The sequence below is a fragment of the Beta vulgaris genome, chromosome 7, assembly GCF_026745355.1.
Source record: "Beta vulgaris subsp. vulgaris cultivar EL10 chromosome 7, EL10.2, whole genome shotgun sequence".
NCBI classification, from domain to species: Eukaryota; Viridiplantae; Streptophyta; class Magnoliopsida; order Caryophyllales; family Amaranthaceae; genus Beta; species Beta vulgaris.
The window spans coordinates 49468316-49525272 of record NC_079208.1 but is presented as its reverse complement, the minus strand read 5'-3'; the positions used below and the strand labels follow the sequence as shown (position 1 = coordinate 49525272).

General features: G+C 34.5%; 5 protein-coding genes and 1 long non-coding RNA gene across 6 annotated transcripts; all 6 read right to left on the bottom strand.

Annotated features, from left to right (window-relative positions):
* Positions 1-4042: 4042 nt before the first annotated feature.
* LOC104886319 (uncharacterized) lies at positions 4043-5543 on the bottom strand. The gene is made up of 4 exons (XM_048634118.1): positions 5154-5543; positions 5010-5061; positions 4371-4928; positions 4043-4284 (listed from the first exon to the last, which is right to left on the bottom strand). The coding sequence occupies exons 1-4, from the start codon at positions 5541-5543 to the stop codon at positions 4043-4045; spliced, it is 1242 nt and encodes a 413-aa protein (XP_048490075.1).
* A 3511-nt stretch (positions 5544-9054) lies between these two features.
* LOC125492024 (GDSL esterase/lipase At4g10955-like) lies at positions 9055-10719 on the bottom strand. Its single transcript, XM_048634117.1, has 2 exons — positions 10658-10719; positions 9055-9643 (listed from the first exon to the last, which is right to left on the bottom strand). Exons 1-2 carry the CDS (start codon positions 10717-10719, stop codon positions 9055-9057), a joined length of 651 nt encoding a protein of 216 aa, XP_048490074.1.
* A 5974-nt stretch (positions 10720-16693) lies between these two features.
* LOC104883593 (uncharacterized) lies at positions 16694-18035 on the bottom strand. Its single transcript, XR_788586.3, has 2 exons — positions 17422-18035; positions 16694-17126 (listed from the first exon to the last, which is right to left on the bottom strand). It is a non-coding gene; the product is annotated as an uncharacterized LOC104883593 (long non-coding RNA).
* Positions 18036-25063: 7028 nt separating this feature from the next.
* LOC104883594 (GDSL esterase/lipase At4g10955-like) lies at positions 25064-27298 on the bottom strand. Its single transcript, XM_010668135.2, has 2 exons — positions 27225-27298; positions 25064-26015 (listed from the first exon to the last, which is right to left on the bottom strand). The coding sequence occupies exons 1-2, from the start codon at positions 27296-27298 to the stop codon at positions 25064-25066; spliced, it is 1026 nt and encodes a 341-aa protein (XP_010666437.2).
* A 13707-nt stretch (positions 27299-41005) lies between these two features.
* On the bottom strand, positions 41006-41995 carry LOC104885090 (uncharacterized). The gene has a single exon (XM_010669796.1). It carries the CDS (start codon positions 41993-41995, stop codon positions 41006-41008), a length of 990 nt encoding a protein of 329 aa, XP_010668098.1.
* A 2924-nt stretch (positions 41996-44919) lies between these two features.
* Positions 44920-45471, bottom strand: LOC104885089 (GDSL esterase/lipase At4g10955-like). The gene has a single exon (XM_010669795.1). It carries the CDS (start codon positions 45469-45471, stop codon positions 44920-44922), a length of 552 nt encoding a protein of 183 aa, XP_010668097.1.
* Positions 45472-56957: the final 11486 nt, after the last annotated feature.

Sequence of the window (56957 nt, the reverse complement as noted above, 5' to 3'; positions counted from 1 at the left end):
CACCAACCAAACGAGTCGTAAACTCACAAAACCAATTACTCTACTATAAATAAGAACTCTTGGAATTGATAGTTGAAAAGTCATCTCAGCTTCTTTTTTTTTTTTTCTTTGACAACCTAACTCAGCTTCTAGTGAAATCAATACTTCTACATATGATCAACAAGTTGGTCTCCAAAAAGTTTAGAAAACGTCAGTTCGCCTTTGGGTTTCAACCATATCCAAACTACTGATCACTACTGCTAGCCATATTAACTACATAAATAAGAACTATTGATTATGTGAGTTAGTGCTACAAAGTAAAATAAATCTACACTACAGATTTAAAGCATTGAAACAATTTAGACCAACATAACTTCAGAACTCTCTCTTCTCTTCTCACTTCATTATCTCTTTCCCCCTTTAGAAGTGAGAAATTTCGCTTGTGATCAACTACAATTTCTTATTTCCTCCAACATTTCACCCATTTCCTCCCTAAACTTCTTCCATATGAGGAGTAATACTCTTCTATTCATTCAAATTTCAATTATTAACCATCCTAAAAGCAAAAGTTCTATCATTTATGGACAGAACAACCAACAACATAAATTACAACAATAACATGAATTGAACAACCAACATCACAATTTGATCGTTCTAATCACGGGTTCAATTTTGTGGGTTTTAGCTTGTTATCAAAAATTACAATAATAAAACAGAGCAGCCAACATCAAATTAAACTCAAACTAACAAACAACAACAAACTTGAGATTGAAGAGGGAAGTTACGGCGGCAGGCGGCAAAGTCAGCGGCGGAAGGGTGAATTACGCAGTAGCGGCGGAAGGGCGGAGTGAATCACGAGGCGGCACTGCGCAGGGTCCCTTCAATCCCAAAAACTCAATTTTTAGGGTAATAGAAAAAAAAAAAAAAAAAACATAGAGGCTAGAGCTGTAGGAATTACCGCCGGCAAGATTTTTCTGTCGCCGGTCTCAAGTCGCCATTCGCCGGAATGGACTTCAAGGCAGATCCGCCGGCGATTTTTTTGGAATGCGTGCGTGGGAAAGAGAGCGAAAGAAGTTTCTGAGTGCGTGAGAAGTCGCCGGTGTCGAGTCGCCGTTCGCCGGTGTTTAGTCGCAGTTTCGCCGGCGACGGCTTGAGAGAATAATGCGTGGGAGTTTTCTTGATGCGTGGGACTTGGGAGGTTGTTTGAGAGAATAATGCTGGGAGGTTGTAACGACTATAATTTGAGTGGGAGTTTGGATGTTAGTGGGTTTAAGTTGTCAGCCTCAGCGACGGCTTCACTAAATACACCGACGGTTTAGAGCCGTCGCCCAAGCCCTTCAATTTCTGAAATAAAAAAAATCTTCTCACCGACGGTTTAAAACGGTCGTTGATTGTAGCGACCGTTTAAGCCAACGCTGGATTTTAAAAAAACCGTCGGTAGAGACGTCAGCTATAAACCGTCGCTGATTACATGTTTAACGTCAGTTTTTGTGGCCGTCGCTGAATAGCTGTCGTTGACTGAGCATTTTCTTGTAGTGTGTCTTTTAATCCGTCGGTAAATATTTACCGACGGAATATCCGATGATAATATTGTATTATCGACGAGGTTTTTTCCGTCGGTCGTTTACCGACGGTTGGCCGTTGGTAAACGGTATACCGATGGCCTCCGTGTTTTTACTGACGGATTTTGACCGTCGATGAAACCTTATTTTCTTGTTGTGTCATAATGCTCTTAAAAATTCCAGTTGGGTTTGGAAGCAGATTTGTAAAGCAAAAGATGTGTTCAAGCATGCTTATCAGGGGAATCAGTGGCAAAATGGGGTGAAAAAATATATTGTCAAGGAATGTTACAACTGGCTAAAAGGACAACAATTGAAGGTGTTCTGGCACCATTGGGTGTGGAATATGTATAATTTGCCTAAACATTCCTTTATTGCATGGATGATAATGATAGGTAAATTGAAAACAATAGATAGGTTGTTTACTACTAGAGTGAGCAATGATGAGGATTGTCTGATGTGTTCAAGTGAAGCAGAAATCGCTATGTATTTGGTCTTTAAATTCCCTTGCAGTATTAGAATTTGCGGAGGTATTATGAGTTGGTTAGAAATCAGATTGCAAGCTCATGGAAATCTCTTTACTTCATGGAAGAGATGGAGGAGGAAATTCAGGCAAAAGAGAAGACATAAGGTGGGTTATTCTACTTTAGCGACTTGATTTGCCATATTTGGAAGACAAGAAATCATGCTTTGTGGAATGGAGCAGTTAAACATTCCGACAATATTGTTAGAGAAATTCAATTGGATGTCTGTAGTAGAATTAGAGGGTGTATAGATTTTAGGATTTTTTAACTGGAATAATACAAACTTTAGCCGGTTGTCTCACAATAATACAAACTTTAAATTATTTTTTAAACATATAAACTTTAGGGAAAAATTCCTACAATGGGTCATGACCAGTTATGAACTTGTTGTTGTAGTTAACCTGCTGATGTGGCACTTACCGTTGAGGGACTTTTATAACAATCAATTTAGGCTCTTTTTTTCGTTATTTCCCCAGTCATAACTTCTTCCTCCATCAAACCCAAATCTTCTTCCTCCCTCAAATTCTTCTTCCTCCCTCAAATTATTTTCATGATTCCATAAATTTCGTCCTCAATAACAAAATAATCCCAATTGTAATTGGAGAATCTGAAGCGTAAATGGCTGCAAGGAGACAAACCTCTGTAGGTTCCTCCTCTGATTCTAGGGGAAATTCTCAAGGTTTCGCGAAATGCTCGTGTGGAAGAGAACTTGTTCTTCATACTGTGAAGCGTGGCGCAAATGTTGGACAGAAGTTTTATGGGTGCCCTTTATGGCATGTGAGCATTTTATTTTTTTTACTTGAATGTTTTTACAAAATTTGGGAAATCTAGGGTTTTTATTGCCACTAATTGACTGTTGTTGTATTGTAGGATACTAAGTGTGATTTTTTTAAGTGGTATAATGAGCAAGGGAGTGAAGTTGATGATCTTAAATTTCAGTTATTTGAGAAGGAGACTACCTTAACTGAGATGGAGTATGAGAAGAGTTTAATGGCCGAAAAAATAAAAAAAATTGCAGCTTAAAAAGGACAACTTGGAAGAAGATGTGCAAGAATGAAATCTGAGCTTTCACAACTGCATATTGAGGTGCTGAAAATGTCACGCAATGAGAAACCTTGGCTTTGCTTGTTTCATGGCTTGTTTTTGCCATTTTCTTGTATTCCATTAAGTTACTCTAAGGTTGTGAGTATAAGGTTGCTATTGGTGGTTGTAAGAAATCTGATCCTTTGTCTTTATAATATAAAAAATTTGTTGGAACCAAAGAAGTTGTTGTCATGTTATTTTGCATTTGGTGAATAGAGGAGAAATGTTTGGTATTTTGCAATGGAAATAAGTTGAGTCAAATGCTCATCCATACATCCAATTTCACATACACCAACTGTTCAAAATAATCCTAAGGAGAGTCAAATGCTCATCCATACATCAGTAGAAATGTCATAAACTGTTGACTAATTAATTAACATAATGTACCAAAAAATGACAGCCCTAGTTAGTCTACCTAAAAGCAGTTCATAACCAAAAAACATAGCCCTAATTCACTGAGTTGCTTGGTGAAGAGTGGAGCATTGGCTGGACTGTGAGGCTTGAAAGCCTTGCTCAGTAAGCATACTGGGGCAGCAGATCTTGGTGGCTGCACAAAAATGTTGGTTGAACAAGTTAGGTGCAAGTTGAACAAATTTTGAAACAAAAAAAAAAAATAACAATGACTTACATTGAGAATGGGTGAACCATCATCCTCAATGAACACCCCCGGCCACACCAACTGGGACCCTCCCCCTTCCCCTTCCCCTTCCCCTTCCCCTGCCTCTTCTTCCACCTCCCCTGGAGCCAACTCCACCTCTGACCATTCTTCCCCCTCTGCCAAGCTGAGATGGTTGTGCAGTTGCATTGTGATGAGTTGAGTTTGTAGTAGGTTCAGCTGTGGCTTGTGGCGGTTGGCCATCCTTCCTAGGCCTCCCCCTAGGTTTTTTAGGTGCAGGCTCAGGCACAGTATATGGTGTCCCTGTTTGGACACCTCCTTTTATTGTGGCCCTTGACCTTGCATAGGCTGCAAGTCATTTCAGATCCAGTTCTCTTCAAGGTTCCAGGCTTCTTAGGGTCTTGCTCAGGGTCCCTCCTCCTATTCTTTCTAGGTCTACCTGGACCTATTTTGATAGGAGGGGGTTGTAGTTCACATGGCACCCTTGGCCAATGTCTGTCCCCTTCTAATGGTGGAATGGAACCTGCACAAGCTAACAATAAAGGAGTTAGAGATCATAGACAGTAGGTCGAAATTACAAATGTAGAAATCCAAGTTCAAATGATTTACCTGCATATGCTGCTAAGTAAACATCCTTCCTGTAAACATGATCAACAAAATCTTCAGCTTCCTTATTCTGAAAATAAATAAATGTAATGGCATGACAGCAAGGCACACCCTTCATCTCCCACTTCCTACAGGTGCATGTCCTTGCATTTAGATCCACAACCAACTGGTCCAAATAGTAGTTGACATTGAATAAATTGTCTGTGGAGGGAAGCACATCATACTTTGCAGCATTTTCTTTCTCTTTCTCCAACATGGCTTGAATTCTTGGACACAAAGCAGATGTAACCTTCTCCATTTCCTGCCTTTTGAGCACAAGTCTCTGCATCAGAGCAGCTCTGATGTCTTCCATCATGTACAGCAGGTGCTTTGTCCTTGCATTGATAATATATGCATTGAAGGTCTCTGCCATGTTGTTGGTGATGGCATTAGTCCTCATAGAACAATCCAAGAATGCCCTGCAGAATAACTGGGGGTTGTATGCTTTAAAAGCATTTGCAACATCTTCACTGATTACCCCCAATTCTTCAAGAGCCTCATTATAATCAGCTTGATTATAAGCTTTTGCAATTTTCCAAAATTACAATTTAAACTCATCACCCTTGAAAGACTTGTGCCATAGGGCAAATATATGCTTGGCACAATGTCTGTGTTCTGCCTTGGGTAGAACAGTAGCCACAGCATTGACTATAGCCTATAACAATAAGTATAACAGTGAGTATAAGCACACAAAAAAAAAATGAACAAAATGGAAAAAAAACAAGGAAAGGGAGTGGTTTAGGATACTTGATGTTCATCAGAAATGATGGCAACTCCTTCACCATCTCCAAGTTGTAGGCAAGCTTGAATGTGATCAAAAAACCACTGCCATGACTCGTTATTCTCACTCTCTACAACTGCCCATGCTATGGGATACATCTGCTCATTCCCATCTCTCCCCACAGCAGATAACAATTGTCCACCCAAAAAAGTCTTAAGAAAACATGCATCAACACATATTACCTTTCTACATCCCTCCATAAACCCTTTTTGCAGCCCCTCAAAGCATGTAAAAAACCTCTGAAAAACAGGTGCCCCCCCTTTACCCACTGTTGTAACCAACTCCACACTTGTACCAGGACTGGATGTTTTAAGAGCCTCCAAATAAGGCATAACCTTCCTATAATGATCTGTCATGCTCCCATGCAATAACTTAATTATGTGCAGCATACTTCACTTTGTATGCAAAACCCCTTGTGACAACAACTTTATAAGCCCTCCTTATAGTTTCAACTATTTCCTTAGCTGGCCAGTGGGGCCTGGCCTTGAAAACATCCAACAATTGCTTAGCAACCCAACTGCTCTTTAGTTGTCTGTTTTTTTTCATGTTTCTATGGCAGGTGTGATGTGTTACAACTCTCCTAACAACTAGTGTAGCTCTCCTAGTGTCCCAAGCTGCATACAAATAAAAAGGGCATCCAGATATGCACCTAATCCCAATTTGTTGTTGTCTGTTCTTGTTGCTGTGACTAATCTTCACATTCCTACCCTGTAATATAGCCCACTTTGCTACAGCTTCTTTGAATGCCTCCCTTGTAGGTAATCTTTGCCCAACAGACCACTTAAACTTAGAGAAGTCAGTGTTTGGATCCACAATTTCACCCACCCTCTTTTTTTTTCTAACAGTCAAATCACCATCCTCTTCACTCTCAGGGGGTGTGTGTATTTCATCTCCACTCTCTTCATACTCACTATAGTTACCTTCTTCAAGGGTGGGGGCAGATTGTGACTCTTTTTGTTGAGTACCAAGCAGACCTTCTGCTGCTTGTTCTTGCAACTCTTTTGCAATTCTCAGCAACTTGTTGTTGCACTCCCTAACCCTATTCCTAGCTGTTCTGAACTCATCATCACTAGTGTCAGACTCAGGGATCTCAAAGACTTCATCTTCATCTTCTCCTTCTAACTCTTCTAGCTCAGGCACTCCACCTTCACTTTCGAGGTCACTCACCTCCTCATCATTACTAGTTTCACCATCATCATGTTCATAATTAGGGTCACTTTCATCACTGAAATCATCACTATCAAGCCCAAGTAGATTTTTCAAAGGGATTGGACTCTCTAGCCTTAGGTCCAACCATTCATAACTGTCAATGAAGTTTGTGTTGATGGGATCAGTGCATTGAATGGATGGTGCAGGTTGTGTTGCTGGTGAAGGTTTTTTGTGTGGTGCAGGTTTTTTGGGTGGTGCAGTTTTTTTAGGTGGTAAAGGTTGTGTTGCTAGTGAAGCATGTATGGTTGCTGAAGGCTCTGTGGGTGTTGAAGTTTGTGGTTGTCTTTTCTTGGTCCCTCCTGGTGTTTTTTTTATTTTTAATAGGTGGTGGTGATGGCTTAGTAGGTGGTGGAGGTGGTGGAGGTGGTGGAGGTGAAGGTTGTATAGGAGGGGAAGTCTGCTTGGGAGGGGAAGTCTGCTTAGTAGGTTCAGCTTTCTTAGGGTTATCTGGTCTCACTTTAGGAGAAGAGTCAAAGGAAGGCTGACTTTTTGTGCTTGCTGATGTGGAAGGTTTTGTTGGTGGTACTGTAGAAGAGGATAATCTTGTATTTCTTCTGGGTATCAATTTTTGAGCTGGGCTTTTGGACTTTTCAGTTGAGGTTTTGGGCTCACTTTGCAAAGACTGAAAAGACCTTTGAATAACAGGTGGGTCAGTGGGCTGGATCTCTGGTGAAAGGCCACTATGGTACGCATAAACATCAACACACCTACTCTTAACAGCAATCTCAGCCATCTCTAACACCTCTTTGTCTGCATAAACCCTCCTTAAACCATTAACTAAACCTAGTCCTGGTACCAAGTAGAAAAGACCCTTAATCCTTGCATAGTTTCCTGATTTTTTTGCTTCATTTTCTAAGTCAAACCAACACAACTCATCACATTCTACACTCGCAGTCCTAGATTTACCTCCCTCATAAACTAAACCACGTTTCTCATGGTTCCTAAATACACCACCATGCCAAAATTTGACAGTCACAGCAGGCATCCTACAATTATGTATGATAATGAGCAAAATCAACAATAAACATTAAAAATCCACACAGAAACCCTAAATCTAATAACACAATCAAAGCAGAAACCCTAATTTCTTCAATTGAACAAAGTTAACATCAACACAAAATTTCTTGCTTTACTTGAATTACTAGCAAATTAGAAGCTAATTGATGAACCTACCTACTTTTAAGCAACAATTCTATCAAAATAACCCAACAACATCCGCAATTTAAGCTTAACCCACAAAAAAACTCATTTTCAAAAGCGAATTTAAAAGTTTAGGTTTCGAATTTTTACCTTGCACATAACAATGTCGTCTTTCTCGTCTTGTCCTTCTGTTGGGGTTGAAACGTCAATGTCGAGGTTGGTGCGCTCAGTAATGACGGAGAGAGAAAAGTTATGGCGGAGTGACAGAGGTTGGTGAAGGAGAGTTCGAAATTCTGGGGGGTTTTGTCTTTTGCGAGAAGTCAACAAATTTTGGGAGGGAAATTCATTAAAAAAAGTCAACAGACACATGCATGTTGCAAATTCATATCCGGTTGCCAGTAAACTTGACCCATTGTAGGAATTTTTGCCTAAAGTTTGTATTATTAAAAAATAATTTAAAGTTTGTATTATTGCGAGAGAACCGGCCAAAGTTTGTATTATTCTAGTTTAAAAATCCTAGATTTTAAATGGCCTGATGCTGATAAGTCTTGGTTCCAGAATCTTGTAATTGCTTGTAACTGATTTGGGGTTTTGTTTGTTGCTTGGTGTGTTGCTGTAATGTTTGGACTTTTGCCTGTTTGAAGTCCTCTTGTTTGCTTCTGTATTTAGGTGACCTCTTCATAGTCTTTTTGGTAATATAAAACTTACATTTTACCAAAAATAATAATAATAACAATTACATTTCATATGTACAAAAGGGAACCTGACGAATAAATGCGTGCTCAATTCATTGATGAAATTCCTTATCTCCATCAAATGTTATAGTTATTACACTTTATATTTTCCTCCACTATTTAAAAAACAAAAAATACTAGCTACGAGAAAATTAAAGAACAATACATTCATATTTTTTTTCATAAAAAAAATAATCAAGAAATCGGTCATACTATCTTAATAAATGTACTTCCTAAATTTATGTCAGTGTCAATTGTCTCTAAAAACTAAATATGTGAGCTTCTTCATAAATTTGCATCGCCACCATTACCATATTAGCTATGATATTGAGTGATGGAAGAGTGAAGAAAATCAGTTGAATGATGACTTGCGAGATTCTATTAATTACCATGGTAATAAGCAGTGATTTTCCTTACGAAAAGTTCTTTCAATTTTTACTATATACGTAATGCATGGGCATCTCATAAACTTCTTTTTCCCACCACCGGCAAAGGTCATGCGAGCAACCATGTTTTGTAGTATTCGTAGTAACTAAAGCCGATGGAATTAGATGTGAAGCCTCACTATCTCTCCCCAATAATGCACACACAACCGAACTTTTAGTTGCTCTCCTTTCAATCTCACCCAAGCCGGACGCCCCATCTTTCCATTGTATTTCGATGCTCGAAATGCCCTATATACCCGCAGCAAATCATGTCCTCCAGATTTACAAATAACTGTGGCGTCCAAGAGTTGAGTAAAGTAAACGAATCATACTCATCTGTTTCATTATAAGCAAGTGAATTAAACACCGGCTTTTACAACACTTCGCATAATACGTGCCCCGTCCTTAGCTTTTTGACAATTGATTATCTCCAAGGGAAATCTAGGGAATGGAGGATTGTAAAGATAAGTTTCTAGCTCATAACCTTTTTTAACCATGTCTCTTCCTGTTTGTAATGCTATAGATGCACCTAACGAATGCCCTGCCAACCATATATTTGTAAAGTTTGTGCTTCTTACTATTATGCCTTCTACTGCTTTTAATGCGATTTCGCACCGAGAGCTATGCCTATGACTTAGCTCGTTTAGGGCAATCTTTGCATCCAAATAGACGTCTCGTATTGCTGTTTTTGGTTTAAGCATCGTGCCTCGGATTGCAATTACATGCGTAGGAGATGCATCTTGTGGATCCATATTCTCAAAGATGGCCCCAAAAATGGAGGAATCTACTGCATCTTTGAGGAATTTGATGCATTTGAAATTAAAAGCTTTCCACCAAGCTGGGGCTGTCTCTTGATTACCTTGTCTCACTTCTTGTCTATCTCTTTCTGCAAGGTACACTCCCTTAACCAAACAAGCCATTATTGATGTCGTATACTTTTTCAGTAGCCTGCAATGTAATAATATTCATGTAGATAAGTGAACAATGTTCATAGTACTGCTTCACACTTAGGAAACATGCATGCAGCACAACCAAATTTAATGTTATGCAATGTCAAAGGACCAACTCAACCAAAAGCTTAAGCTGATGGTTGAGGCCCCAGGAATAGATTTATACTCTCACGCCCCCTTACGCAAGAGCCCTTTAGACTTGAAGTGTGGATGCAGCACAGGTCTCCCTCATACCTGAGGTTGAATATTCCACTGAGAAATGAAGGGTGGATGAGATTTGAACCCGTGACCTTTTTGTCACGCTGGCTCTTGATATGTCAAATAACCAACTCAACCAAAAGCTTAAGCTGATGGTTGAGGCTACAGGAATAGATTTATACTCTATCATGTAATTTGAGTGACAAAATGTCTATCACATTATTGTCTTTTTGGTTGGTCATAATATTATATTTTGAATTTTTGAGTAAAATGTGATAGGCCATGCATATTAATAATATGACAATAACATATGGTAAAGTGTACACAAATTATATATGGTAAACAATAATTTCAATTTCTTCAAATTACTCCATCCATTACACTCCCTTCCATCTATTTGCTTTTTTTCTAAATTAAAAGACCTAAAGTATAACAAGAATTATTAAGATTTCACTTTTCTAATGGTCGGATTTTTCTCCAATCTCATTATAGTAATGAAGGTGGTTGATTTATTGGTAGCATTTTACTTCCAATACAAATAATAAATAGAAAATTGGGCCAAGAAAGATTCATACAAAACACTTTAAAAGCTAAGTTTAAAAGAAATACTTATATTTGTAGCAAAATACATAAAAGTTAGTTAGTCTTAGTAAAGTTAATTAGTTCATCTGACCAAACTACTCTCTCAAATTTGACCCAAACTGCATATTATCAAATTATATAAAATTAATTTTCACAATAATAGTTTGTCATCTCTACATAAAAATAGAACTATAAAACAAAAAAAGAAAAGAGAAAGGTTTAAAAGAATTACCCATTAACATTTGAAGTGAGAAAACTAGGAACACACGATCCAAAATCTTCGCTTTGAAACATTTCTCTATATTCTCCAAAAATCAAATAATAAAAATAATAACAATATGATGAAAACCACCTATAAAAATGACCAAGAAGATGAGGTGCTAACTAGTAAGAGTGAGATATATATTGAAGTATAGCTTGCTCTATAATTTAGAATGCATAGACTCGGAAGTTGGGACATAATATATATAGGTAGATGAGTTGACTTTATGTGTGCTGCCAATTTCTGCCTTTTTGAATTAATTAAGTCAAAGACATTAATGCCTCTAATTCTCCAACCATCTTAAAAGTGAGACAAGGTCACTTTCTTCTCACTTTACGGCTGTTGACATATGATGATGCATGCATGGATGCATCAAAGGCAAATGGGATGAAGTTGGAGCGAGTCTCCAAATCCATCAAATTTTGATTTTAAGCGTGTGGAAATAGATCAAAAAAATAGTAGAAATAGTCTACGATAATTTGAGTATATACTATATAGTATATAGTACTGTGGGTATATTAAAGGTAAAAGAGAAAATGTTTCAAGTTGATATCGAGCCTTTACTCCACAATAAATATGTTGGGTTTGGTTGCTCATATGCAAGTATAATTGAGCTGATGAGTACAATCTCATAAATATTATTCTGAGTATTAGACATTTTGTCGGTTAACTCGGTATATACATAATAGAAATTCAATCCCAATTCCCCAATTGAGGATTTTATTTTTAGGTGGCATTATCATGGGTCAAATTTTTGAAGCTAAAATTTTCATGAGACTTTTTCATTCTCAATAGCCGCATAACATCAACATTTCTAATTGACATTATGGGCATGTTTGGCAAAACTAGCAGTTTTAGTAGCTGTTAGCGGTTCTAGTAGCTGTAGCTGGTTGGGGTAGCTGCTAGCGGTCTACTAGTAGCTGTCAGCGGTCAGCGATTAAATTAGTGGTTTAATTAGAAGTGTTTGACAAAAGTAGCTGTTGGAATTGTGAAAGACAAAAAAAAAACATTGGTTAATAATTCTACTTTATGCTTTTATGAAGGGTTTATTTGGTAGACCGCTACCTCTAAACCTCAAACATTACTTTTAGTAACGTTCCACAACCTCTACTCATAATCTACTCCAACTGCTATCCGCTACTACAACCACTACCTTACCAAACACTCATAATTTTCTTAAGTAGCGTTTCAATCTTGTCCAACCGCTAACCGCTACCTCAAACGCTAGTGCCAAACAAGGCTTATAACCTCCGATGGATTCTTTTCTTTTAAGTAATTTTTAGTTTTATAATGTTTATTAAAGGGCTTGAATTACCCTTGACTTCTTACTTTGTAAGTAATTATCCAATTAGGAAACTATAACTTATGCTTAAGATGAAATTACTCGGGTATTACCTTAGGCAGTTAGGCCCAACAACTCGTTTATTATATTCTATTAGTATAAATTTAAGCTTAAAACAAATTATGAGAAATGTGCAAAAGTCAGAGTGAGCAACTGGATAAAAAAAAGAGGTGGCAATAATCCTTGAACAGATCATATATTTTTTGGGATGTGCTATATACAACAAAATAAAAAAGCTAAATACAGCAAAATATATTAAAAGACTAACATATCTTTGAGGGGGGGGGGGGTCATCTATGACAAATGACCCCGCTTTGGGGGGATCATCTATGACAAATGACCTCCCTAAGGGGGGGTCATCTATGATAAATGACCCCATTTTCATAATCGCGACCCGAAAAATATAAAATATGACTTACGCGGTAAAGGAAAAAGTGTTTGTGGTGAGTGAACTTATATTCTCAAATTTTCTATGGGGTGAGTAATAATTGTGCAATTATATTATTAAAAAAAATTAAATTAACCATGGTTAAGTTAGACATAATTTTAGATGCTGTATTTAGCCTTTTTTTTTTTGCTGTATATAACACTTATGTATTTTTTTTACACACAATCTCCTTAATAACTACTCCCTCCGTCCCATAATATAGTGTTTGATTCCATTTTTTCACGGGAATTAAGGTAAATAGAATCTAAGAGGAAAGTAAAGACTTTTTATTATTAAAATAATTATTGTGTGGAAGAAGGTGATCTTAGGAGAGAAAATGAAGAATAATTGGTAAAAGAGTATTAAATGTAACCCTTGGGTTGAATAATCAAAGCAAAAAAATAAGGCCAAGAAACAAACAAATGATGATGATATGGTTTTTCTAGGCAAATCACGAAAAAAATATGGATTTAAATATAGAACCCAAGCACTATATTTTGGGACACCCAAAATGGAAATGAAGCACTATATTATGGGACGGAAGGAGTATTAACTAATCCCATTTGGTGAGCTTATAATTATCATCTACTTCCTCCGTTGTTTATCTATTGCAACAATTGAGTTTCACACTTGCAAATGCACAACTTGAACTATTAATATCTTTATTCTCTTTTTAGTAAAAATTATACAAATTTGATATTTTGGAAGTATATGTCGAGATTATTCTAACAAGACCCTACATGATTATTTTTTCCTTATGTAAAAATTACAATCAATAGTTAAAGGATGGTGAGTGAATAGTGTAAAAATCCTATTGTTGCAATAGCAAAAGAACGGAGGAAGTAGTTTGTAAGAGTTGTAATTTTTATTACTCTAATAATTTAGGGTTTACGTACCTTTTTTTCATACTGGATTTTTGGGTGCTCGTCGTTTGTAAATTTTTTGCCTCGGTTTGAGAATTTTTTTCTCAAGTTAAATTGTGTGTCTATCTACATACATTATTCTTCTTTCCTTATATCCAACTTTATTTACTTTTCCCGCCTTCTACATATTTTTTTTTTTTTTTTGAGGGGAAAAGCGTGACATGTTACTCCATTGATAAAGAATCCATCAAGACATAGGGAGCCACTTCCAGAGGAGAGTGGTTCTCCCAAATTTGTTCAATCCCAAAAGGGATGAGTTTTGCTAGATTATGGGCTACAGAGTTTCCCTCTACATATTTACTTCCACTCACACATAACCATAACAAAATATTCATAAATTAAGTAGCTTTTAATTATTTAATCATTTTAAGATATGCAACCATATCTTGATGAGGTATTATGAGTGGTTTAAAAAAAGAAGACAGGAAACGAACATTTATGAATTATGAATTATGAAAATAGAAGATGATGATTGTAATCAAGTCATTCATGTCCTTCTGAGAATAAGTTATGCACCTATAGATTAAACAATGAAATGACATAATCTAAACAATCAAGACGATTGTGTTACGACTCAAATTCACAATTTTTCATTTGAAATATAAATGCATTAATAAATTAATCTACAATCTTATATTGATTCTTATAGGAAAAAAATTGTTTATAAACAAGATAATATTTCTATTTTTAAAAAATTTAAAAATATATAATTAAAGTACATATTAAATGTATTTTTTTTTTGGCCCCCATTCGGGGACCCGAGTAAGAAGAATTACCTCTGGGCTGCCCTCGCACAGGGCCACACACCCAGAAGCCCAACCAAGCCCAAAAAAAATGTGTTGATTTATTTCAGATCGGATATCTAAAAAATTTTCAGATCGGATATGGATCGAAAATTTTCATTTTCAAATTCTCGAAAATATCTCAAACATGCAGATATTTTTGGATATTTTTTGAAGACAATTCGAAATATCCGATTTTATAATCGAATATCCGAAAATATTCGGTTTCATAAACGGATATTCGAAAATATCCAATGATCCAGTCCAATTCTTGAGCTTTTCACATAAAATTTTAAATATTCTAATCATCGGATATCCGATCCGATATTTTGAATATCCAAGATTTATGTATTAGATTTGGATCAAACTTTCTCCGATCCGAAATTTCAAATCGGATGAACAAACAATCACCACAAATTCACTCATGCATCCATCCAATTTCTAACTAAAGCATAAAAAAAAAATGAATACCCCTAGCTAGTTAGAGCAACGGGTGCTATTTTGCAAAAGAGAGGGCAACAAACCACATTAAAATTATCTTCTAGTGAGGTACGTTTGATATCCAAAAACTGTTCAGCAACAATAAGATATGTGGTGAATGTTGAAGTAAACCAAAAAAAGGTTGGATAGAGTCGAATCTAATATGTACCTTACTAAATATCGATCCTTATTTACCAACCACACATTGTTTAACCAAATCTAATCTCTTTTGATTCATTCCTCAAAAAAAGAGAAAGGCAATCAAACAATTTTCAATCATGATCGTTGCAGATCGGATCATCCATATAATATACAAAGGAAAACTCCAAACATTTGGTATCCTTCTTTGTTGGAGTACAATGTGACACTCAAGAAGGGGGGTTGAATTGAGTGACAAAAACTAATCGTTTTTCGCAAAAACACTGCTATAGCACAGTGCCTTACACTGTGTTATTCACTCGTAAATTCTCCGATTTATGTTTTTGCGAGAACTAACTTGTATCAAAATACGAAAACAACAAATTCAAATAATAGACACAGGAAACAACGTGGTTCAATATCACCTTTGATATCTACATCCACACAAACAAACTCTTTTATTATTTGAATCCTCAAATATCAAACTCTTGATACAATATGATTACCCCACTACTAACTCTAGTAGTGCTCCCCAACACTTAACTCTAAGCGTTGCTACTTTTTATAATAATTGAAATTACAGAAAGAATAAATCCTCAAAAACGTGCTTCTTATTGAAGCAAAACAGATGACATTCACCAACGTTGTATAAGTAACCTAAGCTGACTAGAACTCTGTGCCCCACTCTATGCTTTGGAAATGAGTTTTCAACTCTCAAAATCTCCGAAATCAAAAATCTAAAAATGTGAGTTTATTCTGAATTTCTATCCCTTTTATAAATTATTTTCATAATGAAAATCCTTCTCCAAGATATGATTATCTTTTATTCCTAAGATTAAGGGATAAAACTTTTAAAAAAACTAATATGAACCCGGTGCACACTAATTAGTGTGCACCCGATCCATATCACGTGAGTTTATGATAGTGTATATTGATATGATACAGTGTATGTTAAAATGATATAGTGTATGTTAAAATGATATAGTGTATGTTACAGTGTATGTTAAAGTGATATAGTGTATGTTAAAGTGATATAGTGTATGTTATAATGATATAGTGTATGTTAAAGTGATATAGTGTGTGTTAAAGTGATATAGTGTGTGTTAAAATGATATAGTGTATGTTACACTGATATAGTGTATGTTAAAGTGATATAGTGTATGTTAAAGTGATTTAATGTGTGTTAAAATGATATAGTGTATGTTAAAGTGATATAGTGTATGTTAAAGTGATATATGATGTGTTATGGTCACGTGCATGGGCCTGGTCCACACTATTTTTAGTGTGAACCGGATTCACGCAAGTCGGATTGTAAAACTTTTCCTTTTTTAAAACATTTTTTTATCTTTTATAAAAGCGGATTTTTTTCTTGATAAGAATTCTCCAAGTCAACTAGTAATCAACTGTTATCTAATTTATCTTATTTTCTTTATTAAACTTCCTTTTGTTTTCAAAATTCTTTTATAAAACGTTTTCTTTAAATCGGTCTTTACAAAATCCTTTTTTTGAAACCGATTTTTTATAAAAAACGTTTTCTTTAATAAACTCAATTTTGAAACTAGAACCCCCTTTTTATATCGATACATAAAATAAATATACCTACCTATTTTCTTAACTCTAAGAAAATAGATAACCATCAATTTCACATTTTTAATTTAGCACAAGGTTCCAAAACTTTACATTGCATAATTGTAACTAAGAGTATAACAAATCTAAACTTACGTTCTTTAATCTTTCATGAATGCGTAATCTTGATGGCTTTCTTGAATCACTGTTACACACATACATGTTATGTCATACATGGGCTTATCATCATCAAAATTATATTAACTTAGAGTCACAACAAATTGCCCATTTTTTATGATGACAAATAAACAATATTCCCCCCTCAACATATGCATCATTAATCACACATTAGGAAAATAACATGTAACTTCACTCATAGCATAATCCAACAAGCACCAATAATCACCATACAAAAACAGACAAAAAGTACCAAAGCTACACAAAATGAGAGCTAGAAACCAAATGTTTTAGTAGCTCAAAGCCTCAAACAGTGAGAGACTAGTGATGCTGGTGCTACAGTGATCCACCAATTCACAATCTTCACAAAGTACCAAAATGCAACCATACAACATCAACAAAAAAAACATAACCCAACATCAAAGATCAGTATACAGGAGGGTTAAGGAGCATTGGAATTGGAAAGGGCGGACATGAGTTCCCGATGCCGCTGTCTCGCCAACCGATCCTGAGCGCGTTGCCGAGCAAGAAGCTGCTGAAGCAGTTTGTTCATATAGGCAAGTTCCTCCTGCATTTTGAGGCACCCAACACACGCCTCCTTAGGCTGAAATCCAAGAAAATATTTCTTTAGTAACTCAACCCCCCATCAAACAAAACTCCATTTTACTTAACACTCCATCACTCATTCAGAATTACATAAGCCATAAACACCTTGGTGAGCCACAAACCATAAGGGGAAAACCAGGGGATCATTATAAATCGCATCATTATAATTATGTCATCCTTGAGTACTAAGGGAATCAGAAAGAAACAAAAATTCACCACGAGACAACCAAGAGGGGCAGAAATTTTCAGCCTCTTAGTAGCCGTGGAGGTAGAAGGGCGATAGGGGGATTTACCTGCAGAGGAGAGGCGGCGCTTCTTGGTGGTCTTGGACGCCGAAGGTGTTCAGTGGTAGATTTCACCGGCGATTTGCGGGCGAGTTTTTTGGGGGGTTTTCGGGTGGTCTTCATTTTCACCATTGTTAGGGTTGGAGAAAGAGAAAGAAAAGGAGGGAGAAGGTGAGGGAAGAAGAGGGTTTTCTTGCCCGAAATTTTGAAATGAAAAAAAAAACAAAGGGGGTGACACGGGTTTGGTGATGAGGGGAATGTAGGCTACTGGGCTGGGGTTAGGGGTTTTGAACAAATGGGCTGTTTATTTTTTTTGTGTGTGGTGATATGGCTTGGAGGGAATAAGGGTGAGGAAAGGGGTTGCAAACTGAAATTCATGAGGGCCTTGAACGTTTAAAAAACATTTGATAAAAATTTTGAAATAATTGTGTTTATTGTCAAAGCAACATCACATTAATTTGTAAAAATTGTGGTACATATATATGGTTTTTTCAAGAAAATTTATGAAGCAACTTAGGTGGATACTATTAGAACAGCATCAATAGCTTTGTTGTGAGTCCTAATATAATTTGAGAGACATGTTCTCACTTAGTTTTTCAAGGGTAATATTACCTTTTTCTACATGATAACGCAAAAAATGATATTTTATTTCAATGTGTTTGGTACGTGAGTGTTGAACCGGATTTTTTGAGATATTTATTGCACTTGTATTATCACACATAATTGGCACATTATCAATCACAACTCCGAAATCGTGAAGTTGTTGTCTTACCCACAATACATGTGCACAACATGATGCAGTTGCAACGTATTCAACATCGGCAGTAAGAGTTGTAATTTTTATTACTCACTCTAATAATTTAGGTTTATGTACTCTCTTTTTTCATACTGGATTTTTGGGTGCTCGTCGTTTGTGGATTCTTTGCCTTGGTTTGAGAATTTTTTCACAAGTTAAATTGTGTGTCTATCTACCTACATTATTCTATGAAGCGTGTAATCAAGTCATTGATGTCCTTATGAGAATAAATTATGCACCTATAGATTAAACAATGAAATGACATAATCTAAACCATTAAAACGATTGTGTTACAATTCGAATTCACAAAATTTTTCATTTGAAATATAAATGCACTAATAAATTAATCTACAATCTTATATTAATGTTTATAAGAAAGAAATTATTTATAGACAAGATCATATTTTTATTTTGAAAAAAAAGTTAAATATATATGATTTAAAGTACATATTAAATGTATATATTTATGCCTTAGATCTTATATGTTTTGTTTGACAAAGAACATAGAATTGCCCCTTGTATCGAGATCTGTACTAGAAACCAAAATCATAAACCAATCATAATTAGTAGCTAAAATGCAATAGAGCGGTGAATATTAAAGCCACCCTAAAACAAAACTTTGAAGCCTCATTTATCAAATTAAGAAGAGCTTGAACCTGTTCATGGTCAAGGAAGCAAAGAAAGATCCCCCCGGCACTGCTGCTAGCACCATGCATGTCATTATTTACAGGGGGCAGTGGGCTGTTGAGCGCTGCCATGGACAACATTGGCAAGCACAACAGCTGTGGAAGGTCACGTTCAGCCTCAATAGTAACAGTTTGAGACGAACTAGCAGCAGCGGGTGAGGCAAGCCCTGCACTCTTCCCAAATTTCTCCTCATGCCAAGCAGGTCGACCATGAATTTTGAAACACGTAGCCATCTCGTGCCCCCGTTTCTTGTAGTGAGAACACACGAGTTTGAATTTGTCAATACATTCAGGGTAAGTTTTGACAGCAAATACATGATCATCATTCACGAGAGCCATCCCGCGAACGCGCTCCTTTTGAAGAAAAGCTTGATATGCCCGAGTGAGATAGGAGTTGTTATGACCTTTCATGGTCATGTTTTCAGTTAAATGATGCTCCCCCTTCTTGGTTTTTCCACCATAATTCCCAAATTATTTTCCATACCTTTAACCTCAGCCTTATTACAACCCCTAAAAGTCCTCTTGATCATCATGTATTGTATTGTTGAGTATTAAGTGAGTCAAAAAGTCAAATTTAAAGAGTATTTGCTTCATCCGATCTGATGAGTCGACTTGATTAGGTTGAGTGTCATCATTTATGCTTTAAACACATGAGAGATTTGAGCGCACATGACTATAGTGAGGTCTGTCAGGTTTGGTTAAATCCAGCTTGGGGGAGATGGTTTGTGGTATGATTGGAGAGTCGATTGTGATACATGACATGCTATGCGGCTTTGATCGAGCTTGTTTCGATGCTTGGCTTATGTAGTATATATCTCCTGTATTTTCAATTGAGTGTTTAGCCCTGTTGTAGTCCTATATTGTAGGTTGTCTAACTTTTTCGATGTCCGTGACTGGCTGATGACGGATTCCGGTGAGGACGGCAGTTCGTCGGAGAAGGAAAGGTTGTGCGGCAGTGCTGTCGTTCCTCTTTCTCTCTCGACGTGCGTGCGGCGTCGTCTCCTCGAATTTTTTTCTTTTAAACCTGAACAGCAACCAACCAGCCAGCGCTGGCAGGCCAGCGGGCCCAGCAGAATTTTTTTTTTTTTCTTAATCTCGGTTCACCTACAACACAAACTAAAAAAAAACACCAAAGTGAGAAAACAAGAAACAAAGACAAAGACAAAAATCATAATAAAAAATAAAGAAAAGCACTAGGGGAAAAAACAGAAAGGGCTGCGCAGGAAGGGCTGCGCTTTTCGTAAAAGCGCAGCCCTACTAGTGAAGGGCTGCGCTTTTTTAAAAAAGCGCAGCCCTTCTGTAGGTTTGAAGGGCTGCGCTTTTTAAAAAAGCGCAGCCCTACTAAGTGAAGGGCTGCGCTTTTTCAAAAAGCGTAGCCCTTCTGCTATGTAAGGCTGCGCTTTTTTAAAAAAGCGCAGCCCTTCCTGAAAAAATTTGAAATTTCGAAATCGCGGGCTTTGAAATATTGAGCGGGGATTCGTCAAATATATTATCCCTCATTCTTCTCTCCTCTCTCACGTCCCTCATTATTCCTTTCCTCCTTCTCTCTCATCCTCTCTTCTCTCTCAAAAACTCTCATAAACATTTGCGACAAAAACCTTGAAATGATTTGCACTAAACATGGCGACGGAGTCCGATTGCCTATTGTGATACCTTTTCGGAAGCGGAACGGGCCAACGTGACGTTTAGGCTTTTTAAGCCATCCGAGTTCGTTTAAGCCTCCAAATAGCCATTTTAAGTTTTTCCGAATTTTTTTTTCCCTTAAATTATGTATTAGGGTTTTGTTTTATGTATTTAAACATTATTAGGTTAATGTTTGGAGGTAGTTCTTGTATTTTCAGATCTATAATGTTCTTGTATACTTCTCTTTGTTTATATATTTTGATTAATGGTCTTGTATACTTCTCTTTGTTTTGATTAATGTTCTTGTATACTTCTCTTTGTTTTTTTTGATTAATTTTCTTGTATACTTCTCTTTGTATATAATTTCTTGTATTTTCATCTTTGTTTTGATTAATGTTCTTGTATACTTCTTGTATACTTCTCTTTGTATATTAGTTTTTGTTCCTTTTTTTCATTTTCGTTTCATTCTTTTTATTGTTTTGGGTTTAGTATTTTCGTTTCGTTTCTCTTCTCTTCTGTTTAATTTCAGAAAATGTGAGATTATGAGTAAAAAAATGTCAAAAATTTTTTTTTTTTTTTTTTTTTGGTAGGAAGGGCTGCGCTAGTTAGGAAAAAGCGCAGCCCTTCTAGCTCAGAAGGGTTGCGCTTTTTTAACTAGCGCAGCCCTTCTAAGCTAGAAGGGCTGCGCTTTTTCCTAACTAGCGCAGCCCTTCTAGCTTAAGGGCTGCGCTTTTCTAGCGCAGCCCTACTTAAAAAGTGAAAGGCTGCTACTGAAAGGGCTGTTGTCAAAAAGCGCAGCCCTACATGCCTTTTTTAGCGCAGCCCTTCTTCATTTTTCCACTAGTGAAGAAGAGAGAAAATAAATTAATGCTTGGGTTGCCTCCCGAGAAGCGCCAAATTTAAGGTCTTGCATGACCGTTCAAGATTAGTAGATTACTCATAATAGTTCAATGCTCTAAGAAGCTTATCATATGTTCCTGCAGACATCTCAGAGCATATTATATAAGAATAGAAAGAAAAAATGAAAAAAGTTAGTACTAAAGAATTACTAAAACTACAAAAAGACAAAATCGAAGGAAAAGTTATATTTACAAGGAGAAAAAGAAAAATTGTTAGTATTTTTATATGACTCAAAAGAAAGAAAAGAAACTAAGTTTACATTAGTTACATGGTCATGAGAGTCATTCAAAGGGGGACAAAGAAAGAACGATGGAGGATATAATATAGAAGATGAAGGAATAATGTCAAGTTTTTCAGAGAATGGAACATGAGATTCAAAAACAGTATCAGATGGAACCGACAAAGACTCATGCACTATTTCACTCTCAACTTTAGACTCATATGCAGATGAAAAGATTATCGAAAAAGTGTCAGACACTTCCCTTTCAACTATAGATTCGTCAACATAGAGACACAAACTACCAATTACACCCTTACCTTCTACCAAATTATCGTGAGTCAAATCAATATCTTTTTCTTCCATATTATAATTCTCAACATTAATATCAGTATCATCAAGTATCACCTGTTGGTTAGTAGATTGATGCACAACAAGAAATTCAATAGATTTCGCTATGTTTTGGTAATCATGAGCTAATTCATTTAAATCTTCATGTTGTTTTACAATATACTCTTTCATCATATTAAAAAGTTCCTGACGCTCTGATATTTCAGGTTGAAAATAATTATTCTCTTCAGATTGATAACATTGGGTATAATCAGGCACATAAGACTCATTAGGGTAATGAGAATATTCATAAGAATTCATGCACAGATTTTGTAAATTTTGACAATCATATGATGCATCATAAACATAATCATTCGCATTATAATACCTAGAATAATCATATTGCCCTTGATAATTAGAAAAAACATCCCCGTCTGAACTAGAATTATACGACTCCATAACAACACACTAAACAGAGAGGAAAACAAAAAAAATCACAAAAAAATAAAAATAAAATATATACACAATTCAATTTCACCAACAATAAAAACTAAATAAAACTATACCGTCTCTCCGGCAACGGCGCCAAAATTTGATAGGATGTCGTACACCCGTCAAAGATAATTCCTGCAAAACCTTCTAACAATGTAGTAGGGTAAGTAGGGTCGAATCCACAGAAGATGTCGTTTTAATATTATTCTAAGGGATGGAGAAACTAAACAAGATCACAAATATCTGAATTAAAGTTCTAAGCTAATCAAACTACAAAAATCAAACTAAAAAGGATCTAGGGTAATGGTTCACCATGTTTATACTTATAAACTATCAAAATATCATCACAGTTCAATTAATCATATATCTAGAGCACAGGTTAATCCTTGGTCAGGCATTAACGCTCTCAAATCAACATATGCTAGTACGGTCGCTCAACATAATCAGATTTGCTAATTGTAGGTAAGCCTCTAAAGAGTACTATCTCTCGATCTATGACTCGATATTAACAATATTTAATTAGACAATTGATCAGATTGCAAGATTAACAATAAAACACTAATCAATTAGAGAAATCAATAATTAATCAAACCATGAATAAATATCAATCAATAATCATATCATATAAACATGGATTCCCAAACCCTAGAAATAAAAACTATTCAATCATGTAATAAAGAATAAAAACTACATCTAGAAAGAGAAAGAAAACATAATTAAAGAAATCAATGAAGAGAGAGAATGAAATAATAAAATAATGAATTAGATGAACATGAAAAACTAGGGTTTAAACTAAAGAGAGGGGAGAAAAAGAGGAGAAGAAACTAAAACTAAAACCTAAAGAAATAAAAAATAACGTCAAAAGGGAGGAGAGAGAAAAAAGAATGAAAACTCATCTAAATAATATTCCCTAATCTAATATGACTAGCAAAGTAATTTACAAGATAAGGAAAGTTTTAAATAAATCATTAATAGACGGATTAGTGATCCGCGCGTACGCGTGGCAGATTCCAGCAGAAACAGTGCAATCTTCCGAAAGGCATAACTCCTTGACTAGAAGTCTCCTCGGGGCGTGCCACCTATCGTTGGAAAGCTCTTCAAGTCTAGTTTCCAAATCTACTAGAATTACTCGATTTTAAGGAGCACATCAAAAGTTATGATCAGAAGAGTAGACATGACTCTTTTTCACATTTCTTCTAATGATTTTCCGCTTCGTTTTTGCTCAAACTCGTACTATGACATATCCATACGATCCTTATTCATTGTAGCTTCTTTCCAAGTGCTCCTAATCCTCAAGTTTAACTAATCATACTCCAAATACGTTATCAATGCCTGAAATTCATCAAAAACAAGAAAACATACCGAATAGGAGTAGAAAAGTATAACTTAAGAATATAATGCAATAATGAACCTAAATACGAAACTAAATGCTCTAAAATGCAACCTAAATGCACCTAAAGACTATATATATAAATGATTTATCACAATCGAATTTGATTTACAAGATTTAAGAATCCTAAATCAATTTAATCAAGAAAAACTATCCAGAAATATTGAAACAAATTTTAATCGCAAGAAATTTCAATTGCAAGAAATCTCAGCACAGAAACTAATCTTGTTTTTCGCGACCTCAACCTCATGAAAGAGATTAGGCTCTGATACCATGAAGAAAGTGAGAATCAAAGATTATCTTCATTCATCGAGAGAGAAAGAATCACAGAGGTGTTTACAGAATGAAAAAAATGAAGAAGATTAGAATAACAGAATCAACTGTACAGAATGAAAGCTAGAAGTGTATATACAGAAGGTTGTTATGAAACCTCTAACTAGCTGACTAGGACAAGATATAATTAATTATAAATAATCTTATAGAGAGAGAGAGAAACAAAAAAGTAGGTTAAAATATTCAAAAGTGAATGATATGGGTGAAAAAAGAGGAGAAAGTAGATGTGATATGTTACCAAAAATAGAAAAAACAACAGTATGTAGATTAAAAAGAAACGGACTAAAAAGAAAAGTGTGTAGATTAAAAAGAAACGGATGGAGTATTAGACATGACATTACACTGATGAAAATCTCATCAAAAGTAAATGCTATGTGAAATATACAGAACATTACAATTTATTCTTTTCCATCACCATTGCAAGAATACCAAACAAATTCAAGAATTGATCATGCTACCTTATCAAATGTACATATGAAATTCGTGCCAAACATATGTCTTTGTTCATAAATTAGCATCGCCAATTGCCCTCCTTCATCATTTAGATGTGTAATTGAGTGATGCAAAGGAAATAAGCTAAGTGTAGAATATCAAATGTTTAATAATAATTGGTGAGATTTCATTAATTACCATAGTAATGAGCAAAGATTTTCTTTACGAGTTACATATGCTTTCATTTCGTGCTAGAAAGTTACTTCAACTACTATATGTAGAGTGATTGACTAACCCTAAAGATTGTCAACCCTCTTGTCATTGAATTTTCATTGGTTAATTAACAATACATTAAAACATTATTTTTGTCACTTCTATCCTCAATTTATTACATGCATATACATTTTTTTTAATCTAACGTGTCTAAGAGAGTTGGCAATCCTAAGAGTTACTCAAATATTTTCCCTAGTATATTGATAACACTTAGACTCCCAATGAGAGTGTTGTTCCCACCACTGACAAAGGCGATGAGCTCCTAAGAAACCAGGTTCCTTAACATTCATATTCGCAGTGACAATAGCAGATGGAATTAGATGCGAAGTCTCACCATATCTCCCTAATGCATCCGATACCAAGCCCACAACAGAATTTTTGGTTGCAATTTTTTCAACCTCACCCACACCCCATCTTTGCATCTTCTCTCGATGCTCGAAATATCCCAAGTACTCACAACAAATCATGTCTTTCGGATTCACAAATAAATATGGAATCCAAGATTGTAGTAAAGTGAAAGGATCACCTTCTTTTGTTTTCTTGAAAACATTTGAAAGACCAACTTCTGCAACACTACGTAGAATACGTGCCCAGTTCTTAACAAATCGAGTACTGACTATATCAACGGGTAATCTGAGGAATGGAGGATTAAAAAGATAAGTTTCTAGGTAATAACCTTTTTTAACCATGTCTCTTCCTGTTTGTAATGCTATTGATGCACCTAAGGAATGCCCTGCCAGCCATACATTTGCAGGGTCCGTGCTTTCTATTCTGCCTGCGACTGCACTCAATGCAATTTCGCACCGAAAGCTGCGACTTAGTTCGTTTAGGAAAATCTTTGCATCCAAATATATGTCTCGTATCCCAGTTTTTGGTTTGATCATTGTGCCCCGAATTGCAATTACATACTTAGGAGATGCATGTTGTGGTGCCATATACTCAAAAATCACCCCGAAAATGGAGGAATCCATTTTGTCTTCAAGGAATTTGATGCATTTGAAATGAAAAGCTTCCCACCAAGTTGGGGCCAATGCATCATTTCCTGTTCTATTTTGTTGTCTATCTATTTCTGTAATGTACACTCCTTGAACCAAACTAGCCATGACTGATCTCCTATGCTCTTGTATTGTCCTGCGATAAGTTCTTGTAGATAAGTGAACAATGTTCAAAGCACTTTCTTGGAGTTAATTAGGAAACATTCATAAAGGGCAATGAATGCATATCTGATGTCCAACCATTGGTGTACCACTTTGTTCTATTGGTTTGATAATTTTTAAAATTTTTAATATATCGATAGCGGTATAAGTGAAAGGTGGTTGATTCATTAGTAGCATTTTGTTCCTAACGCAAATTATGGTAGTAGATTAAATTTGATGGTCACATCATTAATTAGTTAAGCAAAAATAGATCAAAGTTGAACCATAAGAAAGTCATACGACCGACTACCTTAAAAAGTTGTAAAAAAATTTTAAATCACATGATCATAAGTTTACAAAATACTTAAAAAAGTTAATTGATTTGACCATTCAATTAGTTGTATATTCCTAATTAAGGATAGTAATCTGTTGCAGAGGGATATAATAGAGACATAGATCTATAACTTGGCTTGTATTCAATAACTCTATCTGAATTATAACCCAAATTTGATATATGTCAGAAATTTACATAAATTAAAATGAACCCCATTACCTAATACCTGAATTGTTTTGGCTCAAACTTTAATATGACTAATATAATAAGAAAATTTGCCAAAAAAACCTTTTGAAAGTTCAATTTTACTGAAAAAACCCTTTTTAAGCATTCTTTGCAAAAAGATAATCACACACTTAAATTTTCTTGCAAGTTGAAACCTATTCTTATTTTCCGGCGTTGACCCTTTTATCTTCCTTTAACCCCATATTTCCATTAACTGCACCACCAGTCCACCACCCTTATGCATCTCAAAAACCACGTCAGAAAATGAAAATATGTTTCATCTTGCAAGAAAAATTAAGGCTCTGGAGTATTATTATTTTTTTGCAAAAAAATATTGTAAATGATTTTTTTCGCAAAATGAAACTTTTAAATTTTTTATTGGCAAATTGATTGCCTATCCTAATAAGCCAATCGACCATAAACTTAAAAATGACCAAATCGACCCAATATTGTACCAAATGACTAAGCCACAAATTTAATTAATGCAAATTTTCTTTACTGTAAAAAAAATTTGACCTAAACTGCATAACCGAAGCCAAAACTAACCCTAGTCCCAAACAATGATCACTTTGACACCTACCTGGCTATATTACCTCCCCATAAAAGTAGACCTAAAAGAGCAAAAAAATGGTTTAAAATGATTACCAATTAACAGATGAAGTAAGGTAAAGAGGACCGCAGAACTCGAAAACTTCGCTTTGAGAGGGCTTTGCCGACATTTCTTCCTGATATCCTTCGAATAACCAAGTTAAAAAAATTATCAAGAAGAGGAGAGCGCTATGAACATGCGAGATATAGTTAAATAGAGCTTACACTTTGGGATACATATGAACTCGGGGTTCCGGGACTTTATAAGGAGTTTTGCTTTCATCTATTATTGTTCAGGAAAGTTTCCCATATAGTTCCTAAGATAGTCAAGTTTCCTAATCTTGTGCTATGTCTAAATATATTTATATATAGTATGATGGCTATATTGAGAACTCAAGACTTTTCACCCTAATTGTGTATCCTGCAGTGATAATGTTGAAAAGGCTAATCTAGAAAATCTAGTCTACGGATAACCTAGAATAATCTTAGGCTACAAAAAATCCTAAGTAAGAATAAGGAGAACATAAAATATTAGCTAGTGTAAGTTGGTCAAAACAAAGTATCGATATATGCAGTGGCGGATCTTAGATGGGGCCAAAAAAATTTCACACTAACATATATAAAACATAAATGCTACAAAAACATAAGAATAATATTAGTTTCAGAACGAAAGTATATATATAGACCTGGCAATCGGACCAATCGGATCGGATTCGGACCGGACCAATTCAGATCGGACCGTTTTCGGATCAAGTTACATTCGGACTGGGATCGGACCGTTTCGGATTGGGTCATCGATCGGACTATTATTTCGGATCGGAATCGGACCGGACCAATTCAGATCGGACCGTTTTCGGATCAAGTTACATTCGGACCGGGATCGGACCGGATCAGATCGTTTCGGATTGGGTCATCGTTCGGACTATTATTTCGGATCGGAATCGGACTATGGTGGAATAAATGGAATACTTATGCCAAAGATATTTTTTTTATATAAAAAAAGGGTAAGTTTCGGGTATTTCGGATCAAAGCCTAATCGAAACCAATAATTTCGGATCGGTTTACCTTCGGATCGGATCAGTTTTAGATCGGGTCGGATCGGTTTCGGATCGGGTAAGATTATATCGGATCATTCGGATTTCGGATGAGTTTCGGATCAAGATTATTTCGGATCGGGATTCGGACCGGATCGGGACCGTTTCGGATTCGGATCAAGGCTCGGACCGTCTCGTTCGGACCCAGATCGGACCACGGATCGGATATTTCGGACCGAATTTTCGGATCAGGACCAACTTTGCCAGGTCTATATATATATATATATATATATTATATCAAAATAAACTAAGCTATAAATTAATTTTTTGTACCTGATAGTAATAAGTGTTGGCATAAAGAAAATAGAAAAACCGAAAGTAAGAAATTCAAAGTTAATGGCATAAAGTAAATATATATATAATTGGATAAAGATAAAAACCAATATTAATAAAATGATTAAAAAGGAAAAAAACAAAGAATGATCAAATCATAATATGTCACGTTAATTCAAATGGAATAAAACTAAAATGTCAACATCACAGCTACTTGTGGATCCCGAATATAGTTTCTTTCTCAACATAACTAGGTAGTGGGTAGGGCTGTCAAAAACTGACCCAACCTGATAACCCGACATGAAACTGACCTGAAAATTCCGGGTTTTGGTTGAGATTTTCGACCTGGAAAAAAATGGATCGACCCAACCCGACCTGAAAATATAATGGGTTAGGTCAGGTTGACCTTTTGAACCTGGAAATAACCCGAAATGACCTGATTTTGAAATAACTTATATTATGTTGGTTAGCCCTTAGCCGGTTAGGTTATAATATTGGGCCAATCCCAACTTACTTCAACCTGAAAATTCCAACTTTGAATGTTGAAACTTAAACATGTTACATGTACAATACCTTTCTGAATTAAGTTGGCAGTTTTTTGAGCATTAGATATTTAGATTTTTATTTAAGATCATTTTGGGTTGGTTTCGGGTCAACCCGAAAAATATAAGGTCGTTTTGGGTTGAGGTTTTCGACCTAAAATATAAATCAGGTTGGGTTTGGGTCAAGGATAAGTGACCTGAAAGATTAATTAGTTTAACCTGAAACTGACCCAACCCGACCTGATTGCCAGCCATAGTAGTGGGTAATGGTATTCTGGGGAAAATAATCTTGTGTGGCCATGTAGCTGTGTAGGTACTCGTATTCTGATTTCCGGGCTTTTCTTTATGGGCTGCGCTGAATGATTTTTTTAGAGTCTTTTAGGCCAGGCCCATGCTTGCCCCTTAAAAGATTCGCCTCTGGATATATGCATACTATAACCACGTACATGTACGGTGTTATATGAGTGAAAGACGTGTCGTGCACCAAAAAAATTAACCTTATCAATCTTTCTAATAATATATTAGGAAAGTCAGAAATGATCCCGTAAGAAGAAATGTGTTTTATGATTAGCGCTTAAATAATGGTAAGACTAAAGTCAATAATGATCAAATCAACTATACTAATCAATATATAGATAAAAGAATCTAGAGTTAAGTATCTCCACTAGCATGAATTAATATAATAATAATTCTTATCCCAAACTAATCAATTAAATGTTCACAAGGAAAAGTACACCATAGAAAATACCATAAACCTCTTCCTAGTATTTGTTGCTTCTCTAATATGCAATCAAGCCTACTACTGTTGAATTATGCAAATTAAAGACATTAAATACATCACTCTAACTTCCTAACAATCCATTCTACTTACTCTCACGAAGAATTTCATGTCCTTAATTGAAATTCTCAAATCTATTAAAACCAACTACCTTGTGATCAAGACAATAGAATTATAACAATACTAATTATTCCTAATCTAGTATTGGAAATTGCAAAATCAATTAAGCCAGAATAAATAAATAACTAATTAATTTGGGAATTTAAAGGAATACATCACATATTAATCATGGCTAGGGTAATATGTTTAGTTTGTTGAACCCTAGATTAGAAAACTACTCAGATATAGTAATTAAATAACTAAATAAAATATAGGAAAATTTGCCAAAATAAACCTTTTAAAAGTTCAATTTTGCGAAAAAAATCACAAACTTAATTTTTTTCGCAAGATGAAACATATCTCCATTTTCCGGCATTGACCATCTCAATTCCGACATTGACCACTTCTATCTTCCTTTTTTTTTTTGATAATTACTTATATTCACTTCTATCTTCCTTTGACCCCCTATTTCCTTCATCTTTAAAGGCTAGCTCCCTCTGTAATTTTTCAAGCTTGGTTGGGTGGGAGGGGGAGCTGTGAGGGGAAGGGGTTGCGGATGGGGATTTTGGGTGACGCATCGGTGGGGGGGGGTGGACAAAGGGAGAGGAGAGGGGAAGGGTGAGGGAGGGAATAAGGGAAACGAGAGAGGTCGATAGGGGAGAAAGGGGGGTGAAGGGTGAGGTGTGGGGCTGCCGCATACGGGGATGGGGGCTGCCGCCTAACGGGGTGGAGGGATGGGTTGGTGGTTGCTGGTAGGGGTGGGGTGGGGTGGGGGTAAGGTGGGGGCTGCAAGGGTGTAGGGGTGGGGCTGGCGAGAGGTGGTGGACTTGGTGGTATGGTGGCTAGTGGTGCTTAAGGAGGAAGAAAGGAAATAGAAATGGTCAATGCATTGAGATGGTCAACGCCTGAAAATGGGAATATGTTTCATCTTGAAAAAAATTTAAGTTTGTGGTTTTTTGGCAAAAAATGCTCTAGAAGGTTTTTTCGCAAAACTGAACTTTTAAAAGGTTTTTTTTGGACAAATTTTCCTAAAATATAAAATAAAACATGACTATTAATTGAAAGAGGGGAAATACTTGAATTGATTGATGATTGGAACGATGAATTCTTGAATTAATACTTGAAGAACAAAAAGAAACTCTCTAAGAAAAACTAAATATCGCCACTTCTACAATATGAGAAAGGGAGGGTTATAGAGTCTCCAAAAAAAGTGTATATATATATATATATATATATATATATATATATATATATATATATATATATATATATATATATATATATATATATATATAAAAGACTAAGTTGCTAATATGAGTAGGAAAGTAACTTACAAAATAAGAAAAGTCAATTAAATCAATAAATGGGCGGAATTAACTAATCCGTGTGTGAGTGGCATGCATCAACAAAATAGTGCAAACTTGCAAAGCCTATGTATGTCCTAGAATATAACTCTCTTTGGGTCATGCAATATATCATTAACTAATATGTTATGTCAAGATATATTTAAGATGTACACAAAGCGCCAAAAACAAAAATGTTGCTTATTAAAAATCGACTTCCAAAAAGCTTATGACACTGTAATATGGGATTTTTTTTAGAGGAAATGCTGGTGGCTTTAAGATTTCCTAGTCAATTTGTTCATTTAATAATGACATGTGTGTCTAGCAGACTAGCACCACCTTCTCTTTATTATTAATTGGGGTGCCTACTGGTTTTTTTAAGTCCAAGAGAGGCCTAAGACAAGGGGACCCCATACCCCCTTTGTTATGTTTGTATTGTGTATGGAGTACCTTTCAAGGGTGATGAGCTATATTGGGAAGCAATCTGGGTTTGTGTTTCATCCTAGGTGTAAATCATTAAGAATCAATTATTTGTGTTTTGCAGATGATTTGATTCTGTTAAGTAGGGGTGATTACAGATCTATCAATATGATTCTTCAAGGAGTTGAGCTTTTTGCTGCTACAACAGGCTTGAAAGCTAATAAAAAGAACTATGAACTGCATAGTTGTGGTCTTAGTCAACAGAAAATTTAGAGGATTTGTTTGAGCTCTGGGTTCACTCATGGGTCTCTTTCTTTTACATATATGGGAGTCCCAATTTCTACTAGGAAACTAAAATCAATTGCTTTATCAAATCTTGCTAATATTTCAGACATACGATTAATTAATTAAATGTTTCTAGTATTTGATATATTATAACATCTAAGTATGGTGAACCACTGCCCAAGAAATTATTAGCTAAATTTCTTACATCTTTGCAGTATCACCTTGAATTCCAAATTCATAATGTTGTTTGGTTTTTCTAAATCTTAATTGCTAACTAAAAACGACTATCTCTATGAATCTAATCCCATTTTATACATACCTTTCCAAAGAGATATGTTAGTATTTTAATTTTGACAAGTGTAAGACAAATTATATATGCGGGCGCACAAAGGAGCCTCCTCGTTATTATGAGTAATTAGGTTTTTTTTCCCGGGCGATGCCTTGGGTAAGTTATAATAAACAAATATGTTATTATTATTTATTTCATAATTTATTTTGCTACTTTTTGTATTTTTTGTCCATTAAGAAATTGAAAAATACACGTCACAACGTGATAAGTAAAAAAAAATTGAAAGCTTTGAGTTTGAAAACAATACCTTAACGGCCCGTTTGGTAGCCGTTAATAAAATGCGGTATTGGGAATGAATTTTAAGTATAATTTTACTAGGGAAGCACCCCTAAAATCTCCATGGGGGAGGCTTTTTTTTCCATGAGCAAGCAATCTCACCCCTAAACTTGTGTTTTTGTCTTCAAGGAGAAGCAATTTTCATTACCATTCATTACACCTACAAGGTACCTTGCACTTACACATTTATTTAAAAGTGAGGAGTACATGAACATAAAGCATTTGCATTAGAAATTTGAGGAGAGTGCCACGTGGCACATACACTTTCTTTCGCACGTCTTTTAATATATTTGTATAGATTACCAAATCTTGGCAACTTCATGAACGGACGAACATACTCGGGTGGGCCCATACGTGTTATCCTACATTGAAATAATTCTACAAAACCCAAAACTTAGGCTATGTTCAGTTCACCTTATTTTTGCTTATTTCAGATCTAATCAGATCAGATCAGACCAGATCAGATCATGCTTATATTTAAAAACTCATTATTACTATTAAATATCTTTCATTACATATTAGTAAAAATTATAATAATTGAATATTAATAAAGTACTCATTGAGACGAATCAAACAAGACCCCACATGACTATTTTTTTCTTATATATTGAGAAAAATCTAAAATATTCTCTCTAATTGTGAATAGTGTCAAGATTCTAAGTGAGAAATATAAAAAAATACAAAGGGAGTATTATTTACTAGTATATTTGTTCAAAAGGATTATTATTATTGTTGTTAAATTGTTGAACTTATTAATTATTAATATTGGTAATTATTATTAATCTTGTTGTTATCATTATAAATGTCATTGTTATTATTATTTTAAGTTATTTTGTTGTTATTAAATAATAGAAAATCAAAAGCCACGTGTTAAGAACATAAGATTGATGCAAAAATAAGAAATATATAAAATATGATAGCTCAAATCCATGACAACGAAACTACTAAGTTCGGATTACATTTCAAAATAAGCTAAGTGCGAGATCCAAATTATAAATTTAGATTCGGTATACCTCTTCCTACCGAATTCCAAATCTCTCTAGCTATTTGAAGTTGCACACTATTTATTAATGACTTGGGTTATATAATTATTTTTAGTAATAATATTATTGTTATGATTATAATTATTGTTGTTGTTATTATAATAATGATAATAATAATTATTATTATTATTAATAGAAGTTGTAATATAAATAAAATGATAATAATAGTAATACTATAAATAAGATCTTATAATGTATTGCATAATAATGAATTACAAAGTAATAATATTATAGTAATAATATATTTTATAAAAGATAAGATCGTGTAAATCAGATTAGATCAGATCAGATCAGATAAATTCAGATCAAAAAATTGGTGAACTAAACATAGCCTTAATTGTGTTATACGCGAATCCTTCAGCAAAATGGAATAAGTACCAAAAGGTCAAGCAATAAGGTAATCAATGAAAGACATTTTGAAAGAACAAGCAAAAAATCAAACAAACAATGAAAGAACAATGATACATATTAAAAGATTTTCTGAAACTTAGCTTGTTTGATCAAAGAACAATGACAAGCAATAAGGTAACAAGTTAAATCTTGTGAAGAAAAAATTTATATTCCATTACAAGAACTTTCTGTATCAAATAATGAAAGTTAAATCTTGGTATAAGTTCTTTCATGAGCAATGAAAAGTTTAAAAAATGACCAAAGGTCATTTATCCCTCCAATGGAAGTTCATTGTTTGACCAATCGCCTAATCAAAGACCAATTGCCCCTCCAATGACCATTTGTTGTTGATCATTGTTGAACTTTTTGTATCAAACAGTGAAAAGATACAAGTTCAAACAGTGTTCAAAAAGTCCTTTCATTGTTCGATACAAGCTAAATGTTTCAAAATGTTATATTGATGCTTCCATTGATCAAACAAGTTTAATGAAAGATACTCGAGCTTGTTTGATCAATGGAAGTACTTCATCCGTTTCAAAATAGATGCTACATTGTTGACTTTTCCACTATTCATGAATGAGGTTTGACCATGCATTATTTACTATTAGGTAAAATCAAATGTTATAATGTAATATGTTGTTGGATTTGTCTTAATGTATATTTTCAGAAAATCAAAATTTTATATTTTACTCTAATACATAATTAAAGATATTAGTAGTCAAAGTAGTGCCTCGACAAGCGTTTTAGTCAACAATGTACCATCTATTTTGAAACAGAGGAAGTATAAAAAAAGTCATTAATGGAGATGGGAAGGAGAGAGATACTTTTCATTTTTGAGAATTTAGGAAGATGAAGATGGGGAGGAGAGAGAGAAACTTGAAGGTTTTGAATGTCATTAATGGAGGAGAATAGATGAAGAAAATGAAGATGGGGAGAGGGGAGAGAAAAAAAACTAACGACGTTAGGATACCGTCAATAGTAAGGGTATTTTGAGCACAAATACAAAGTTTAGGGTATCTGAAAAATTCCCCATATGTTAGGGGTAATTTCAGAATTATGCCAAATTTCAGGGGTACTTGATGAAGTTTCCCAAAATTATAAAGAAGATAAATTTGGAACAAGTAAAAGACGAAATACTCCTATGATACTGAAAAAAAGAAATTAAGTCCCTCTTCTTTTGGACTTATTTCCAATTCACTTTCGTTCAGCTTAATTCAGTCCAGTTCAGCTCAGTGCTGATCAGTTCATTTCAGCTCAATATTTTTATTTTTATTTTTAATATTATTGTTATTATTGATATTATTATTAATATTATTATTAATATTATAATTATGTTTATATTTAGTTTTATTTTATTATTGTTATTATTGTTGTTGTGGTTGTTTTTGTTATTATTTTTATTTTTATTATTGTTATTGTTATTTTATTATATTTTTAATAATATTATTATTGTTGTTGTTGTTGTCGTCGTCATTACTATTATTTTTATTATTATTGTTATTTTACTATCATTATTTTTTTTATTGTAATTATTATTTTTGTTAGTATTAGTATTTTTTTAATCTTTATTATTATCATTTTTGGTTTTTTTATTATTAGTATTATGATTTTTTTTATATAGTATTGTTATTTTATCATTAATTTTTATATTATTATTATTTATTATTTTTATTAGATCAATTATTTTGGACTTATTTTCAATTTAGATTAGTTTCAAGCCGTCAAAAAGAATGAGGATTAGTGCAGCATAACTAATTGTGAAAACTGAAAGAAATCCATTTCATTGCATAGGAGAGAGAAAATGGAAGAAGAAGATATTAGACAGCATATCAAGGACCAGAAGGAAAAGCGATCGAAATGTTGATAAGCAGGATATTGGTGTACTATTGTATATACATATGCTGATATGCGGAGAAGGATATAAGAAATTTCACATATATGACTATGTTTTTTTTCTTGATGTATAAATCACAAATGATGTTCAAAGTGATATATATGAGTAATATTAAAGTACAAATAAGTAAATGAAAAAACAACGTATTATTTTAGTAATCTGATTTCCATTTTCACCAAAAAAAACAATTTAAAAAACAACAGAGTGAATGCTTGTATAAATTTTTAAATTGACTAGCATATAAATCTAGTGGATTACACTATTTCATAGCGAATTGGTTTTAAAATGGGGATTTACTACACTTGTCTGTAATTAGACTCTTCTATGTTGAAATTTTGATTGTGTAGGCCCCTTGATCGATGAAGATCAGTACTAGATTTTTTGTAAGACCTCCTTGTTACAATAAAGTTATTGTAAGACGACCACATTATTTATGGCCCTAAAAAGTCATTGTTCAGCTAAAGGGTTCACAGCCTACCACAAAAGTAAAGAATCACTAGTAAAAGTGAATTTTTTAGCACAAAATATGTTATCCTCGTCTTATTATTGTAAGGTGATTTTATTTGATATTTTGTTATTGATGATTTAGCAATTGGCGTGTGATGATGATGATCAAATTATTATGATCGAATTATATATTCCTTTTCTTTTTAACTAACATCTTGCTACACCAAATCAACACCAAGTACAAATTGATCACATCAGTTGGTCTTCTATCATTCTCCATATGTAGCACACATAATGATTTAGAGCATTACTCGAACCACCACCATTAGCTAACATTAGACTAAAGATGTGTTTTCTGGAAATTGTTGAAAGACAAATGCAAAAGATACACTTGGTTAAGTTGGTGCAAAAGAAAGTACAAAAATTATACTTGAATTGGTATTTAGCTATATACTCAATATCCTTCCTATATAGTACGTGTTACACATTACTATTAAGTAGTAATACCTACTCTACTACTCTAATAGTCACGTTTGTATCTCACAATGCAACATCACTTTAAAGATGCGATTCCCTTATCTTTTGTGAAAGGTTTAGATTCAATAAAATACTTTTTCTTACTAATCTTTTAAAAAAAAAGTATTACATATTACTAAGTACACTTATGTTATGAACCTCATCTCCACCAAATATTGTGTGAATATTAAAATACATTAAATGGTATCATTTCCAGCACTATTGCAAAAGAATAGAAAAAACAAATGCCAGCTATTTGAAAATTAAAGAACATTAGAGTCTTATATTTCCCATCCCTATTGCGAGAATAAAAAGATAATCCAGAAATTGATCATACTTCCTTAATAATTGTACTTCCTAAATTCATGTCAGTGCCACATTCCATAAAAGTGTTGAAATAAGAATGTTAAAGACTAAAACATCAGAAACTAGATCGTGAAAGCATTCTCATTCGAATGTGATGATTTTCATCATAATCTGATGATGAAACTTAGAGAGAAAAGAGAGAATTTAGGAGAGGAAAAAATATGTAGCTTGTATTATGTAATAAGCTCTCTTTTACAAAGATAACAGAAGGTTGCTTTATAAACAATAATGAATAACAAACTATGTAACTAACTATGACAGTGGTACATTAAGCAAACTAACTTTATAAATTAATTATAATCTTAACAGCCTCCCCTCAAGATGGACTAGCTAGGTGGTGGATGAGTAACTAGTCCAATCTTGGCAGATAGAAAATTGTGCTGATCAGTTGCCAAACGTTTAGTCATCACATCTAAGTTGTAAAGATGATTGAACATGACTCAAAGAGATAAACTTGGAATCCACATGCTCTCTAATATAATGACAATCCAACTTCAGATGTTTTGTTCTCTCTTGAAAGATAGTGTTATCTGCTATGTACTGAGTTGACTTGTTATCACAGAATAAAGTGATAGGAGTAGGCACATGTATGTGAAGATCTTGTAATAAACCTTCAATCCACACTACTTCACTAGTGGTCTGACTCATAGACCCATATTCTGCTTCTGTGGAACTCTTGGAAACTACCTTTTGTTTGTTAGTCTTCCAAGAGATTAAAGAATCTCCAAGAAAAATGCAAAAACCAGTAAGTGATCTGCCACTGAATGCACATGTTCCCCAATCTGCATCACTATAAGCCTTGAGAGTGAGAGCATTATTTGAAGCATAGAACAAACCATGATTGAGTGTGCCTTTAAGATATTTCAGAACATGAAGAGCAGCAGCATAGTGTGTTCTACTCAGAGAGAAATGACTTAGCTGTTGAACAACATAGGAGATGTCAGGCCTAGTCATATTAAGATATAACAATTTACCAACTATTCTTCTATAGATCTCTGGATCAGTGAGTATAGGGCCTTCAATAGTACTCAGCTTCAAGCCCTTTGGCAAAGGAAAAGGAGCAACCTTGCAATCCATCTTGGTAGAAGTGAGAAGATCTAAAATATATTTTCTCTGGTTAAGCAATATACCAGATGCAGATCTAGTGACTTCAATGCTAAGGAAGTATTTGAGATCTCCAAGATCTTTAATAGTAAAAGCTTTGTGTAAAGCTTGTTTTACTTCTGTAATCAAGTGTAAATTACTACCAGTGAGTAGTAAGTCATCCACATAAGCCAAAATAACAGTGAAATCAGAACCATCAACTCTAGTGAACATGGAATAATCTTGTTTTGATTGAACAAAACCAAGACTAAGAAGAAATTTGCTAAGCTCAATGTTCCACTGTCTGCTAGCCTGCCTTAAACCATATAATGAACGTTTGAGTTTGCATACTTGCCCTGGGAGAGCCTTAGAGTAACCAGGAGGTGGTAACATAAATAAATCTTCATCAACATAGCCATGTAAAAAGGCATTATTGATGTCCAGTTGCTGTAAATTCCATTGCATTACAGCAGCTAAAGCAATGATGATTCTAACAGTAGTGAATCTAGCAACTAGACTAAAAGTGTGTTTAAAGTCCTTACCATGAACTTGTTTATCACCTCGAGCAACCAACCTTGCTTTGCACCTCTCCATTGATCCATCAGGCTTAAATTTAACCTTATAAACCCATTTACATCCTATAGCAGTCTTATCAGAAGGAAGACTAGTAAGATCCCATGTTTCATTTTGTTCAAGAGCCAAGAGTTTATGTTCCATAGCTTCAATCCATTGAGGATCATTCTTTGCCTGATTGTAGCAAGATGGTTCTGTAGTAGAAAGCATGTTTAAAAGGCTTTGAAGAGAAGATTTATCTAAATGAGCAAGATTAGATTCAGTAGAAACATTGAAAGAAAGAGAGTCAGAAGAGACATCATGAGGTGTAGAGAGGGCAGCAGGTGAAGTAACTTCAAAATCTTGAAATTTTGTAGGTAATTTGATGTTCCTAGTAGAATGTCTAGTAGGAATAATAAGAGAAGGTTCAAAAGGGAGAGAATCATTAGGGAGATTAGATAAAGAGTCAGGAGTGTGAATAGACTGAGAAGAAGAAGTAAGAGAACGAGAAGAATCATGTAAAGTTGAAAAAGGAGGAATGTTAGAAACAGAAGTAGTAGGTGTAAAAGAAGGAGTATTAGGTGAAGAACTTGATGAAATAGGTTGTTAAGAAGAGTCAAAAGGAAGATCCATGATAGTAGTACAAGGAGGAGAAGTAGGATGAGTGGTTTTGTGAGAAATAAGAGAAGTCTTGAAAGGAAATTGATCCTCCATGAAGATGACATCTCTGCTAAGTATTATTTTGTGTGTTTCCAAGTCAAACAACTTATACCCTTTTTGAGCATAAGGATAGCCAAGCAAAACTTGTCAAGGGTTTTAAGAGATGGGTAACATAGACAACCTATAGTTCTCAAATGAGCATAGGTAGGTGGTTTGTGCATAAAGACTTCATAAGGAGTCTTCCACTGAAGAACAGAACTAGGAAGAAGATTAATAAGGTAGGTGGCAGCAAGTAAACAATCACCCCAAAAGTGTGTAGGAAGATGAGCATGGAATTAGAGTGCTCGAGCAGTTTCTAAAAGGTGTCTATGCTTGCGTTCTACTCTGCCATTCTGATATGCTTAACAGAACAAGCAAAGTGATTGTGTATATAGGCTAGGAAGCCAGTAATGATGCCAGGTACTTGAGTCTTGGAATGAAGGAGATGTGTCCAAGTAACTCTTGCATGATCATCTAAGATTGTAAGAAAATAAGTTGCTCCAGATAAGCAGGGAGATTTGTAAGGTCCCCATAGATCAATATGCAAAAGATCAAAGGCAGATTTAGCCATACTTGAAGATAATGGAAAAGGCAATTTATGATGCTTAGCAAAGATACAAGATTCACAACCAAAAACATCCAATTTATTGCCATCATCTGGAAGATTTAAATGCTTCAAAGTATGAACAGATGGATGTCCTAACCTACTATGAACAATATGAATAGTATGTGTACTTATAGAAGTATTTACAAGAGAAGAATGTGTACAAGTATTAGAAACATCTAAAGTAGCAGCAGTACAATTTGAAGAAAGATGAGAAACATTCTGAAATTTATAAAGGCCAAAGCATTTCTTGCCATATCCTTGAGTGTGTTTAGTGAGAAGGTCCTGAAAAATACATTGGTCTTGAGTAAAATGAGCAACTAACTTGTTCTGATCAAGAAGTTTACCAACAGAGAGTAGATTGCGAGTGAATTCAGGAATGTACAAAACATTTATTAGAGTAATATGTGGAGTAAGATGAACTGTACCAGCATATTTAACAAGCTTATGAGAACCATCAGGCAAACCTACTTTAATTGGATGTTTTAGTACATGAATAGATGCAAAGAGTTGTTTATTGGATGCCATATGGTCTGTTGCACCAGTATCTATTATCCAAGAAGAAGCATCAAAAACATGATGTAAAGATGCATTAGAAGCAGAAGAGATACCTGCAAAATTAACTGCAGTGTACAGTTGAGAAGAAGAGGATTCTCCAGATTGTTGTTGCATCATTTTCACAAATTATTTGAACATATTCATCATTTCAGGATTCATAGCAGTAGAATGAGAGGAAGTAGCAATATTATTATAATATTGCTATCAAATTCCAGAGGAGAATGACCTTATAAAACTCCAGAATCTTGAACATGAGCAGCCAATTTAGGTTGATTTCTCCCTTTCAAAGTGGAATACCATTCTGGATATCCAACTAATTTGAAACAACTATCCATAGTATGACCTTTCATCTTACAATGATCACATGTTCTGTCATATTTCATTCTTTGAACATCTCTATAATCTCTTTTCTGACCAGAACCAGAAGAGAAAGATTTATGAACAGAACCAGTAGAGGTTTTAGTTGCTAATAAGGCACTCATGTCTCCTGATCTATCAACCTTAATAGCATTCATATTCTGCCTTTCAACTTGTTGTAAAATATGAAAAGCATGATTCACGGTAGGTAAAGGATCACTACTGAGTAAATTCTGCTTAGTCAGATCATAATCCTCATTTAATCCAGATACAAACTGAATTAACTTCATCACCTCATCAGCTTCTAAGATTCGTTTTAATAAGTTGCAACTACATTTTGCAATTGCTCCACAAGAACAATCAGGAAATCCATCTAAAACATGAATTTCATCCCAAACTCTTTTCAATTTACTATAATATTCAGCAACTGATTGATTTCCTTGCTCAGTTTTCATTAATGTTCTATGTTTGTATAATTGAGGTATATTTGTGTGGCCATACCTTTCAACAACCTCAGTCCAGAATTGAAAAGTAGAATCAGCAAACAAGAAGTTCTCAACAATAGACTTCTCCATAGAATTTGATAACCATGACATCACCATATGATCATTACGGTTCCATTTCTGGTAATCAGAAGAATTAGGAGCTGGTTTCTTGAGAGTTCCATCAAGGAAACCTAGCTTATTTCTTGCAATCAATGCAACTCTTACAACACGATTCCAATTGATGAAATTATTTCCATTGAATATGTAATTTATAATCGAATGATTTGTATTATCTCCATTTGATAGGAAATAAGGATCATTGTAATTAGAAACAACATTTTCTGAATTAGAAGGAGTTTCAGTTGAATATGTCATGGTTTAAAGAAGAGATTTAAAGAAATTTCAGAAGAAAAGAAGAAGAAATCTGCGGAAATTTAGCTCAGAATTCCATGAGCTCTAATACATGATGATTTTCATCATTATCTGATGATGAAACTTAGAGAGAGAAGAGAGAATTTAGGAGAGGAAAAAATCTGTAGCTTGTATTATGTAATAAGCTCTCTTTTACAAAGATAATAGAAGGTTGCTTTATATACAATAATGAATAACAAACTCTAACAAACTATGTAACTAACTACGACAGTTGTACATTAAGCAAACTAACTTTATAAATTAATTATAATCTTAACAAAATGAAATAACATAATTCTCTTTCAAAAAATGAAATAACATAATATTGCCTTTAGATAAGCTACAATATAAACCATAACTTCTAAAACTAAGAACTAACTCAAAGTTAGTGGACTACTACCTAAAGTAACTAAAAACACAACTTTGCTTAGCTAGATTAAGGAAACTAATCTTAACCGATACTTTGAAGCATTATTAACTTCAACAGAAAGAGTGATTCCTCGCTCCCGTATAAGATAATATGATAGCATAACAGACTTGTTGTGGCTTCTTTCTTCTGTACTTCCTTCTCCATTTACACCATTAGTCCATTAATTACTATCGATCAATAAGGAAATTAGTGAAGAACATCAATTTAGTGATGAGAATCCTATTAATTACCATCGATAAATCTTGGCGCTCCTCGCAAGAATCCTGTTTCCACCATTGACGAAGGTCATGAGAGCCACCATCTTTCTCAGCAATCATATTTATACTAACTGAAGCCGATGGAATTAGATGTGAAGCCTCACCATCTCTCCCTAACAATGCATCTGATACCATGCACGTAACCGAAGTTTTGCTTGCCATCCTTTCAATCTCACCCCAACCTCGTCTATCCATCTTCTCTCGATGCTCGAAATATCCTATATACTCACAGTAAATCACGTCTTTCGGATTCACAAATAAGTATGGGATCCACGAGTTGAGTAAAATAAACGGATCATACTCTTCTGTTTTCTTACGAACAAGTGAAACACCGGCTTTTACAAAACTTTGCATAAAATGTTGAAGTAAAAAGGAATATAATAGAAAGCAGAAGATAGACTTTATAAAGAACAACAAAGACTGATATATTGAATCTGCTTATCTCAAAGTACGTACAATGAGCCATATATATGATAAAGCAAAATAACCAACATTCCTAAAGATAAGCACATAACAAAACACACGTTCAACCACATCTTTGACTAATAACCCACTAAGGCACTAACAGCTAGTTCCTAATATTATGCCACTTCTTAAACCCACTAACTAATAATTTAACTAAGCAACAATTAACTAAACTCCTTAACTTAGAAACTCACGTACAATCTAACTACTTTGAAGCATGCAACACAACCAACACACCCCCTTGCTTCAAAGTCACATACAATTGCTTAATTATCTTCGACGATCAAATTGCGACAATTGCCCGACTTCGACTGGAACATGACTTGCTTTACTTCACGACACTCAAGGTCCAAACACCACGACTTTTACGACACAACCACGACACATGAGTTTAGAAGAGTGTCTCTTCCTCGACCTTTTGAACAAAATTGGTTTGTTCACCACCTTGCTCATCTCTTTGTTTATCCCAACACCTATCTTCTTTGTGCCCATACCTCTTGCAATAATAGCATTGAATGCTACTCATAGATTGACGTTGTCCTTCGAATCGACCACGACCACCACTTTCTTCACGACGTCGACCTCGACTACCCATACCACGACCCCGACCGCGACCACGACCATCTTCATAATGCCATTCATTTGACATTTCCCCCTTAACTTGGAAGGCTTTTTCCTCGACATTTTCATCCAACCTTAATATTCTATCTTCATGGGCTAAAAAGGAACCCATTAGCTCATCAAAACTATAAGATGACATATTTTTTGACTCCTCAATTGCAGCAACAACATGATTGTAATTTTTTTTAAGAATCCTTAAAAGTTTTCGCACCACTGTTGAGTCACTAATATTTTCACCAAACGACCTCATTTGATTAACTATACTTGACACTTTAGACAAATAATCTTGCAGAGACTCTTTTTCTTTCATTTTAAGTGACTCAAAATTACCATGGAGGTTTTGCAACTTGACAGAAATTACCTTACTATCACCTCTATACTCCATTTTTAAAATTTCCCAAGCTTCCTTTGCCATCTTAGCGGTTGAAATTTGAGGAAATATATCATCATCCACTGCAGATTGGATGATAAATAAAGCTTTCGCATTTAATTTGCGATTGTCACGTAACTTTTTATTGGGTACCTCCGGTGGCTCCTCCGGTTCCTCATACCCGCTCTCAACAATATCCCATAACTCCTGGGATTGAAACATGGTTTGCATTTTAATACTCCATAAATGATACTTCTCACCCTTAAAAATTGGAATGAAGGGTTGAGATGATACATTAACACCATTGTTTGCCATCACTTACACTCACTGTGTTTACAGACTCAAATCTCACTCGACCCACAATAATTTTTGAAACACACGACTCACGACTTTTAAAGGTTTAGGATCGAGCCCGGATTAGCTCTTGATACCATGTTGAAGTAAAAAGGAATATAATAGAAAGCAGAAGATAGACTTTATAAAGAACAACAAAGACTGATATATTGAATCTGCTTATCTCAAAGTACGAACAATGAGCCATATATATGATAAAGCAAAATAACCAACATTCCTAAAGATAAGCACATAACAAAACACACGTTCAACCACATCTTTGACTAATAACCCACTAAGACACTAACAGCTAGTTCCTAATATTATGCCACTTCTTAAACCCACTAACTAATAATTTAACTAAGCAACAATTAACTAAACTCCTTAACTTAGAAACTCACGTACAATCTAACTACTTTGAAGCATGCAACACAACCAACATAAAACGTATCCCATTCTTAATTTTTCGACATTTGATCTTCTCCAAAGGTAATCTAAGGAATGGAGGGTTAAAAAGATAAGTTTCGAGGTAATAACCTCTTTTAGCCATGTCTCTTCCTGTTTGTAATGCTATCGATGCACCTAAGGAATGCCCTGCCAACCATACATTTGTATGGTGTGTGCTTCCTATCATGCCTTCTACTGCTTTTAATGCAAGTTCGCACCGAGAGCTATGACTTAGCTCGTTTAGGGCAATCTTTGCATCCATATAGACGTCTCGTATAGCTGTTCTTGAGTTGATCATCGTGCCCCGGATTGCAATTACATACTTAGGAGATTCAATCTGGTGTCCCATATACTCAAAGACGGCTCCAAAAATGGAGGAATCTACATCGTCTTCAAGGACTTTGATGCATTTGAAATGAAAAGCTTCCCACCAAGTTGGGGCTATTTGCTTATCCTCTCTTCTATTTTCTTGTCTATCTATTTGTGCAATGTACACTCCTTTAATCAAACACGCCATAACTGATTTTTTGTGCTTTGGTAGTGTCCTGCAATAAAGTTCTTGTAGATAAGTGAATTATGTTCAAAGCACTTCTTTGGAGTTGAGAAACATGCATGCAACACAATGAATCCAAATGCTACTGCCTGTAATTTGCTTATGTCTCTCTTTGTCTTATTATGTTTTGAATTTTTGAGTAAAATGTGGTTGGTCATGCATATTAATAATTATAACATTAATAAGGTAAAGTGGTTCACAGGTTGATCTGGAAAGAATAATTCCTTCAAATACTCCATTCACTACACTCCTTCAATCTATTTGCTATTCTTCCATATTCATATGCATAATATATAACGAAAATCATAAAACTAACATTATTTTACTCCGTGTTAGATTTATTTTCCCGCCAATGTCATTTCTATAAACAAAGGTGGTTGATTCATTTGAAAATATTCTTTCCGTAATGTAAATTATTGTATAATACTGTCTAAGTTTGACCATCAAACCAATTGTTAGTTAAGCGAATGATAGACAGAAAGTTGAAGCAAGAAAAATTCATAAAATTATTATCTTTGAAGCTAAAAAAAACTTCTATTTTAATTTTTTTGCAACATAGATAAAAAAATTAATTTCTCTGACTATTAGAGTTTGGCAAGTCATCTGACTAAATCTCTCTTCTCTCATATTTAACCCTAACTATATATTTTCGAAATGGAATCAAATTTTATAATAATCAGTTTTATCTACACTTAAAAGTAGAACTATAAGACAAAAAAAATAAAGGATCTAGAAGAGTTACCAATTAACACCTGAACTTATCAGGTAGTACAAATCACATGATCCAAAATCTTCGTCTTGAAGCATTTCTCTCTATTGTTCAAAATCAATAATAATAATAATAATAATAATAATAATAATAATAAAAAATCACGGAGAAGAGGAGGTGCTAATAAGAGTGAGATATATAGTGAACTAGAGCTTGCTTTATAATTTGGAATGAATAGACTATAGATTGGGGGGACTTTATATACAGGTAGATGAGTTGACTTTTTGTGTGCTTCCAAATTTTGCCTTTTCGAATTAAAGTCAAAGTCATTAAGGTCTCTAATTCTCCAACCATCTTAAAAGTAAACCAATGTCACTTTCTTGTCACTTTATGCTGACTTTATTGCTATTGATATGCTGAATTGCTGATTACATGCATGCATGCATGATGCATCGAAGGCAAATGGGATGAAGTTGGAGCGGGTCTCCAAACCCAGCAAACTTTAAAGCGTGTGGAAATGGATCACAAAATTGAAGAAATAGTCTTCCATGATTCGAGTATGTAGTACTGGGACCTGTGTGGGTAAAAGACAAAATGTTTCAAGTTGATATCGAGCCTCTACTGCACAATTAATGTGTTAGGTTTGGTGGCCCATATGCCATTAAGCCCACACTTAACTGAGTACAATCTCCCATAATTATTTTAGTAATGCACAAAGATCATTAGAAATTATGTCGATCGGTTTATTATTACATTAGTTTAAATCCGTGCAAAAATGTATAGGAGGCTAATTGTTTTAGTTAATTTTTTTTTTAAAAAATTAAATAGTACGAATGTGACATATATAAAACAAAAAAAATCACATATAATTATGATAACGCAATTATCGTATAATATGCAACAAAATAGAAAATAAAACAATTGTGAGTGACTATATGAACACATTAATGTATCCATTAGGTGAGGATTGCCATGGTTGGAAAGTATACGGGACTTTCAGATTCCTATTTATCTGTACTAAAGGTAATTGAGTTATCTGCATGTTTACAAGCAAACTGTTCAGTTTTGGGATGGTTTCTTTTACAAGCAGGCTGTTCAAGGATTTTGAGACTCAAGAATTTCTGCATATCTTCGATGTCATACTTGGATCTAAGTTTGTTGTAAATAGTTGGTTGGGTTTACCAATCCAGATATGCATGGGAATTTTGGGAACAAGCAAGGGATTGATTGAAATAGTCAATGTTGTTAAAATCAAGATTCTAGTTTGAATCGAAAACAACCTTTAGAATCGAATCGTAAAATCGAATCGTAGAATCCTAAGATTCTACAAACATGTATAATCAAGATATTGCACTCAATCTTCATTGAATATACTTAAATTATAAGTTAAAAGACCTAAAAATTGGAAAAAAATAGTTGTTTACCCACTATATTGTCAATAACTAACAATATATATCTCTTATTTTCTTTGTTAGCATGATTTAAACTTGCGAGGTTTTCGCTAGTCAACAGAAATGTATAGAATCGTCTAGAATCGCGAATCGAATCGTCTACCATATTTTGAATCATAAAATCGTAAGATTTTAAGATTTGAATCGCGATTTTAATAACTTTGGAAATAGTATATAGTTTCTCCATGATTCTATTAAAATAGTATGATAGCTTCTCCTATTAAAGTGGGAACAAGCAAGGGATCTTAATTATGTATCTATTAATTATATTTGTATCCAATAATTTATGTCTGACTTACCTGAAAATTTCTAGTTATAGTTAAAGTGGGATTTGTAATTTTTCCAATTATAGTTAATAGTGGGATTTGTAGCTTTTCTATCTGCATTTGTAACACTTTTCTGCATAATTTGAAAATGATGGTTGAAAAGGGATTGTGGGAGTAGATATTTAGTTTGGTTAATTTTTTAGTTCTGTTGCATCTTATTATTTTAGGCAAATTTTTAATTAATTGTTATTTTTATATGGTGTTTTGAAGTCGGCTTATTTAATTTGGTGTGTTAAAGATGGTGTTTTGAAGATTTTGCTCCTAAGATGGTTTCCTATATTTGTAGTTAAGGAACAAGTGATTATAGTTGTATACTTGTATTATATATATTTCATGTACTTTGAATCTATTTAATCATGGTTAACAAAATTTTTGTTTATTTTATTTGTATGTACATAATATATAATAAATCTTTTATTTATTTTATTTGTAGTGTACAGAATATATAATACCTAATAATTTAGTTTTTTTGCCTGCTGCGAAGCTAGTTGGGTAATGTAGGGGGAGCTAGGTGGTAGTGTAATAGGACGCTGCTAGTGGTGATACCTGACTGTGTAGTGCTGGGCTGCTACCTAGCTGTTTATGTGATTTTTTTTTTATAAAAAAAAAAAGAGCAAATGCTCCGGTTGTTAAGGGAAAATCGGAGCATTTAGTAGTCAAATGCTCCGATTTTCCCTTAACAACCGAAGCATTTAATAGTCAAATGCTCCAGTTTTCTGTTACAACTGGAGCATTTGATTACAAAATGCTCCGGTTCACAACCGAAGCATTTGTAAAATATTCAAATGCTCGTGTGGGCTCTGCTACGGGTCAATACGGAGCATTTGTGGCCTTAAAAACCGGAGCATTTGAGATTTTTTCTACTAGTATATTGAAAGAAAATCTAAGTACATAAGTTAAAAGTTTTCATAATACTTGTTACATGTTCTGGAATACTTTCTTATACACCACATTTGTGGTAATATTTGAGTTTCCACGCTCTTAATCACAGATTAAAATTTTCGAACCATTTTCACTTGTAACTCTTTAAACAGCAACATAGAATTATTCATGGCTGAATACTAGTCGAGAGAGATATAATCCTATATGAGCTAGATATTGTCCTTGGCTTTTATTTATCGTCATTGCAAAATATACAACCAATGAAAACTGCCTTCTCTGAACATTGTTGCGTCTTATGGTGTAAGTATCATCCCGGGAATGAAAACTTTATCCCCCACATTACTGCCGATACAACAACAACCTCAATAATGCGATTGGCAAGATGTGCTTGACGACTAACCTGGTACCATTACATACCAAGAAGTTTGGTCGATATTCTTTAGAAGCATCATCGGTTTCCTTACCTTCAATCATATATTATGATTTGGCAATGCCCCCACACTTGATCGTATTTAGAAATTCAGTAGAGTACATCATATAAACTCTAAAATTCTCTTCCTCAACTGAAATTGCATCTAAACTCATATATGTTCAATCTTCACCTGGTAAGCGAGAAAATACGTGTTCATTAACCATGTCACCAATTTCATTAGTTGGACCAAGAATAGCTCTGTCTTGAAAATATTTTTCTTCCCATATGTGATCCTCTAGGTCAGGATATATACTCTCGACTATTGCAGAAATAGGATCATCTCTTCCACATATCAACGACTCATGACTCATGAGCAATTTCTACATGGGCTAATTCACCATAAGTTCACCGACTTTGTCGTCTCCGGTGTTCAGAACCCACTATGAGAATTCCCTAATTTCATCCACATTCGAGTTATCGGAACCTGTTCTTAGACGCATATTTTGCGTCAATCTCAACACACGACAAAAAAACTCATAACTAAGAACTATTGATTGTTGAAAAGACAATATCTTGTCTGGTTTCTTTGGGAACGACAGACAATATTTGTCTTAAATCACTAGTGAACTGCACGGGGAGTTTTTTGTTTTACAAATTGAAGATTTAAATAAGTTTCTCCGGAAATCATGGTGATAAATATTAACTTATGATTTAAAATTTTATAATCATGTATTGAAATTATCTTAAAATTGACTTCTGACTCGTGTGTTTAGTGGTTGATATAGTTAATTTTAAGGCAGGTCACGTGATCGACCATTTTTTTAGAAAGAGTTGATTGAAATAGTTTTTACTCTGTCTATTGCTTCCCTTTGAGTCTTAACATTAGTTATTATACTAATAATAGAAAATAACCTAAAATTTTATCTTGATAGTATAAAGTTGTGTATAACTTTACACTGGTAATGTAAAATTCGTTACATTTTGAAACAAAATTTTTTAGCTAAAATGCCTTATAATTTGAAACAGATGGAGTATTAGTTAAGCAAAAATAGATCAAAGTTGAACCATAAGAAAGTCATATAAAAACCTTAACAAAATTGAAAAATAAAATTAAAATCATATGATTATAAGTTTAGCAAAATACGCAAAAAAGTAGATTGGTTTGACCATTAAATTTTGGTCAGACTATCTAACAAACAAAGGGTTCCATATTCCTAATTATGTGATTATTTTCTTTCATATATAGGGATATAATGGAGACATAGATCTAACTTAACTTGTATCCGATAACTCCATCTGAATTATAACCTATGAGAAATTTACATGAATTAAATTGAAATCGAGTACACAATACCTCAATTAACTCGAAAATATTAAATCCACCTAATATTATACCAAATAACTCATCCCACAAATTTGACCCAAACTGCATAGACCCAAAACAAATAAATATAACCCTAACAAGTAACAATATCACTTTGCCACCTCTCCATAAAAGTAGAACTAGAAGAGCAAAAAGATGGTCTAAAATGATTACCAATCAACACATGAAGTGAGGTAAAGAGGACCACAGAACTCGAAAACTTCGTTTTGACAGGGCTTTGACGACATTTCTTCCTGATATCCTTCGAGAACACCCAAGATAAAAATTATCAAGAAGAGGAGAGCTAGCGCTAAGAACATGCGAGATATAGTCAAGTACAGCTTACTCTTTGTGATACATATAAACTCGGATGTCACGGGACTTTATAAGGAGTTTTGATCCTACCTACCTTGAGCAGTTGACTTAATCTGTGCTTCCATTTTTATTTCCTATCTTAATCGAAGTCAATGACATATATATGCCACTTGATTTTCCAGCCATCTTAGACAGACAGACAAGGTCACAAAAAACTAAGAGGGCTAGCTCTATGAACTATATATAATCGCAACAGTTGTATGAGAAATCTTCCGAGACTATAATTATCATTCTTGATAATTATAATATACTCCCTCCGTCCTCTATTTGTTTACCCGTATTCCTTTTAAGGGTGTCCCTTATTAGTTTACCTCTTTTTTTTTTTTTTTTTTCTGTTTTTGGTATGAGACCACAAACTTTTCATCACCCATACATTCAACTTTAATATAAAATAATAGACTCTCTTTTTTTTTATGACCCACAACATTATTTCTCCTAAAACTCTGTGCAAAAGAAAGGGGTAAACTAATAGAGGACGGAGGGAGTATATACTATATAATGAAGAGAAAAGTGAGAAGTATGCAGTAGTATTTAGGGTGGAATGTGACTTGGCATCAAAGGGATAAAGGTGGAGCAAGTCTTCAAACCTGTCAAACTTATATTATTGGAAGCTTAGCGTGTTGATTAAAATTAAATATTCAACAATTTGCTTATATAGTGTGTGTTTATTTAACGTTAAAAGAGATAGAATAATGTTTCAAGTTAATATATAACTAGCATTAACTACAAGAAAATTCTATACATAATCAAGTAGGTATGATTTCTAATTAAATATTCTAAAGCACGAATGATATGCACTCATGTCTTGACCGCTGAGCTATTAAGAGTGGTGTAGATGTAGATCTAACTATCAATTAAGGAAATTGAAGATGCACCAAGTCAAGTCATATAGTTCCGAAACAGAATAAATTAAGCACCTACTTGATGAAAAAAATAAGTGTACGAATTAGTGCAAGCTGTTAAGGTAAAAATAAACTAATATTAACATTTCACTCAAAGACAATGTATTGACTTTTTCACACATTTCACTCAAAGACAATGTATGACTTTTTCACTAGCTAGCGCTAGGGCCTCCCCCCAATTGGGTAGAGAGTTGAGACTAACTAATAATAATGGAGGCAAATGTTATAGTAGTAGTTTGATTTTTTTTTTTTTTAGACGGTAACCTACAATAGTAATAAATCAAATTGAAGGACAACAAACTCAAATGAACTGAGACACAACTAGTTAGGTGTGCTACCCATACTGAATTGTTGCCACCAATGAGCTAGCCTGGTAGCTTCTGCTACATGTTGTTTTGACACATGCATTATCTGACAGGTCAAAAAAGTGCTGGCTTGTGCGAGTATCTTATGTACGTTCCAGTCGAGAGTAATATCCCTGTGTTATCCTGGTTGCAAAAGTTGGACTAGTTCGCGCGATTTGGTGAAAATTTGCATCCGCATATATTGGTGAGATGTTGCCCATGTGATTGCATGTAAACATGCCATAACTTCTGTGAAACCAGTAGATGTTGAGTAGCAAAACGAACCGTGCTTGGTGCTAGGGAGACAGTTCGCAGATCCCGTTACCCAAGCTAGACCTCCCAATCCCTTTTCATTACGTCTTGTGCCTGCAATATGGATGGTTATGGAAGGAACACAACCAGTCTGTTGGCCGATATTAGCAATTTCGAAACCGGGGGGGTGGAGGGGTCCAGAGGGTTTCGAGTTGGATCATGCAATTCTTGCACAAAAATGGCATGATGTCGCATGCTATCCTGCAACTGAAAAGTAATCGAATCTGTCGTTGGTCGTTTCTGGAAAAACACTTGCGCATTACGTAATTTCCAAATTGCCCAAAGAATACCTACGAAAGTAATCAGTGTCGACCCTTGAAATCCACCTTCCATATTCAGCCGTAGTATCCAGTAGGCAACCCACTTCGTAAAAGACATGTGTCGTGGATTGGGTAGGTGCAGAACTAAAGACCCCTGGTCCCAGGCTTCGGGAGCGACAAGGCAGTGTCTGAATAGATGATTGGTATCCTCCTGGTCATGTAAACAGATAGGGCATTCCCTGATTGAATGATTCCTTGTTTATGAAGGTTAGCAGTAGTAGCTAACCCGTTGTACCAAAGTTTCCATACAAAAAGTTTCCATTTTGGCATGATGCGTAATCCCCAAAGAGTGCGAAAAACTTCGTATCAATTGGAGGTGTCATGCTACAGATTTCATTTTGTTGTTGAAGAAGCGATGTATAACCTGATTTTGTATTATACAATCAGGATTTAGTGAACTGCCAATATTGTACATCATGCACCGTCGAGGAATCTAGAAGTTCAATATTTTATATGTGACGTGATGTACTTGGTTAAAAAGCATATTTATCTTCCTGAAATTCCAGCCTTGGTTATTCGGCAGTATGAGCTGGTGAACTTTCACATTGCGAAAAACAGCTAAAGGTATTGCATCTCTGAATAGAGGATGGCGTTCAGGTAACCATTTGTGGGTAGTGACACCAATAGTGCGGCCATTACCCACCTTCCAGCGACACTGGGATTCAAGTAATTTTTTCGCAAAAAAAAGTCCTCGTCTCCCCTAGGAGAGCTGGCGATGGCTGAGTAGTTGCGGGTGAGAAGGTAGTCGGGAACTATGATAGACTTTGGATAACAAGAGTTGAGGATTGTGCTTGATACGCCAGACTTTTTTCATGAGGAGTGCATTATTAAATAATCCAACATTGCGGACACCTAAGCCCCCCGTATATCGTGTACAATGTAGACGATCTCTCCGTTTCCAGTGTATACCTTTCCCGTGCCGATCTTTCCAAAATAAAGCTGCTATAATGCTATCAATTTGGTTGATAAGAGTAGCCGAAATCCTAAAAACTGAGAGATAATGTCGAATGGCCCCAATAAGAATTGAAATGATGACGATAAGTTTAGTAGACTGAGATAACTCCATGTGACCCCATTGCGAAATTTTTCCTGTAATTTTATCGAGCAACGGAGTGAAATGCTGAACCTTAGAATTTTGATAACACCATATAATACATGTTTTATGTGGAATGTTTGATAATTATTTGTCATGTTTTCATTATACTTGAATCATTTAAGTTAAATCGGATTTAGGATTTTGAATTTAGGAGAACCTAATTAAATCAATCAAATAGATAATAATCGTAATACATAAATGAGAAGTTAATTTTAACGATAAAAAAAAACCAAAAAGTTGATATAAATTTAGTAAAATGTAAATAGTTACAAATCCAAAGTTTTACATTATAAAATTCATTTTTAGTTACTTATAAATAAATTTTGGTCATATTTAATATATTAGTAATATAGAAAGCCAAATTGTTGCATTTATTTGAAAACGAAAGGAGAATGAATGTGTATATAAAAAAATGGTTAAAATTAGGTTAAAATTTGGAGAGATGGATACTATTGAATATATTGAAATGAAGATTTAAAATAGAAATGAAAAAAATGAAAAAATAGAAAAGAGAAAGAGCAAGATGTTTAAAAAAAGTAAATAAAAAACAAAAAACAAGGCATCCATCAAAAGAAAAAATTTGAAGCTGGAATTGAATACAGGGCGTCAAACCCGCGCCACATGCAAGAAATTATTAGTGAGAGCAGTGAAGCAAGTTGCATTATATGAATGAATATCGCGCACATATCAGTTTTAAACTATTGTGAATTTTGTTTGACATTTAAAAAAAGGAAATTGATTTTTTAGTGGGGCCGTGGCACCCAAGATGTAGACACCGCCACTGGTGTGGGTTGGGTGGGCTGAGAATTCACGACCCAGAAACGAATCGTGAAATTTACGGTTTGGGTGGGCTCGTTCACAGGGTGAAAAATCTTGGCCTACACAGGTCTATTATCGGTTTTCATGGTTCGAGAAGCGGTTCTGGCAGTTCGTGGGCCTAGCGGGCCGGCATGAGAATTTTTTTTCAAAGTTATATAATCATTTATTATTATTACATACTACCTCCATTTCCTAAAGATCTTCCATGTTACTGTTTCTACAAATACCAAGGAGGATCCATTTGTGTGGGGTGTGGGGTGGGTAAAGTAGGAGAATGAGGGGTTAATATAAATAAACAAATAAAAAGGGGCATGAAAAAAGTAGGAGAGTGAAAAGGAGAAAAATTGAATTAATAATGTAATGGTGGACCATATGATATGGACATGAGAGGATAAATAAGGGAAAAGAATTTCCAAATAAAGAATAAAGTAAAGAGGGAAGATCTTTTGGAAGCGCACTTAAACGGAAAGAGGGAATATCTTTAGGAAACGGAGGGAGTAAAACCTTTCAAATTAATTAAAATATGTACAATTATTAATATTGATAAATAATTTCATTATTTTTGAATTCGATTGAATTATAATATATACAATTTGATTAAAATAAATATAATTTGATTAATATGTACACAATTTGGTTGAATAATTACTTGGGCTGAGCTGGACTAGTTTAGTGGACCCGACTGGGCGATTTTAGTAGCTGGCTGATATGTCATTTTTATGTATAGTTTTTAGATGCATTTAGGTTGCATTTTAGAGCATTTAGTTTCATATTTAGGTTCATTATTGCATTATATTCTTAAGTTATGATTTTCTACTCCTATTCGGTATGTTTTCTTGTTTTTGATGAATTTCAGGCATTGATAACGTATTTGGAGTATGATTAGCTAAGCTTAAGGATTAAGAGCGCGTGGAAAGAAGATACAATGAATAAGGATCGTCATAGATATTTTATAGTACGAATTTGAGCGAAAACGAAGCGGAAAATCATTAGAAGAAATGTGAAAAAGAGTCACGTCTACTCTTCAGATCATAACTTTTGATGTGATTCTTAGAATCGAGTAATTCCACCAGATTTGGAAACTAGACTTGAATATCTTTCCAACGATAGGTGGCACGCCCCGAGGAGACTTCTAGTCAAGGAGTTATGCCTTTCGGAAGATTGCACTGTTTCTGCTGGAATCTGCCACGCGTACGCGCGGATCACTAATCCGCCTATTAATGATATATTTAAGACTTTTCTTATCTTGTAAATTACTTTCCAAGTCATATTAGGTTATTGAATATTTATTTAGATAGGTTTTCATTCTTTCTCTCTCCTCCCCCCTCTCACGTTATTTTCTTAGGTTTTAGGTTTTAGTTTTCTCTCCTTCTCTTTCTCTCTAATTTTTAGTGTAAACCCTAGTTTTTATTATTTTTCATTAATTTATGAGTTTCACTAGTTTCTTTCATTGATTTCTTTAATTATGTTTTCTTTTATAGTTTTAGATTTCATTATTTATCTCATGATAGAGTAGTTTATTTTATCTATGGTTAAGTTGAACCCTAGTATGATTTAATTCATGATTGTTTCTTTAAATTCTCATATTAATTGTTAATTGTTCTTGCTTAATTGATTGTGCATATTCCAATACTAGATTAGGGATAACTAGTATTGTTATATTCCATTGTCTTGATACGACGGGAGTTGGATTTTGACGGATTTGAGTATTTCAATTAAGGACATGAAGTTCTCCACGGGAGTAGGTAGAATGGATTGTTAGGAAGTTAAAGTGCCGTGTTTAATATCTTTAATTTGCATGATTCCACGGGAGTAGGCTTGAATGCATATTAGAGAAGCCATAGATACTCGGGAGAGGTTTATGGTACTTTATAGGGTGTACTTTTCCTTGTGAACATTTAATTTATTAGTTTGGGGTAGAAATTATTTTGTATTATTTCGTGCTAGTGGGGATACTTAACTGTAGAGTCTTTTATTTATATATTGATTAGTATAGTTAATTCGACGATCTTGATATTAACTCCTTAGTCTTACCATTATTTAAGGACTAATCATAGAACAACTTTCTCTCTGTGGGATCGACCCTGACTTACCCTACTACATAGTTAGGAGGATTAGTTAGGTTATTTATTTTTGTTA

Excerpts from the sequence above, each read along its gene's own strand:
- LOC104886319 (XM_048634118.1), bottom strand. The coding sequence starts at position 5,543 with ATGACAGATCATTATAGGAAGGTTATGCCTTATTTGGAGGCTCTTAAA. Across the intron at positions 5,062-5,153 it reads TCATTTCTGATGAACATCAA|GCTATAGTCAATGCTGTGGC; the intron begins GTATCCTAAACC and ends TTATTGTTATAG. Across the intron at positions 4,285-4,370 it reads TTACTTAGCAGCATATGCAG|GTTCCATTCCACCATTAGAA; the intron begins GTAAATCATTTG and ends TAGCTTGTGCAG.
- LOC125492024 (XM_048634117.1), bottom strand. The coding sequence starts at position 10,719 with ATGTTTCAAAGCGAAGATTTTGGATCGTGTGTTCCTAGTTTTCTCACT. Across the intron at positions 9,644-10,657 it reads CTCACTTCAAATGTTAATGG|GCTACTGAAAAAGTATACGA; the intron begins GTAATTCTTTTA and ends ATTACATTGCAG.
- LOC104883594 (XM_010668135.2), bottom strand. The coding sequence starts at position 27,298 with ATGTCGGCAAAGCCCTCTCAAAGCGAAGTTTTCGAGTTCTGCGGTCCT. Across the intron at positions 26,016-27,224 it reads CTTACTTCATCTGTTAATTG|GACAATACAAGAGCATAGGA; the intron begins GTAATCATTTTA and ends AACTTATCGCAG.
- LOC104885090 (XM_010669796.1), bottom strand. The coding sequence starts at position 41,995 with ATGACATATTCAACTGAAACTCCTTCTAATTCAGAAAATGTTGTTTCT.
- LOC104885089 (XM_010669795.1), bottom strand. The coding sequence starts at position 45,471 with ATGGCGTGTTTGATTAAAGGAGTGTACATTGCACAAATAGATAGACAA.